The sequence below is a fragment of the Trichomycterus rosablanca genome, chromosome 6 (genome assembly GCF_030014385.1).
Source record: "Trichomycterus rosablanca isolate fTriRos1 chromosome 6, fTriRos1.hap1, whole genome shotgun sequence".
Classification (NCBI taxonomy): domain Eukaryota; kingdom Metazoa; phylum Chordata; class Actinopteri; order Siluriformes; family Trichomycteridae; genus Trichomycterus; species Trichomycterus rosablanca.
In genome coordinates this window covers 38194370-38266284 of record NC_085993.1, presented here as the reverse complement: position 1 = coordinate 38266284, position 71915 = coordinate 38194370, and the positions used below count along the sequence as shown (strand labels likewise).

General features: G+C 39.2%; 4 protein-coding genes across 7 annotated transcripts; 2 read left to right on the top strand and 2 right to left on the bottom strand.

Annotated features, from left to right (window-relative positions):
- The first annotated feature begins 5966 nt into the window (after positions 1–5966).
- lyl1 (LYL1 basic helix-loop-helix family member) lies at positions 5967–9744 on the top strand. The gene is made up of 3 exons (XM_062996929.1): positions 5967–6683; positions 7860–7954; positions 8725–9744. The coding sequence occupies exons 1-3, from the start codon at positions 6118–6120 to the stop codon at positions 9309–9311; spliced, it is 1248 nt and encodes a 415-aa protein (XP_062852999.1). The 5' UTR covers positions 5967–6117; the 3' UTR covers positions 9312–9744.
- Positions 9745–22536: 12792 nt separating this feature from the next.
- LOC134316536 (uncharacterized) lies at positions 22537–39470 on the bottom strand. Its single transcript, XM_062996927.1, has 8 exons — positions 39434–39470; positions 33763–34307; positions 33144–33295; positions 32947–33107; positions 26727–26804; positions 25527–25620; positions 25013–25202; positions 22537–23374 (listed from the first exon to the last, which is right to left on the bottom strand). The coding sequence occupies exons 1-8, from the start codon at positions 39450–39452 to the stop codon at positions 22559–22561; spliced, it is 2055 nt and encodes a 684-aa protein (XP_062852997.1). The 5' UTR covers positions 39453–39470; the 3' UTR covers positions 22537–22558.
- A 2861-nt stretch (positions 39471–42331) lies between these two features.
- LOC134316534 (HMG box-containing protein 4-like) lies at positions 42332–54500 on the bottom strand. 4 transcript variants are annotated; one of them, XM_062996924.1, is made up of 12 exons: positions 54442–54500; positions 52924–53052; positions 51597–51675; positions 50523–50834; positions 49567–49749; positions 49353–49450; positions 49172–49253; positions 48035–48099; positions 47294–47408; positions 46173–46417; positions 43727–43849; positions 42332–42675 (listed from the first exon to the last, which is right to left on the bottom strand). In XM_062996924.1, exons 1-12 carry the CDS (start codon positions 54442–54444, stop codon positions 42631–42633), a joined length of 1479 nt encoding a protein of 492 aa, XP_062852994.1. In that variant the 5' UTR covers positions 54445–54500; the 3' UTR covers positions 42332–42630. The 4 variants fall into 4 exon arrangements, with proteins under 4 accessions (XP_062852994.1, XP_062852993.1, XP_062852995.1 ...); XM_062996923.1 differs by having other exon boundaries at positions 54452–54489; XM_062996925.1 differs by lacking the exon at positions 54442–54500 and adding an exon at positions 53970–54041.
- A 7314-nt stretch (positions 54501–61814) lies between these two features.
- Positions 61815–66312, top strand: LOC134317102 (heme oxygenase-like). Its single transcript, XM_062997802.1, has 6 exons — positions 61815–61915; positions 62098–62152; positions 63736–63847; positions 63954–64169; positions 64849–65209; positions 65314–66312. Exons 2-6 carry the CDS (start codon positions 62100–62102, stop codon positions 65427–65429), a joined length of 858 nt encoding a protein of 285 aa, XP_062853872.1. The 5' UTR covers positions 61815–61915; positions 62098–62099; the 3' UTR covers positions 65430–66312.
- Positions 66313–71915: the final 5603 nt, after the last annotated feature.

Genomic DNA, 71915 nt, shown 5'->3' with positions numbered 1-71915 from the left:
ATATATTAAAAAGCCAAATGCTGTACCCTTGCTTCACCAAAAAAGTACTTTTATGGCATAGCATTAATAATAATAATAATAATAATAATAATAATAATAATAATAATAATAATAATATGGGCTGCAGAATGGCGCGGTGGATAGCGCTGTCACCTCACAGCACGGAGGACCTGGGTCTGATTCCCGGCTGGGCAGTCAGAGTCCTTTCTGTGTGGAGTTTGCATGTTCTCCCTGTATCCGAAAGGGTTTTCACTGGGTGCTTAGGTTTACTCCCACAAATCCAAAGACATGCAGTCAAGCTAAATAGAGCTACAAAATCTGCCCCAAGTGTAAGTGTATGTGTCTGCACACCCTGCCAGGGTGTTTTCTGCCTTTCACCCAGTGAATCAGACCCAGCACAACCCTGACCAGGATAAAGTGGTGGTCAAACAAACAATGAGTAAATGTATGAATTAATGAATACTACTACTAATAATAACAATAATAAATAATCAATTTTGACCTTTTATATGTAGTAAGTAGTGACATATATTTGTATACATATACCACTAATTATTTACAGTACTGTACTATAATTATAACATATTATGTACTGTATATACTATACTATAATTATACTATACTACATATACTGTATATACTATAGTACAATTATTTTATACTATCTATACTATACACTTGAACACTTGAATGGCGGAAATAATTTATTCACAAAACATACTTCATATACTTCATAATATGATTTACAGGACAGTCTAAACCTGTTCACCATCATGTTCAACACACAAAAACCAGCGAGCAACAGTACCATTTAAAGCCCGGACACACATTTCGTGGGGAATAAATCCATTAGTGTTAACATAATTTTGACTCACCCTGTATTATGCTATAATTATTTTTACAAATCAGATAAATGTTATTAAACTTAAAAAATATACTGACCTCATGACTAGAACAAGAAAACTTGCTTTGTTAATGTTTTGTGTTTTTAAAACATATATTAAGCAGATTTATTTTGACGAATACAGGTGACATGAAACAGGTGAATCAGATTTAAAAAATTGGGCAAAGTTGTATTTAAATCTGTAACAGCCATCAACGTCAGTCATTATTTGACACCAGTCCTGTGACAAAGGTTTTCTTACTGTATTTTATATGATGACATGAAAACCTTTTTATAGTTTTTGTCATTAAAGCAAGTTTAATTTGACTATTTTTAAGACATGACCTGATGCCAGAGTAACAGTGTGTTTATTTCTTGTGGCATTAACCTCAAAAAATAAAGTAAGTTGATTTCTTTCTGACTTTAAATAACTGAAAAGGTTCTAAATTTTACGTGACATAGTTGTTGCAACATCATAAAAGGCTGGTGACAGGAGACTTGTAATAACACGCAGGATGGTTGTCTGCTAGTGATTTTTATCATTATTACTGGTTATATGTCTGTCAATATGACAATAATTGGATGTAAACTGATCACAGATTATGACATTTTTGGCATATCGTTCAATAATAGTGTATTAAAAAACTGTGAATGCTTACGGATTAAATGAAGTCACATGTTAGTATTACACAAATGAGGCCAGGGTACCTGTTTCACACAAGCAACAATTTAGTCATGACATGATATGTTTATTCAGTGTTGTGATGTTTTATTAATAATTAAATTTGTATGACAGTGTAATGACATGGTAATAAAGGTATGAATATTTATCTGACCCTTATGACTGGGTTTAATATTTGTCTTTAAATCCTATGACACAGTAATGTCATATTAACTTAGATTAGGTTTTGATTTACTAGTCATTACCATTATGTGACTGTGATAAAACAAAATTGCACTAAGATAAAAATACAATAACTACTTATAACTAAGCATAACACAACCTTATACAGAAATCTACAGAGGGAGTAACACGAATAGCTTATGTGACCATAATCTGTTCACTGTGTGCTTTAAAGGCTGGAATTCATGCCAGGGTTGGCATTTAAAAAGGCAAAGCTTAATGTACTTGCACCTGTTCAATAGAAAACATTATTATGGTCTTATAGATCAACTTTAATTTACATAGATCTATGACTAAAAACTAAATTATGTTTTGACCTACAAATATTGCTGCCAGCTGTAAAAGACAGTGGGGTGTTAATAACAGTATGGTCACCATCTGCTACAATTTCATTTTTCTCTACCAGCCAGTGAATGTGTGGTAATTTACAGAACCAGGTGCACCCTATGGTGCAACTACATTTTCCTGATAATGTTTATATATTTAAGAATGATAATGTCCCATACACATTACATAATGACCCATACAGATTAGGCTGTTGAAAACTCTGAAGCACATTGTAAAGAAGATTTTCACCTTTTAACGACTTATGGTGTATATATAAATATATAAATAAATATAAACATTTTGGAGTATTCCCTTTACAATTGGTTTGTATTAATTTTTTTTTCTTTTTTAGTTTTTTTATGTGATACTTGATGTACATGTTTCTGACGTCTTACAATTGTAGTTGTATAAGCATCATCCGAAGCGTCAAAACTGAACCCATTTTAATATAGAATTAATATAAATATTAATGAACACATAACATAATAAATTGGACAAAGTGAATGACATATAGACATAAAATGGCCAAAAGTATGTGGACACCCCCTCTAATTATGGAGTTTGGAGTCCATTACTAACAGGTGTGCAACATAATAAATATTTTGAATGTTCATTATTATATAAATTATATGCTTCCAAATGTGGCAAAAGTTTGGGGAACGCTCATTCCTGTTCCAGCTGGACTATGTCAGGATGCTCTTGTAAAAATGGTTTGACAACTTTGGTGTGGTGGAACTGTAGTGGACAGCACAAAGAATTGACCTCAGCTCCTCTGAACACCAGTGGGATGAATTAAGATGTAAACTGTCAGCCAAGTGCTCCTGTCCAAAATCAGTTCCTTACTTTCGAGATGCTCCTTTGTCTGAATGGGCACAAATCCGACATACACAGTCCAAAATAAAAAATAAAAAATGGGGATAATAAAAAAGGAATGCAAGGTTCATATTAATGCCTAGAGTTTTGAAATGAGATGCCCAACAAGCTCATAGATGGGTAGATTCTTTCGGGAATGACTTTAAAAAAAAAAAAAAAAAAAACATTATTTGGGCTTTGGGACTTGGTCATGTGCAAATTCATGATGCTGTATTTTAATATATATTTCCACTTTATGATTATTTAAATAACTATTTGCTATTTTACTGTTTAAGGTTTAACTGTAGATCTACCATATTCAATTGTTGTTTATTAATTTGGTCCCTAAGAACATTAGGAAGCTCTTTCATCTTAAACATGACTGCTGCTTGAACATTAACATTTATTTAAACAGCCATCAGATTAACTTCCCTTACACCGCTACCATTTGTAAATAAAAACTCATTAATTAGCAGAAATTTATTTACAAATGTAATCAGACAATGAAATCCTCCTTGCTGTTTGAGAAATAGGACAAGGAAGGGAAAGGGGGAAGGATTTAGATTGCAAAAGCAAACTGTGAATCACTCAAGGCCGGGTGAATTCATCTGTCAGCACTTCTCGCTTATTTATATTCTCTAAAAGAGATGCCATCATCACTGCATTGTTTTTGTGTCAGTGGCAGAACTGGAGATGTGAGTTTGTTATAGTTAAAACTTCCTGTCCTTTACATTATACACTTTATTAATTTTTGACTTGTATAATCCTGATCCTGGTTTAAATATTATTTATTTGTAAGACACAAAAATGTAATAAGTAAATGTAATATGTGACAACTAACAGTGTCAAACAGTCCCCAGGTGCATTTGTCACAAAACTCGAATATTATTTATTGATTTAACTGGAACAACAGTTATGGCACTCATTTGTATTGACAAGCATCAGTTAAGGCAGACCTGGGCATTGTACGGCTAAGGGCCACATCCAGCTCTTTGGCTGTCCACATCCATGAGGTCAGTGGTAATTAAAAATCAGACGTAAATATATTTACATCACACATGCAATACAACAGGATTGTTTTTATTTTGATGCGACCGATATTTCTTTACATTTATGTACGTTTCAATTTACGTGTGTGTGAGTGGATCCAGCTTCACCGTAATGTTTTGGCGAACAGAACTGAGTGCGATTAATAGAGACGGTCGAGTTTTTACAAGACATGAACTTCTAAGTGTTTATTCACATCTGAAGCTCTGCATGCAAAAATGCAAAAACAACAAGACTTTTTATTAAGTTTTACACATCCAGAACTGGGTAAAAAAATAGCAATAGCAATTTGTGTATAGTTTATTTAAAACCTGCACATTTTGTTCACACCTATTTTTTGATTACGATTAAATAGTGAAATAATGTTGATGTTTTTACTCTGCCTGCTTGTCATTTTCATTGCCTGATTGTAACATCTACTCTAAACAGTAACAGCTTTAGAACTGTACCATGTACTGCTTTTTTATAAAGAGATACAACTAATATTGGGCAGAATTAAATTTACCCTATTAGTCCAGCCCTCCACAACAGTCACAGTTTCTTATGTGGCCCCTTGGAAAATTTAAATGCCCACCCCTGAGTTAGGGTAACCAGTAGTGCACAGACATCAATTTACATTACAGATTTAAGATTTTTAAAAAATCTTTATGTTTTTTGCATTTAAAAATGAAATTCTTGGTAGAAATCTTTTGCATTGAAGGCCAATACACAAAGGTGTGTAATTTGGTGTAGGTGACAAAAAATCTAGACCCATGAGCGATGCAAAATGTAACAAGCAAATGTCTGGAATGAAAATTAGATTGTCTTAGATTTTAAAGGGTAATTATTTACCCTGTAAAGAACTGCATTGCTTTATTATGCTTCAACATTACAATACAAAACCATTCGGTACTTGTATGACAATACTCAACTTTTTATTAGAGTCTGACTTTAAAATATAATTGTTTCTATTCATCCATTTTGTCCATCAGCTGTATTTATTAATGTGAAATTAGTCAAAAGTATTGCTCCTTCAATTTTATTTCTTTTTACTGCATCTGTAGCAGTTACTACAGTGACTCAGACTATTATCTTTGCTGAGCAATGAATGAAAAAAAATCTTGATGCAGTGGCGGACTGTGTTAATTGACAACAGTTTTCTGAAGTACTTCTAAGCCCATGAGGCTATATTTATCACAGTAGCATGACAGTTTCTCACGCAATGTCATCTAAAGGCTCAAAGATGACGCACATTCAGTAGTGGTTTCTCTTCTTGCCCTACACGGACTGAGATTTCTCCAGATTCCCTGAATCTTTTCGCAATAAGGTAAGTAAGGTAGATGGTGAAAGACCTAAATTATTTGCAATCTTGCATTGAGAAATGTTCTTTTTGAACTGATATATAATGATATAATGGTATAATGGAACATAGTGGTAAGCCACGACCCATCATTTCTTATAGAGACTGAGCCATTGGTGGATCATCCTTTTATGTCCAGTCATGATTTTCTCACCTGTTACCCTGTTATTCATTCTGCTTATTGTGGAAGGTTTCAAAACACTGTACCTTCTAAAGTCATGGTTTAGATTTAAAACATTATATACAAATACATCAATGCCCATATACCCTTATTACTAGTTAATTAGATGGTATTGGGTGTATTGAGTTGGGTATTGAGTTCATTACATGGTAAACACTCAACAGTTTTCTAAAATTGTTGTCTATAGTAATCAGCCATATGGTACAAATTGTAGTGAATAGACTTTAGGTTGAAAAGTAAAAGTTTTTAATGATCTTTTGCCATTGTTTTGCAGTTTTGAGCAGTGCTTGAACTAAAAAGGATTTCAAAGGTGGTTGAATATCTGGCAGGATTGAAGACTCACTAAAACGCAAAAGCAAGTTTCCTTCAACATAAGCAGTGAGGATCAACAATCAACTAAGCAATATGATCAGAACACACTTATGGATTGATCAAAAGAAGCCTAGAATGAAAACACAAGTCCACAATCGCTGCTGGCTTTTACTGTAAAACGTGGGATCACAAAAACCTACCAAAAAAAAAAAAAGTGCTGCATTTAAACTTAAACTACAACAGAACCTAGATCCAGCACTGGAAATAACATCATGATGGAGAAGTTGGAGCCCACAGTCTCACCGTGCCATACTCTTTCAGTGACTGACCCTCTGACCCCTCCACACACTCTTTCTCCATGCGACAACAGCCCTGCAGCCAATGATTCTAACTGCACCGACAGTGGCACAAACACAAACCCCAGCACCCCGGCTACGTCTCAACCTGCTGAGACAACCAACTCAGAAGAAAAACCAACATCCGTTCAGGTCACACCACCACCATCAATAGCATTACCAGCTTCCACTCAGACAAGCACTAACCCGACTACATCTACATGTACCGTAATTCTCACCTCTCCTCTGTCTTCACCTACGACCTCATTACCACCCAACATCCCAGTGATCAGTCTGGCTCACAGTAAACCTCCTCTTCCACCAATCCCATTGCCTGCCACCCAGCTCACCGCTCTGCACCCTATACCCACTATACCACATGGGCCTGGAGAATTAAGACTGGCCCAGCTAGCATCACTCTCAGGAGGCCCAACAGCCACAGCGCCCCCACCTGGAGCTCTACTTTCACATCAGTATCTGCCTGGACACCCACTACTCAGTAGGTAAGAGTGTCATTTCAGTCATTCTTTGCAAGCTAGAACAAATATTTTGACTTTTAGTTGTAGCCTAAAGTAGTCTCTATCTTCCTGGATACTCTCTACCATACTGATCCCCCCCCCCCAAAAAAAAGCTTATAAAGCTATTATAGTTCTTTTAATTTAACATCATACACACTGGTTTACAGATCAACTGCACGTAACATTTTAAATGTGCATTTAGGCACTCAGGTGGTGCAGCGGTAAAACACACTAGTGAACTCGTTGGTTCGAAACTCAGCTCTGCCATCTGGCAGGCTGGCTGTCTACATGAACAACTGGCTGTTGTTTGGGGGGGTGCCAGAGGGGACCTCAAAACTGATGCGATTACGACTTCTGTTGGCTGATTAATGCTGCCTGTGCAGAGTCGAGAAATAAATACGTTGATCAGGGTGTGGCTCTCCACATACAAAGCTGATTCGCATATGAACTCACCTCGGGCAGGTGAAAAGACGCAGTCGGCTACTGCACACTGGGTAATTGGATACGCTAAAAAGTCGGGAGAAAAAGGGAAGAAAATGCATAAACAAAATAAATAACAAAATGTGCAACTAAAACAACTACATATGAAAGTAATTTAGAGAGATTAATAGTTTTAATGACACTGTATGTATTTAAGGACACTGAAGTGTCAAGGACACTGAAATAGACAATAAATAGTAAATATTGAGGTTTTTTGCAGCTCCATTAGGTTAAATCTTTAAAACTTTGAAAATGTTTGGAATTTGATAGAACACAGTTGTCCTGTGATGTCAAGTTCCTAAACAGACCTTATTGCAAACAAATACATGAAAAATAATCTTGTTTGTGTTGTTTACAATTGGTTTTGTCTCTGAAACGAGTAAAGATCTGCATTGACTTTTTCAATCATTCACTGTAAAGACGTAATGAAAACGTGTCCCAACTGGGCACGTCTGCTTAATCAAAGCACCGAAACTTAGATCATTACTTCTTATAGATTTCCTCCTCTATTCAACACTGTCTAATTTTGCTAAAACCTGCAGTCCTGCTCTTGGGGAACTGCTTATAAAATAGCAAATGGTCACAATAACCCCAGTATATAAGCTGTGTCTTGGTTTTAAGTATGAAACAGACAGCTTTTGGCTGACCTAATTTATCCTGTGTTTTTTTTTTTTTATGCAGTTCTTTCCTAAGTCCTACTGGTAATTATGGGTTCTTCAGCAGCAGTCGTGTTAAGAGAAGACCATCATCACACTTTGATTTGGATCTCACAGACTGTAAGTTATAACACTTTATTTTAATGACGGTTTTGTAAACATTTAAACAAGCAAACCTTATGAGAATTATGCACTATCATGGTTTATATTTTCTTTAAGGTAAGTGCTGATATGTCCACTTGATTTGTTCTGTTACCATTGTTAAGTGACCTGTAAGATATAAGATAGGATATCCTTTTTTTGTCATATATATATATTCTGATATATATCCTACCTAGTTGGTCCACCTTGTAGATGTAAAGTCAGAGACGATCGCTCATCTATTGCTGCTGTTTGAGTTGGTCATCTTCTAGACCTTCATCAGTGGTCACAGGACGCTGCCCATGGGGCACTGTTGGCTGGATATTTTTGGTTGGTGGACTATTCTCAGTCCAGCAGTGACAGTGAGGTGTTTAAAAACTCCAGCAGCGCTGCTGTGTCTTATCCACTCATACCAGCACAACTCACACTAACACACCACCATGTCAGTGTCACTGCAGTGCTGAGAATCATCCACCACCCAAATAATACCTGCTCTGTAGTGGTCCTGGGAGGGTCCTGACCATTGAAGAACAACATGAAAAAGGGCTAAAAAAGCAACAAACAGATGGACTACAGTTAGTAATTGTAGAACTACAAAGTGCTTCTATATGGTAAGTGAAGGCGATAAAATGGACAATGTGTGTAGAAACAAGGAGGTGGTTTTAATGTTATGGCTGATTGTTGTGTATAAACTTCTTATATATTTTAGTTCAACTGTATATATGAATGGGGTTTTGTGTGTTTTTTAGGTCCTCCACAAAAGCTGGCCAGACGAGTCTTTACCAACAGTCGTGAACGCTGGCGTCAGCAGAACGTCAATGGTGCATTCTCAGAGCTCAGAAAGCTCATCCCCACTCACCCGCCTGACAAAAAACTAAGCAAGAATGAGATCCTGCGGCTTGCCATGAAATACATCAACTTTCTGGTAAAGCTGTTGAAAGACCAGGCTAACGACGCTGCCACTTGCAGCTTAATGGACAAATCTGAGAGGGACAAGTGTGAGACAAAGGGCACAAAAGACAAAAGTAATGCAGACAGAGACTGTAGTCAAGTCCTGCACGTGGTATGCCCTTCAGATGCCACATCTCCATCTCAGATTGCACCCTCACTTCCTTCGGTTCATCCAGCGTTGGTCACTCTGCGGAATAGAGACTCGTCTGATTCGGTCATTGCTTTGACCGCTTCGCCTGGCTCCAGCTGCTACGGTGATACAGACAGTGAAGAAACTTTGGGCCCACAGCATTCTGGAATAATAAAGATAGGCGTCCGAGAGGGGATGATGGAGAAGATGAAGGAGCAGATTCAGACTGTTATGGCAAGTGGATACCAGCGGTGACATTGTAGTACAAACTAAACTGGTCAAAACTATGATCTAAGAAGCTATGAAAAGCAACTGATGTGTGTGTGTGCATTTCTGGTTGAATTGTGCTGATTGTGATGTTTAAATTTAGACGCTCAAACATTTTGTTATTTGTCTTTCTGCATCCAGTTGATATTTTTGTCCCTGTTTGTTTGGGCTTTATTTCTACTGACTCCAACAATTCCACATGTGATTTTGTGGCACTTTTACTTCCCCATTGAAGCTGAGGAAAAGGTTGTGTTCCGTATTTTTTTAACTTGGTGCTAGTCTGTATAAAAGCAAGCATAAATAAATAGAAAGTGTGTCTTGCATTGCAGGGCCATGATCTCTAGCAATATCAAATCACAGGGTAACGTCTTTGAAAAAGTTTTCTGTAAATTAATAAACTCAGTGTGATCAAACCTCTAAACTTGATAAAACCTGCGTGTGTTTACTACCAGCAGATCTGAAATCATTACAAAACAAAAATACAAAATAATATTTTTTTAGAAATAGGCTTACCATTTCATTCAGTTATTTTTGCTTCTTATGGGTGACAGCAAGCTTCTTAGCTCCAGCACAAATCCCAGTGTTCATATTCATAAGACTGCAGCTGCCTATATGGTATAAATTTAATCTAGCATTATTGTTTCAGTTGTAATAAGCAGACATACACAGCAATGTTGTTTACTTCTATGAGATTATATCTCCTGGGGGCGCCCAGGTGGCGCAGCGGGATATTTCCCTGATGCACCAGCACCAAGTTTCTAAACTCCTGGGTTCGAGGCTCGGTGTTGCCACTGGTCGGCTGGGCGCCATCTGACGGGCATAATTGGCAGTGCCTGCAGCAGATACAAGTTGGCCACCGTATCTGCAGGGTGGGGGCCGGACTATATGTGGGTGGGTAGTTCTTCATACGCTGAGTAAGGACCCTGATTGGCAGAAGAGACGCCCGTGCAGGAAGCGCGGACGAGAAGATGAGGGCTAGACACGTGTAAAGAAGGCGTGGGCAGCGGCGCGCTCTCCTTGGATGCAAATCTGGAGTCTGTCAGCAGCGGAAGATAAATTGGATGTGCTAAATAGGAAGGAAAATGGGGAGAAAAATGCATTAAAAAAAACCCCCACCTGGTTTCTACAATCGCTGTCCATTTTATCAGCTCCACTTACCATATAGAAGCAATTTATAGTTCTACAATTACTGACTGTAGTCCATCTATTTCTCTACATACTTTTTTAGCCTGCTTTTACCCTGTTCTTCAATGGTCAGGACCCCCACAGGACCACCACAGAGCCCTGCATTGCTGAGAATGATCCACCACCCAAATAATACCTACTCTGTAGTTGTCCTGTGGGGGTCCTGACCATTGAAGAACAGGGTGAAAGCAGGCTAAAAAAGTACATAGAGAAACAGATGGACTACAGGCAGTAATTGTAGAACTACAAAGTGCTTCTATATGGTAAGTGGAGCTGATAAAATGGACAGTGAGTGTAGAAGTAAGGAGGTGGTCATAATGTTATGCCTAATCGGTGTATATTTGTAGCAATTTATTTAAATGTTATATTTTGTACAGCATATAATGCACTTGCATTAAGTCTACACACTTGACTGTCATGTTATCAGTTCATTTTTTAACCATGCAGGCTTATAGTTATGATATAATACTATTATAAATGTGTGTGTGTGTGTGTGGGGGGGGGGGGGGGGTTTATAGATAATAGGTATACTTCCTCTACAAATTATCATTTAAAATTCATGCATGTTGAGTCTTTTGACTTTTGTACTTAAAAACATGCACACATAAATCTAATGCATTTACTATATACAGCGATGAGGCATAACATTATGACCTCCTTCTAATATTGTGTTGGTCGCCCTTTTGCTGCCAAAACAGCCCTGCTACTGTGATACACTGTGTATTCTGACACCTTTTTTATCAGAACCAGCATTAACTTCTTCAGCAATTTGAGCCACAGTAGCTCGTCTGTTGGATCGGACCACACGGGCCAGCCTTCGCTCCCCATGTGCATCAATTAACCATGACCCTGTCACCGGTTTACCACTGTCTCTTCCTTGGAACACTTTTGATAGATACTGACCACTGCAGACCGGGAACACACCACAAGAGCTGGAGTTTTGGAGATGCTCTGACCCAGTCGTCTAGCCATCACAATTTGGCCCTTGTCAAACTTGCTGAAATCCTTACGTTTGTCCATTTTTCCTGCTTCTAACATCAACTTTGAGGATAAAATGTTCACTTGCTGTCTAATATATCCCACCCACTAACAGGTGCCGTGATGAAGAGATAATTAGTGTTATTCACTTCACCTGTCAGTGATCATAATGTTTTGTCTGGTCGGTGTATGTATAAGCACAAACTAAGAAATGTTCAGAAAACAAATTATAGAGGAAAAAACTAGTCAATCACTACAATAAAAAACGATGTACATTTTGTAAAGGTTACATTAAACTAAAATTTAATTAATTACATTAATAAAAAAAAGCATGTCTAGAATCTGCATTCAAGCATCAAGACAAATCTGATCAATGGCTTAATGAACTGAAAAGATTTTGTGCAATTGTGCAATTGTGCAATGTTTCAGCTCATTCAGTTTGGAAAAGAAAATGGTGTAAATGAGTCAAACACCACACCCCCAGTGAAGTATGGAGGTAGGAGATTGATTGATTGATTAAATTGCAGTGTTACAGCAGCCATTTACAAACATCACAAGCATCACACAACACACGACACACAATGTAGTGCAAGGAAATATAGGATATAGGGCTGTTTCTCTGCAAATGGGAGTGAGGCATTACACATCAATAAAATAGACATGTATAGAGTGATGTATTAAGACCTTTTTAAAAAATGTATATATATAACTAGAAAAATATTTCAAAATGACAACAACATGAGGCTAAAATATCTCTAGACCATATCCAGTTTGTAAAAACAGTACAGTACACTTTAGTAAGTACAACTGCATATTCTGTTTTAAAGCATTATGAAGTGCTTTAATGCTTATCATCTACTAGCTGCATCTCACATTGCATACTGATACTGATATACTGCACAGTGTGAAAAAGTTGCACCAAAATTTGCCTTTGTTTTGGAACAGAAGGAAAATAATTCAATTGTAGTGCAAATTTTTTAATTTTTTTTTATGTACAGTGTATCACAAAAGTGAGTACACCCCTCACATTTCTGCAGATATTTAAGTATATCTTTTCATGGGACAACACTGACAAAATGACACTTTGACACAATGAAAAGTAGTCTGTGTGCAGCTTATATAACAGTGTAAATTTATTCTTCCCTCAAAATAACTCAATATACAGCCATTAATGTCTAAACCACCGGCAACAAAAGTGAGTACACCCCTAAGAGACTACACCCCTAAATGTCCAAATTGAGCACTGCTTGTCATTTTCCCTCCAAAATGTCATGTGATTTGTTAGTGTTACTAGGTCTCAGGTGTGCATAGGGAGCAGGTGTGTTCAATTTAGTAGTACAGCGCTCACACTCTCTCATACTGGTCACTGAAAGTTCCAACATGGCACCTCATGGCAAAGAACTCTCTGAGGATCTTAAAAGACGAATTGTTGCGCTACATGAAGATAGCCAAGGCTACAAGAAGATTGCCAACACCCTGAAACTGAGCTGCAGCACAGTGGCCAAGATCATCCAGCGTTTTAAAAGAGCAGGGTCCACTCAGAACAGACCTCGCGTTGGTCGTCCAAAGAAGCTGAGTGCACGTGCTCAGCATCACATCCAACTGCTGTCTTTGAAAGATAGGCGCAGGAGTGCTGTCAGCATTGCTGCAGAGATTGAAAAGGTGGGGGGTCAGCCTGTCAGTGCTCAGACCATACGCCGCACACTACATTAAATTGGTCTGCATGGCTGTCACCCCAGAACGAAGCCTCTTCTGAAGTCTCTACACAAGAAAGCCCGCAAACAGTTTGCTGAAGACATGTCAACAAAGGACATGGATTACTGGAACCATGTCCTATGGTCTGATGAGACCAAGATTAATTTGTTTGGTTCAGATGGTCTCAAGCATGTGTGGCGGCAATCAGGTGAGGAGTACAAAGATAAGTGTGTCATGCCTACAGTCAAGCATGGTGGTGGGAATGCCATGGTCTGGGGCTGCATGAGTGCAGCAGGTGTTGGGGAGTTACATTTCATTGAAGGACACATGAACTCCAATATGTACTGTGAAATACTGAGCAGAGCATGATCCCCTCCCTCCGGAAACTGGGTCGCAGGGCAGTGTTCCAGCATGATAATGACCCCAAACACACCTCTAAGATGACCACTGCTTTACTGAAGAGGCTGAGGGTAAAGGTGATGGACTGGCCAAGCATGTCTCCAGACCTAAACCCAATAGAACATCTTTGGGGCATCCTCAAGCGGAAGGTGGAGGAGCGCAAAGTCTCGAATATCCGCCAGCTCCGTGATGTCGTCATGGAGGAGTGGAAAAGCATTCCAGTGGCAACCTGTGAAGCTCTGGTAAACTCCATGCCCAGGAGAGTTAAGGCAGTTCTGGGAAATAATGGTGGCCACACAAAATATTGACACTTCAGGAACTTTCACTAAGGGGTGTACTCACTTTTGTTGCCAGTGGTTTAGACATTAATGGCTGTATATTGAGTTATTTTGAGGGAAGAATAAATTTACACTGTTATATAAGCTGCACACAGACTACTTTTCATTGTGTCAAAGTATCATTTTGTCAGTGTTGTCCCATGAAAAGATATACTTAAATATCTGCAGAAATGTGAGGGGTGTACTCACTTTTGTGATACACTGTATATTTTTTCCTACTTTTTTCCCCCAATTTTCTCCCCTAATCTAGTCGTGTCCAATTACCCTTAATGCGTCCTCTATACTGATTCGACCCTTCACCGCTGACTGAGGACGCCTCTTAACTGACATGCGCCCCCTCCGGCACGTACAGTCAGTACAGTCTAGTCGAGTTCATACACCGACGGGCACTGTGTACGGAGGGCCACACCCCCATCAGCATTATTCCTCAGCCCTGTACAGGTGCCATCAGTCAGCCAGCAGGGGCCGCAGTCGCACCAGTTATGAGGACCTATGATCCGACTTTTTTTTACCCCTAACCTTATGAACAACAGCCAATCGTTGTTCATGCAGTCATCCAGCCCAGTCGGAAGGCAGAGCTGAGATTCGATACGATGTATTTGAAACCCCAACTCTGGTGTGCTAGCGTACTTTACCGCTGCGCGACCTGGTAGTGCAAAATTTTACTTGAATTCTTTGCACACATAAATTTTTAGACAAGCAACATGCCCACTGCAGGGCACTGAAATAATTTTAGCTGGAGGGTGGCACATTAGGCCAAGTATAACCTCAGCTCATTAAGGCCAGCAGACAAGGTTATTTAATGACTGACAGTTGTCAGACACGACTTCTTTTAGTAAAAAGGTGTTACATAGCCACTCCACTTTTACTGGCTTGACAAAATCGCCAGTGAGGAATCAGAAACAGCACAATCACAACATTTCTGGCTAAGGGTGTGACACCACTAGTCCATGTTTGTTTGTTTATTAGTATTTTAACGTCATGTTTTACACTTTGGTTACATTCATGACAGGAACGGTAGTTACTCATTACACAAGGTTTATCAGTTCACAAGGTTATATCGAACACAGTCTTGGACAAATTAGTGTCTCCAATTCATCTCTTTTGCAAGTCTTTGGACTGTGGGAGGAAACCGGAGCACCCGGAGGAAACCCATGTGGACATGGGGAGAACATGCAAACTCCACACAGAAAGGACCCAAACCTGGGAACGAACTCAGGACCTTCTTGCCGTGAGGTGACAGTGCTACCCACTTAGCCACCGTGCCACCCCCACGAGTCCATGAACCACTTATATAGGTTCAGTACACATTACATTTAGAGGACCAACAGCATTTTAACTGACATCTAATCAAAAACTACCCATAGAAAACAGCCCATAGAGTTATTTGGCTAACAGTTATAGCTGTGTTTGTTTTTAACTAATCGAAACAGCCACTATAAACCCAAAATTAGCATGTTCTCCACATTGGGTCTATTGCGCTACAACATAAAGTGCTGCCTCTTAGAGGGCAGTGCAGTAGGCAGGTGTGATGATAGCTCATGATGCAAATAGTTGGGACCAATTAAAGCAAGTTTACTTCTGAACCTTAGAGGAAAGAGTAAAAACTGTAGAGAGAGTTGTAGCCTAGTGGTTAAGGTACTGGACTAGTAATTGAAAGGTCGCTGGTTTAAGCCTTATCACTGCCAGACTGCCACTGTTGAGTCCTTAACCCTCAATAGCTTAGACTGTATACTGTCACAGTAGTGTAAGCTGCTTTGGATAAAAGTGTCTGCTAAATGCCAAAGATGTAGAGGGTTTCTTTTAAATTAATATCATTAAAAGTTATTTACTGCACTTAAGTCATATATCAGCATACATAATAAGCTATTGTGTTTGCCGGATGAAACACCATTCGGACGTTGAGTAATTTGATGAAGGATTTATTGTAAACTGCCAAATATAACAAATAATTGTAACATTAGCAGCCAGAGAAACAAGATGATGTCCTGTAACCGGACATAGTTTATTCATTCTGATGGCATGAGAATTACACAGGGCAGAAAGAACAAAAACTAGCAGCTTTCGAAGTTTTACGTTTTTCCCACCACAGCTGTGAACAGAGCCACTGGGGGTCACGGTTGGGGTCAGTTACCCTGGGAGTCAGTGCTGAGAAAGGGGGGTAAATAAGCGTCACACATTTTGACTGTCATACTAAACTGCCCCCTCATCAGGTGTCCAGGAAGCAGGGTTCAGTTGGTGCTGTCTCATCGACAGCCAACCCGCTTCCTGACACATTAGATGGAAACGGGCTTACGAAAATGTAGAAAAGAATAAAAAAAAGAAAGTTACCACCGATGTGTAAACCACATCCCACATCCCACAAGGAAGGGAAACTTGCATAAGCGTGTAATACTAGACCCAGGCCACTAAAATCCTGCACCTCTGTTTACCAAAGTATCATGTGGTAAAGATAGGATGGCACAGAAGATAGTATAGCATATGCCCCTGTCTCTGGACTCTGATAAGCAATGAGGGGCAGTATAGGGGCAGTATGTGGGTGGCAGTGGTCTGTACCACAGAGATAAACCTGCCCCTAGTGCCCCAGAGAACAGCATTGTGGGCACCACACCCAGGTTGCTGGCAGAGTGCTGGGCCACCTGCTACATTTCATCATTCCTGCTGTGGTTAATGCAGTTACGACATCTCTGATGACATGGAGCACTTCCTCTGGCCAGGGTCACATGCCCCAAAGCTGCACACACACATAAATGCACACACACACACACACACACACACACACACACAAGTAATACAAATGCTGTAGGTAAAACAAAAAAATAAAAAGGGGGAAATGGTCAGGACTGATAGTGCACTTAACCCCAAGGGACATGCACTCTATGTCATAAGAGTTGTGGGATTAAAAACATTTCTGCAACTGTTATTTTGATTGGAACAAATTTTTTGTCCAAAGAAAAAAATCCCAAAACTGCCACAGCATAAAATCTTAATTATGAGGGATCTTCTAAAAAATTGCTGCACTTTTACATTTTGGTTGGAAATGGTGAGGATGGGAGGAGTAGTAATTGGTCATGTCTGAGAGACTGAGAGAGAGCTTAAGGTCTGGATTTGGCACCATCTGATTTCCACCTTTTTGGACCACTCAAAGAAGCTTTAAGAGGAAGAAGATTTTCATGTAATGATGTGAAAGCAGCGGTGCATCGGTGGAAATGTGCTCAACCAAAAACAGTTTTGCTGATGGCATTAAAAAGTTGGTACAATGCTGGGAAAAATGCATCAGAAGGTGATTATGTAGAAAAGTGATGTAATTTGTTTTCAAATTCCTAATAAATAGAGTTTTAAAAAAGTGCGGAAACTTTTTGAACCCTCGTACAGGTATAACTTCCATAGACAAAGTGTGTGATGAGTATATACATTAAAATCCCCTCGGCACCCCTGCTTTAAACACATTTTTGTTTTTTGATTTGACATTATGTTTAGTTTTGGTTGGTTTTTAAAGTTTTTTTTAGGGCTGTCATTAATTTTAACGCATACAAATTTTAATCACGATTAAAAAACATTTATTAATTGACACTTCAATATCATCTTCGGTCAAAGCATGCATTTGTCTCTACAGGCGTCTGCGCATGCGGATACACGTTACAGGCAAAATGAGCTCAGACTCAGTCTAACTTATTTCATAGGAATTTGGATAGAAAGCCCATGGACTGTACACGTCGTGGGAACATTACAAACACTGGTGTTAAATGGATCGCAGTGGACTGTATAAACGCTTTAACATAGTTAACAATGTGGGTTGACATGACGTTATACGTGTTGCATCTAGAAATGGTTCGTTGTAGTACCCTGAGCGCCAGTTTTCAGTGGCAGGGTAACAAACATGAAAAGATCCTCAATTTTGTCAGATAATGTGAACAGCCTTGTCATTTTAAATAACTGGCTGAAAGATGGGTAGCTGTTAACAACTCTATATAGGCATTGGCTGGCTTCCTAAAGATAATATAGGTTTAATAATAAAAAAAAAATTTTTATTGATAAACTTTTTCTTGCAATAAAAATGTGCATAACTGTTTAAATTTTGCTTAGTTATTTTTGGATTAATCACGATTAATTTGGTTCTTTACTTTCGATGTAAATGTAAAATGAAAAATGTAATCGTGTGACAGCCCTAGTTTTTTTATGCTAATCACATAGCACAGATGCACAACAGGTGGGATCCTCCTAAAGACCTCCTGAAGAGTTTAGTCCTCACCTCTGGTCACTGTCTGTGCAGAGTTTTGCATGCTTTCCTGTACTGACGTGGGTTTCCTTTAAAATTTAAGCACTACACATAATGTTGACTGGCTTCTCTAAATTGGGTTAGTGTGTAATGCACTTCAATAAACTGGCACCCTGTGCCTAGTGTATCTGGGTGGCACCTGATTGAATTAATAAGCAATCTTTTGGACTACACTAAAAGACTAGTAAACAATAATCTAAGTGCCAAAGCAATAGCAACACTAAATAAAATGATATATACAGTGGTACCTTGAAACTCAACGTCCCCTAAAATCAAAATCTTTGAAACTCAACACCCTTTGTCGAAACATTTGTACCCTTAAACTCAACATTTCCCTTAAAGTCAACATGTTCACTTAAACATTTTTTTTAACAATGAACAGCTAGCCGCTCAGGTGGCGCAGTGCTAAAAACACATGCTGGAACCAGAGCTGGGATCTCGAATACATCGTATCGAATCTCAGCTCAGCCTGCTGGCTGGGCTGAGCAGCCACATGAACAGCGATTGGCCTGTTGTTCAGATAGGAGTGGGATATAAAAAAAAAAAGCCGGATAGGGACTCTCTCATAACTAATGCAATTACGACCGCTGCTGGCTGATTGATGGCGCCTGCACAAAGATGGGAAAAGACACAGTGCTGATTTGCATTGCACTCGTCAAAGTGTAGGTGACGATGCATACGGCATGCTGCCTACGTGTCGGAGGGGGCGATCAGAGCAGGGATCGGCATTGGTGGAGAGAAAGCATGACGCAAAATGAACAGTCGCTTTGTTCAGCTCTCGGCTTGAGCGGTGCAGTAAGACGTCATCAAAGTGTGAATATGAGACGAATCTGCATTTGTGTGGAATAACCGTCAAATCCATTCTGAAAGCGTCTGAAAATTATGACATAAAAACACTAAACCTCTCTTAATTATTACTGATCATAAGTTCTCTCCACTAATGAAATTCCTTACTTGTTGTTTAGTACAATAAGTCATGTTAAACTTTGTGCAACAGCTATTTATTTTTAACTGTTTTTAATTGTATTTTAGTGTTTTTTATAATATACTTGTGTTATTTTCAGTGTATAAGTGTCAAAAACAACCCCATTATTTTACATTAGCCTAAAAATATGCAGTTTCATGGGACACTGGAACGCATTAACTTGTTTCCCATACATCCTCAATGTCTTTTAAACTCCCAGAACCAACTGACGTCGAGTTTTAAGGTACCACTGTATTGTATTCTCTTATCTACTTGTATGTACACAGACCAGGCATCTTATAATACAGATTGTAATGTACTGTTATGTTAAGGCTTCATCTCTCCACCAAGCTTTAAATATTTTTACAGGGGTCTGCTCAGGTAGAATAAAGTGATGTTCTACAAGAGACTTAAATTGCAGCTTTGCTGAAACTTCTCAGTTTCTCAGGTTTGGAAATAACACAGTAAGTTTACTTCCATAGAAATCTATGTTTGTGCTGTTTGGCTTCCCAAAACAAGGAAGAATGTTTCTCATAGTTTCACTTTTGTCTGCTTAACCGAAACAGAAGTTACATGAAGTTTCCTGGAAATTGCTAGCAAGATTTTAAAATGTACATAACTAACTGTAATTCATTTATTTATATTCACTGACTACTTTAGAAGATCATTCTTATCAGGTTCGCTGTTAGACTGATGTAATCCAAATACTCTGGGCGGAAAGTAGGAATGCACCATAAACCAGTGTGCAGTACACACCCATTCACCCATACAATCACACACAGAGCAATATACGGCAGCAATTTTTATTTCTAAGCAATTAATTCATTTATAATGGCCACCTGCAGCCAACCTGACAATGTGGCATGTGTTATCATAAACTGGTCTGATGTACATACCAGTACGTTCTGTGTACTTTAATTGCCTTTGCAGTTAACAGTTCTAGATCCAATAGATCATGATTGTGCCACTGATACATTTGAAATGTCAGGCAGATGTTTTGTTCAGTTAGACCTTGCTCTTGCACCACCAGGATGCAGTCAGACTAAAATATAAAGGGTCTTTCTAAAAGCATAGTCTTGATTTTACATAACTGAATAGACCTTTTGGCAACTGGTGTGGCTAACACACCTGAAGTCAATATTCAGAAGGAGTGTCCCTATACTTTATGCCATATAGTGTTAAAGCTATTATTGAAATATAGTCGCTTCACAATGTGTCAAATCTTAAATAGGAACCCTAGTTAATATAACTATTAAACAACCATACACAGTTACAGACAATAGTTTCATGATTAAAATATGATGGTAAATTGATTTTTATTTAAACACTTGCAACAAGGCAGGAACAGACCTAAGATACTTACTTACACCAAGAGTCAACTGTGTGTCAATTTAGAAATATGTACACACCCATTCAAATAAATCAATAACAGTAGTTTTAATTTATTTTTAATGTATTTATTTATTTATTATGATATTGGTCCCCATTAGCATTCACTTACACACAGCATAATAAATAGCTTGATCATCAATAACCTGTATGCCATTTTTATTCAAAACAAAACATCTTTTCCTTTCCTTATTTGCATTTGATGCATATGCTCTCTGTCTATTAACAAGCTTAAAATGAACAAACTGTACAGATATTATAATTTATATATAGTTTTAAAACAAAGTGTATAGAGAGCAGTCAAACCAAGTGAAGGAAATCTATTAGGTAAACTGTACTGTTGACAAAAATTGTAGTATTTATTTATTAAAATAAAATAGTTTTTTAATATTTTCAGCATGTAGCATTATCATTTAACCTGTCAATATGTTTGCAAGTTATGCCCAGCCATACCATTTTGTAAGCAAAAATCCATACAATAGTCATTTGCTAGTATAGAAATACATATTTACATTTGAACCTGCATATTTGTGTATGTAACCACTGGCACATCTACTCGGTTGTACTGTTATCTAAAGGTGTGATGATTTACCTTGATACACAGTCTAGTAAACCAATACTAAATGATTATAGCTTTACACTGTAACTTATCTAATTAAAACCTAGCATGGATTTGTAGCACAATGCCCAATGTAGTACAAATGTAGCACAATGTAGTAAAAATTGTTTGTTTGTCTGTTTATTAGGATTTTAACGTCATGTTTTACACTTTTATTACATTCATGACAGGAACGGTAGTTACTCATTACAGAAGATTCATCAGTCCACATGTCTTTGGACTGTGGGAGGAAACCGGAGCACCCGGAGGAAACCCACGCGGGCACGGGGAGAACATGCAAATTCCACACAGAAAGAACCCGGACTGCCCCACCTGGGGATCGAACCCAGGACCTTCTTGCTGTGAGGCAACAGAGCTACCCACTTAGCAACCGTGCTGCCCTGTAGTACAAATGTAGCACAATGTAGTACAAATGGTACTATTTGATTTGCAAATTTGCACACATGGTACTGTTATATTTGTACAACTTATAATTGCACACATAATGTCTATAACTGCACTTTTTAGGCTTACCCCCTTTAGTTATTGTTCTGTATATACTGTATATATATATATTATATTTTTCATATATTTTTAAGATTTTCATATCTTATTTTTGCATTACATTACTTTTTTTTTTATCTTGCCTACTACATTGACGTGTCGTTGTGTGATGCTTGAGATAATTGTAAATTGCTGCTGTAACACTGCATTTTCCCTTCGGGGATCAATAAAGTGATTAATCAATCAATTGGACATCTCATTTCAAATCCATAAGCATTAAACTGGAGTTACCTAAAGTCTTTTAAGGAGGCTTTTCACAAGAGTTTGGAGGATGTCTGTTGATATTTGTGCCCATTTAGCCAAGAACTTGTAAAGTCAGGCACTATTGTAGGATGAGAGGGCTTGGCTTTCATTCTACATTCCAATTCATCTCAAACTGTGTTTACTAGGGCTGGTGCCATTATGATTTAACACACCTGTTAGCAAAGGATTAAATAATTAAACGTAATATTTAGAAGGGGAGTTTACACACTTTTTGACTTACAGTATAGTGCACATTGTTAGTGGGAGACCAATTGAAATACAGCTTACATTACTAGTCATGATATAATTGCCTGAGGTTATTGCAAATATGACTTCTAAGTAAACAGTTTAGAATAAGTAACACACCCTATCTCAGTTCTTGGCAGAGACACATTCTTCAACACAATTGGAAATATTTTTCCAGCTTACTTTTGGCAAACAGACTGCAAGAATTTAGCTGACACCTTTAAAGCTTTAATGCTAAAACACTACGTACCATTCATTTAAGAGAATGTGGCTTTTATAATGATATGTTTTTAGTATTAAGTAATTATTGATTAAAGTACCAGTGGTAATAAAGTCATTATTTTTGCTTCCTGTTCATCATGCCGTTTTGGGTTTGTTGTATTTCCGTCTGCCATACTCTGCAGCTACCGTTCCTGCTGTAGCCCCAACAGCGCCCCCTACAGGTCCTCCAACAAACAGTCCAAGCACTCCTCCAAACACAGCTCCTCCTGCAACCAGTTTGGGCACCCGCTTTGCACCTTCACCCACTTTCCCCCCGACAAAGTAAAGCGCTGAGCCAAGCATAGACTTGGCTGATGATAAGATGGATCCTCCTGTTTTTGTGCTTTTATCATCCTGTTCAGCTTCATCTTCCTCTTTCAGAGAATGCAGCGTGGTAGACATGACTCGGTCTATCTCGTCCATACGATCGTCTCCTCCTTGGCCTCTCAGATTCTGTGTCGTTCTATCTTTGCCGATGTCGTCCTGTCTCTGGCAGCTGTAATAACTTCCTCCGCTCTCCTTTACCGTTTGGTCCACTTTTTCCAGCAGCGCCTCCACGTTCCTTTCATTACTGTCACGCCCGAGAACATGGTAGCGGTCACCGCACCTCTCCACAAGCTCAAGCATCTCGGGACGTTTAGCAGCGATGTACTTCTCAATATCCTTATCCTTGACTTGGTCCGAGTGTGTGAACAGGACCAGAGTGTGGTGCAGGATAGCATCTTGGCCAATCGCTTCCTTTACAGTGGACAGGTCATGTAGATTGGAGCGACCAGGCAGGGTGAGGGGGACACACAGCAGAAAGGCATGAGGGCCAGGGGCACACAACTCCATGCAGGAGGACAGATGGGATCTCAGGTCGTCAGGAGAACAGCCGGACCAAGACCAGTCTGGGGTGTCCACCACTACCACCTGAAATGATCATGAAGACAGAATCTGATTAGTACTAACCAACTAGCCAGGTAACCCCATCCCCAATGAACAATATGTTGGTGGTAGCATAATGCTAGGGACAGTCTGGTCTCTTTAGAATTATGCAATCTGGTCATGACTGACAAATTGAACAGCAGCGGAAGAGAAATATAAAGATATAACATTGGGATTAAGTTTAAATTAACCGGCTCTGTGTAGATTCTTGTTACCATTATCATTGTTCCATACAGATAGAAAGTTAGTTAATATTGTTTTTCATTCTTTTTATTCAAAATATAAAATAAAATATACAAAATAAACAAATTCAGGCTTAAAATGCCAGCAGATTATTCCAATGAAATTAGAATATACAGTACATTTAAATTATTTATCTGCATATCCCAGCTTGTTTGGAAGCTGGGGTCAGAGCGCAGGGTGAGCCATTGTACGTCGCCCCTGGAGCAAATAGGGTTAAGGGCCTTGCTCAAGGCCCAACAGTGACTGCATAGCAGAGCCTGGATTTAAACCAATAATCATCCGATTAATAGCCCAACTAGGCTACCACTGTCCCTCAAATGAATATTCAATCCATAAAGAGACCATACAGTAGCTGTTGAAATAGTCCAGATTTCAGTGTACCTGTTAAAATAGTATGGATTAATACTAAGGTCTTCAACCCCTACATTTCAGGGTTTCAACACTTCCATTTTCCAAATTCCAATTTAACCTTTAAATAAACCCTAATGTGTTATGCCTATTTTACACTGCACGATTTGTGCCCTGATATTCGCTCGCCGAGTGGTCGCCGCTAGATGTGGCAGCTCAGTGCGGGCTTGGGGCTCGAAACTTGGCTCTCGATCGTTATGTGTGAACTGTTCAATGACTCAATCCAGGCGGCTCACCGGGTGCTCGTATGTTATATATCTGAACCAGTTGGCGAGTCAAAATCCTGCAGTGTGAAAGGTGTTGCGAGCAGATTGCAAGTGGCAGCGAGTGCTATGTCGAACTACAGCCAATGAGAACGCAAGATACGGGGTGACGGCAAACCCGGGGGAGGAGTTGAGGAGGTTCATAGTATAGTTTATATCAGAATAAATCGGCACACGCACAAGCTTTACAATATTTATGATCTTATCATCCACACCAAACCATAATACCAACGCTGCATTGCAAAAAATATTCATTTACCTCAAACTCACTATAGAAGAGACAATCCCTGCCCAATCCACTCAGATTAATTTATTTTTCCTCTTTGCTTTTACGCTGCACATCAGCGCACAAACAACTCTGATCGCTCGCTTATTGTTGACGTGCATTTTTGAACACTGTATCATTGAACCCCTCATCACTTCTCGCATGTGTTTTTATGACAAAACGTAGTTTGGGAGACCAAACAGACTCATCTGTGATTCCTACTGATGGTAGATCGTGTAGTGTGTGACCCCCTGTCGTGCAGTGTAAAAACAACAACGACTTAAACAACACCAGATTACAAGAGATCAAGTCGTGTAGTGTGAACTTGGCATAAACTGACAAAGATTTACACTGCTGAGTAACTGAATGTGTAACTTAGAGTTTAATAAGTACAGAGAGCTGAACAAAACAAATGTAAATAAATAAATGTAAAATGGTACTGACTTTTCTTTTTCCAATCATGGCTGTTCCCTTCACACAAGTTTGAGTGGTGGCACCGGTAGCATCAGCTCCGCGCAGCTTGAACTCATCTCGGCCCAGTATGGCATTCCCTGCAGCGCTCTTCCCGGACCCAGTACGACCCAGCAGGACCAGCCTCAGATCAGAGGAATCAACAGAGGAAGATGTGGAGGAAAAGAAGTTAGGGACAGAGAAAACAGATGAGGCGGTGGAGGTTGAAGAGAAGTGGGGCATAGAAGAGGACGCAATGGAAGATGACTTGGTGTCAGAGGATGAAGAGAAGCGGGGCATGGAGGAGGACGAAAAGGAAGTTGACTTGGTGTCAGAGAATGTAGAAGAGGGAGGTTGGGCAGAGTTGAAGGAGGAATAGGAAGAGGTGGCAGAAGAGGAAGGGGGGATGAAGGATGATGAGAAGTTGGGCATGGAGGAGACAGAGGAGGCAGTGATGGAGGAGGAAGAAAGGTGGGGCATGGAGGAGGAAGAGAAGTTGGACACTGAGGAGGAGGAGGTGATGGTGGAGTTATAAGTGGGTGAAGAAGGGATGGGAGATGGAGGGGTGCTGGAGTTGCCTGAAGAGCTGATCCGGTAATGAACTATGAAAAAGAACAAGAATTACACAATATACATTAATGCATTCATTCATTCAATCATTCATTAATTCATTCATTTATTCACTTATTCATCCATTGTTTTACCACGGCTTTATTTAGAGTCAGGCTGGGTTTAATTCACTGGGCGAAAGGCAGGTCACACATTGGACAGGTCACCAGTCCATCAGAGGGCAAACATACACACATATTTACACCTACGGGCAATTTTAGTAGTTCCAAATGACCTAAATGCATGTATTTGGACTGTGGGAGGAAACTGGAGCACCCAGAGAAAACTTTATTTACACAATTATGTTGATTTGCTACAGATGACTACAACACTTAGCATAACTGGGGTGGCCCGAATGGTGCTCGGTATTCTATTTAGGGTGACACTCTTAACCCTTGGCTATGCCCCATACTTCAGTTAAATTTGTTATAATACCGATCACACTCACAGTATCAGAAAAGTATTGGGTACCCAATTAATTCAATAAATAAAAAAACAGCACCACATGGGCAACATGGTGACACAACTGGAAAAGAACATGCAAGATCTTAAGATTAATCCTCATTTCTTGCTGCTGTATGTAAAAGGTTTTGCCCATGTCCACTTGTTTGCCCATTTCCTCTGGGTACTCCAGCTTTCTTCTACCTCCCAGAAATGCATAGCAATGTGAAAGACACATTCAGTCACTCCTTCATACTTAGAGACAATTAAGTTTCTGTCAAGGGTGGCATGGTGGGTAGCACTGTGGCCTCACAGCAAAAAGGTCCTGGGTTTGCATGTTCTCCCCGGGTCTGTGTGGGTTTCCTTCGGGAGCTCCGGTTTCCTCCCACAGTCACTGAGACACTGAATTGCCCTATAGGTGAATGGGTGTGTGTATGTGTGTGTGTGTGCCCTGCGATAGACTGGTGTTACTGTGTGCCTTGTGCGCATTAAAAAGCTGGGATAGGCTCCAGCACCCCCTGCGACCCTAATTGGATAAGCAGTTAAGAAAGTGTAAGTGAGTGAGTGAGTTTGTGTCAGAATGAACCTCAGAAGAAATGAATTTGGGAAATGAATGAATGATTTTACTACAGATTCTGTAGTTTGAAGATTTACTCACCTGAGTTGATGTAATTTTGGTTGTTAGGGCTTCCTCTGGATTCTGATAGTTGTGATATTTGACTGAGAATGGCTCCCTCTGATGGTACAAATATACATAAACACACATATAAGACAAATTGGTTTTTGATAATTACAATCAATCAATAGTAATCTGTACTTAGGTTTAGATACATAGGGTGGAAAAAATAACAGAAAGAATTGATTATGTGTTATTAAGCTCTACTAGGTTTATTGCTATATTGCATATATGTGTTGTAAATATGACAATTAGCACATTCTACATCCATTATTCTACATAATGGGTGTTTGAATTTTAGGTACTTCAGTTCCCCTGTGACTTCTCAATCACCATTTGGAAGTTTTGGGGAGTAGACTGTGAAGCATGTCTCACTGTCTTTATCCATTAAGTAATTTAGATTTTTGATTCTTTAAATAGAGCACACATCCCATCACATTCAGGACTTGGATGACAGTTATACACTGATCAGCCATAACATTAAAACCAGCTCCTTGTTTCTACACTCACTGTCCATTTTATCAGCTCCACTTACCATATAGAAGCACTTTGTAGTTCCACAGTTACTGACTGTAGTCCATCTGTTACTCTGCATTCTTTGTTAGCCCCCTTCAACCTGTTCTTCAGTGGTCAGGACTCTCACAGGACCACCACAGAGCAGGTATTATTTGGGTGGTGGATCATTCTCAGCACTGCAGTGACACTGACATGGTGGTGGTGTGTTAGTGTGTGTTGTGCTGGTATGAGTGGATAAGACACAGAAATGCTGATGGAGTTTTTAAACACCCCGCTGTCACTGCTGGAATGAGAATAGTCCACCAACCAAAAATATCCAGCCAACAGCGCCCCGTGGGCAGTGTCCTGTGACCACCGATGAAGGTCTAGAAGATGATCAACTCAAACAGCAGCAATTGATGAGCGAACATCTACGACTTTTACATCTACAAGGTGGACCAACTAGGTAGGACTGTCTAATAGAGTGGACAGTGAGTGGACACGGTATTTAAAAACTCCAGCAGCACTGCTGTGTCTGATCCACTCATACCAGCACAACACACACTAACACACCACCATGTCGGTGTCACTGCAGTGCTGAGAATGATCCACCATCTAAATAATACCTGCTCTGTGGTGGTCCTGTGGTGGTCCTGACCATTGAAGAACAAGGTGAAAGCAGGCTAAAAAGGTATGTAGAGAAATAGATGGACTACAGTCAGTAATTGTAGAACTACAAAGTGTTGCTACATGGTAAGTGCAGCTGATAAAATTGACAGTGAGTCTAGAAACAAGGAGGGGGTTTTAATGTTATGGCCGATCAGTGTATATTATTACAGGTTTACATTGGCGTTTGGGTGATGCAGAAGTAAAGTACGGTAGCCCACTACTGCTAAGATCAGCGGGTCCGGTATACGAATCTCAGCTGTGCTGCTGGCTTGTCAGGCGTCTGCACGAACATGATTGGCTAATGTTAATTGGGGAGGGGTTAGCCATTGGGGGTGCACTTATCAGTTTGCTCTCAGTGATTCACGTTATTCTGCCCATCCCCTGTTTGTACCCTTGACCAATGTAAAAGGTTAACACACAAATGTATAGCATGACAATCTTGGGATGTTAATAACTTTTGCAGCTCAATTATTCTTATGTTCATTGTGGACTTCAAATCTGGTAAGTCAAAAAATATACATACCACAACTTCACTTAGAATTATGGTCTCCTAATTCCTCGAGTGTTTATGATTGACCAAAGCTTGTGACTTTTTTGTGTATATAAATACACCGATCAGGCATAACATTATGACCACTGACAGGTGAAGTGAATAACACTGATTATCTCTTCATCACAGCATCTGTTAGTGGGTGGGATATATTAGGCAGCAAGTAAAAATTTTATCCTCAAAGTTTATGTGTTAGAAGCAGGACAAATGGGCAAGTGTAAGGATTTGAATGAGTTTGACAAGGGCCAAATTGTGATGGCTAGACGACTGGGTCAGAGCATCTCCAAAACTGCAGCTCTTGTGGGGTGTTCCCAGTCTGCAGTGGTCAGTATCTATCAAAAGTAGTCCAAGGAAGGAACAGTGGTAAACCAGCGACAGGGTCATGGGCGGCCAAGGCTCATAGATGCACGTGGGGAGTGTCCGATCTAACAGACGAGCTACTGTAGCTCAAATTGCTGAAGAAGTTAATGCTGGTTCTGATAGAAAGGTGTCAGAATACACAGTGCATCACAATTTGTTGCATATGGGGGTGCATAGCCACAGACCAATCAGTTAGGAAGGTGGTTATAATGTTATGCCTCGTCGGTGCACAGCTAGTTTGACTGTAGCAAGGCCTTTTTGTAAGGCCCCAAACCCAAAACCCAAATTGTTTTTTCATGCTAAGAGGGAATTTGCTGTGTAGATTCAACAACTAAAACAGGTCTAAGTATTAGTAGCTGGAACATGGGTGTGACTTCACACACAAGTGAGCTTTATCCTACTATGGGCTAAAAGCTGCTGTGCTACACATTAAAGCTTGACTGAGTTTTTTTGCTGATTACATGGACCAACAAAAAAATCTTCTGAAAAACACATCTGTTGTAGTCAGATGTCTGGAGAAGAAAGGTGAGGCATTCAAACCAAACACCACTGCATCTACAACCCCTGGCAAAAATTATGGAATCACCACACTTGGAAGATGTTCTTTCAATTGTTTAATTTTGTAGAAAAAAAAGAAATCACAGACATGCCACAAAACTATCATTTCTCAAACTGTCAACCCTCTGGCATTAAGAAACAATAAAAAAAGAAACAAATATAATAGTTGTGGTCAGTCACAATTTCTTTTTTTAGATCAAGTAGAGGAAAAAAATATGGAATCACTCAAATCTGAGGAAAAAATTATGAAATCATTAGAAAACACTGCACCATTATTACTTTGTTGCACCACCTCTGGCTTTTATAATGGTTTAAACTCTATGAGGCATGGAGTTAACTAATGACAAACAGTATTCTTCATCAATCTGCCTTCAACTGTCTTTTGCTGTTGCCAGATCAGCTTTGCAGGTTGGAACCTTGTCATTGACCATTTTCTTCAATTTCCACCAGAGATTTTCAAATGGATTGAGATCCGGACTATTTGCAGGCCATGCCATTGACATTATATGTTTTCTTGAAGGAAAGTTTTCACGTCCTTTGCCCTATGGCAAGATGCATTATCATCTTGAAAAATGAAGTCATCATCACCAAATATCCTTTCAACTGATGGAATAAGAAAAGCGTCCAAAATTTCAATGTGGACTTTGGCATTTATTGAAGACCATCTCCCCTGTGCCTTTACCCGACATGCAGGCCCATATCATCAACAACTGTGGAAATTAACATGTTTTCTTTAGGCAGTTATCTTCATAAATTTCATTGGACAGACACCAAACAAAAGTTGCAGCATCATCACCTTGCCCAATGCAGATTCGCGATTCATCACTGAAGATCACTTTTATCCAGTCACCCACAGTCCACGATTGCTTTTCTTTAGCCTACTTTAACCTTGTTCTTTTCTTTTTAGGTGTTAATGGTGGCTTTTGTTTGGCTTTTCTGTATGTAAATCCCATTTCTTTTAGGTGATTTCTTACAGTTCAGTCACAGACATTGACTCCACTTTCCTGCCACTTGTTTCTCATTTGTTTTGTTGTGCATTTTCTGTTTTCAAGACATATTGCTTTGTTTTCTGTCTTGATGCTTTGATGTCTTACTTGGTCTACCAGTATGCTTCCCTTTTACAACCTTCCCATTTTGTTTGTACTTGGTCCAGATTTTAAACACAGCTTACTGGGAACAACCAACATCTTTTGCGACATTCCACAATGATTTATCTTCTTGAAGGAGTTTTATAATCCTCTCATTTGTTTCAACTGACATATCTTGTGTTGGAACCATGATTCATGACAATCTGCTTTGTGCAACAGCTCTCCGAGGTGTGAGCACTCTTTTTAAACTGAAGAATAATTAGCAAATCTAATCTGCTGCAGATGTTTTGTTTTTAAACTGCAAATTACAGAGTGATTCCATAATTTTTTCCTCAGATTTGAGTGATTCCATATTTTTTTCCTCTACTTGATCTAAAAAAAGCAATTGTGACTGACCACAACTATTATATTTGTTTCTTTTTTTTATTGTTTCTTAATGCCAGAAGGTTGACATTTTGAAAAATGATAGTTTTGTGGCATGTCTGTGATTTATTTTTTTTCTACAAAATTAAACAATTGACAGAACATCTTCCAAGAGTGGTGATTCCATAATTTTTGCCAGGGGTTGTACTGTGAATGATGGTGGTGGTGTAAGTATTTGGGTCTGTACATACAGTGTATCACAAAAGTGAGTACACCCCTCACATTTCTGCAGATATTTAAGTATATCTTTTCATGGGACAACACTGACAAAATGACACTTTGACACAATGAAAAGTAGTCTGTGTGCAGCTTATATAACAGTGTACATTTATTCTTCCCTCAAAATAACTCAATATACAGCCATTAATGTCTAAACCACCAGCAACAAAAGTGAGTACACCCTTTAGTGAAAGTTCCTGAAGTGTCAATATTTTGTGTGGCCACCATTATTTCCCAGAACTGCCTTAACTCTCCTGGGCATGGAGTTTACCAGAGCTTCACAGGTTGCCACTGGAATGCTTTTCCACTCCTCCATGATGACATCACAGAGCTGGCGGATATTCGAGACTTTGCGCTCCTCCACCTTCCGCTTGAGGATGCCCCAAAGATGTTCTATTGGGTTTAGGTCTGGAGACATGCTTGGCCAGTCCATCACCTTTACCCTCAGCCTCTTCAATAAAGCAGTGGTCGTCTTAGAGGTGTGTTTGGGGTCATTATCATGCTGGAACACTGCCCTGCGACCCAGTTTCCGGAGGGAGGGGATCATGCTCTGCTTCAGTATTCACAGTACATATTGGAGTTCATGTGTCCCTCAATGAAATGTAACTCCCCAACACCTGCTGCACTCATGCAGCCCCAGACCATGGCATTCCCACCACCATGCTTGACTGTAGGCATGACACACTTATCTTTGTACTCCTCAACTGATTGCCGCCACACATGCTTGAGACCATCTGAACCAAACAAATTAATCTTGGTCTCATCAGACCATAGGACATGGTTCCAGTAATCCATGTCCTTTGTTGACATGTCTTCAGCAAACTGTTTGCGGGCTTTCTTGTGTAGAGACTTCAGAAGAGGCTTCCTTCTGGGGTGACAGCCATGTAGATCAATTTGATGTAGTGTGCGGCGTATGGTCTGAGCACTGACAGGCTGACCCCCCACCTTTTCAATCTTTGCAGCAATGCTGACAGCACTCCTGCGCCTATCTTTCAAAGACAGCAGTTGGATGTGACGCTGAGCACGTGCACTCAGCTTCTTTGGACGACCAACGCGAGGTCTGTTCTGAGTGGATCCTGCTCTTTTAAAACGCTGGATGATCTTGGCCACTGTGCTGCAGCTCAGTTTCAGGGTGTTGGCAATCTTCTTGTAGCCTTGGCCATCTTCATGTAGCGCAACAATTCGTCTTTTAAGATCCTCAGAGAGTTCTTTGCCATGAGGTGCCATGTTGGAACTTTCAGTGACCAGTATGAGAGAGTGTGAGAGCTGTACTACTAAATTGAACACACCTGCTCCCTATGCACACCTGAGACCTAGTAACACTAACGAGTCACATGACATTTTGGAGGGAAAATGACAAGCAGTGCTCAATTTGGACATTTAGGGGTGTAGTCTCTTAGGGGTGTACTCACTTTTGTTGCCGGTGGTTTAGACATTAATGGCTGTATATTGAGTTATTTTGAGGGAAGAATAAATTTACACTGTTATATAAGCTGCACACAGACTACTTTTCATTGTGTCAAAGTGTCATTTTGTCAGTGTTGTCCCATGAAAAGATATACTTAAATATCTGCAGAAATGTGAGGGGTGTACTCACTTTTGTGATACACTGTATATGTACTTGTATATAGCTGAAATGGCAATAAAGCCTCTCTTGAACTCTTGAACTAGTGACAAAAAACAACAACTGCAGAAAATCCTGACTGTTTTGAATTATTGACTACACCTGGAATAAGTGATAAACTTTTTTTTGAGAGACTGTAGGCTGGTCCAAGGTGGACGAAACTGCATAAATACAAATATACAGTATATGACTAAGAGTAAGTGTGAGGTGTGGCACCTTTGCTCAGTTTAAAACTGGAACTCTTTCTCTGAACTGAAGGTAATTCCTCCTGCCACCCTGGCGGCTGAGAGTGAAGCCCATTGGCTAGATGTTGTGATGTCACTCTGTCTGCCTCCACTAGACTCCTGGCACGGAATAACCCTTTCCTTTCTGACTCTCTCTGTCCGATCTCGTCACTCCATGACATCTGGGACGATATGGCGTAGTCTGAGCTGACTCTATCCTCTTCTCGCAGACTGTACTTCCTCTGAAGTTCACGTTCTTTTTCACGAACCCGTTCCTCCACCTCCCTCTGCACGGCACCTGTCAGGTAACAGCCACCAGTAGTCTGCGTCAGATGTTTCACCTGTAATAGAGAGGAGGCTTCCTAAATGAGTTCCACTGCAGCCAAGACTACCTTTATTGAGTTCCAAGCCAAGCCTGTGAAATATAAATCTGACAGATCTTAAACCTTACCATCAAAGTAAATCAGCAGCTTAAAGCTTTAACAGGAACAATATGCCATGATCTTATTTTGTTCTCAATAGAACTATAACAATGATAGATAACTAATAAATATCTCTCGTTAGTATCCTTTAAGGCTTTAGGATTCCACTGAATTACAGTGGTCGTAAAAGATTCCAGAAAAACATCTAAAGAACAACAATGCATGTTTTATGGTTACCTCAAACCAAGAAGTCCTAAATAGCCATATTTTTAAAAATAAAATTCAGTCCATAATAATATAATAATAGCCTATAAATCTAGTATTATTATATAAAACCATTCTTCTTAGCGTAAGTAGACATTAATTCTAACTCTGTTCATTCTCACCTTCTCCAGCAGCTCAACAACCTGCTCTCGGTTGTGTGGTTTGCGGTTATTAATCACATGCCAGTGTCCTCCACATCTGTCCACCATAGCTTTGAGACCAGGCTCATCCACACTAAGGTAGCGTTCCACATCCCTGCCCATCATGTAATCCCCACAGGTAAGAAGCACCAGCGAGTGTGCCAAGGCGTCTTTTCCAAAGATCCGCTCCAGTTCTGCAGGGATTCGACCCTCCACCTCAGTAAACTGGCCTACAGGCACAAGGATGAGGAAGGCGTGTGGACCTGGCGCTGTCAGACTCAAAGCCCGCTCTGTTTCTGTCTGTACGGTGCTATCGATGTGTTCGCCCTTCCAGTACCAGCGAGGTGTCTCTACCAGACGGAGACGACATCCTTCTGATTCACCACACCGAACCTCGCATAGCCGGGTTGACAAGAGGGCACCAACGGACGAGAAATCACCCAGCAGGGTGTCAGCTGTCAGGGTTTTACCACAGCCGATGTTGCCCACCAGGATCAGGCGCAATTCTGTGCTGGCATCACTGAAGTCTGGAACAGAGTGAAGGGAAATTAAATAAGAGATGCAGTAAAAGTTGTATAATCAGAATCACAGAGGGTAGTGTATGTGTTTACTTTACTAACTGTGATTTATTCCAACATTACAAAACAATAATAGCAGCTGGATTGGCGTGGATTCTAAATTTAAAAGCCTACATACACTTGTTATTGACTATGTCCATTGGTTTTTGGTCTTGACTGGAATCCGATGTAGAATTCGTAAACTGTAAACCAAATCTGTCATTTAAGATCCAACCAGTTTTATGCCAGAAGCATGATAATGGAAATCAAAAGCGGCTGATTGAGGTATATGGTCCTGACATATAAGTGAATCTTAGGTTGCTATACATTTTTTACCCATCAGATTGTTTCATGTTTTTAAAAAACCCCACAACAAATGTATTTTTTTTTTTACAAATATTATTAAGTCTGATCATTAATTTACAGAAAAAGAACATCTAAATGGCATACTGTACATTGCTGTAAAAAGTAGTTGCTTCTACCCTTATTTCTTCTATTTTCGCTAATTTGGCACATTTAAATTAATTTTAATATAAAATAAAACCAACAGGAGTAAACACGATCATTCCAAGTCAGGACTTTGACTCAGCCACTCCAAAACATTCATTTTTTTTCTTTTGAACCATTCAGTGGTAGACTTGCTTGTGTGCTTCGGTTCACTGTCCTGCTGCATAACCCAACAACGCTTGAGCTTTCAGGTCACAAACTAATGGACATGCGTTCTTCTTTAGGATCTTTTGATAGAGAGCAGAATCCATAGTTCCATCAATTATGACAAGTCGTCCAGGTCCTGCTGAAGCAAAGCAGTCCAGGACCATCCCACTACCAGCATCATGTTTGACTGTTGGTATGATGTTCTCATGCTGGAATGCAGTGTTAGCTTTATGCCAGATTTAACAGGACTTGTGTCTTTCAAAATGTTTCATTGTTGACTCATCTGTCCACAGAATACTATCCAAAAAGTCTTGAAGGTGATCTAGGTGTTTTTTGTTTTTTTTTACAAATGTAAGACAAGCCTGTGCACCTTGAAATTAGATGGAGTGTCTTTCTTACTGTGAATTTGTGTACATTGTCCTTAACTGAAGAAAATGAGGCCTGCTGTTTTTTAAATGTTCGCCTGGGTTCTTTTGTGACCTCCTGGATGAATCATCAATGCGTTTGGTGAAATTTTTAAAGGATGTTCACTCCTACGAAGGTTCACCTCTGTTCCAAGTTTTCTCCATTTGTGTAATGGCTCTTACTGTGGTTCGCTGTAGTCCCAGAGCATAAGCAATGACTTTGTAACTAACCCTTTCAAGACTAGTAGATTTTATCTTTGTTTCACATCTGTATGTAAATGGCTTTAAAATGCATGCATAATGTACCTTCTAGCCTGTTTCACACTGCCAGGCAGGTTCTATTTAAGTGATGTTTAGATTCAACAGCTCTGGCAGTATTTATGCCTGGGTGTGGCTAGTAAAATTGAAACCAGTTGTGAACTGTTTTTGGTTAAGTGGTCGAATGAGTAATTAACTGGCAAAGTACTTGTGTACATAAGGCTAAGTAGGGCAAAACAGCATTTTACCTTCAATAAATAAAATCATCATTTAAAAAAGCACTGTGTGTGTGTGTGTGTGTGTGCGCACCTGGGTTGTCTAATATCAAAAGTTGTTTAATGATTTAAAACATATAAATGTAACAATTATGCAAAAACAGGAAAAACTGGAAGGGGCAAATACTTATTTCCACAGCACTGTACATTTGTGCTGAACTGTATTGCTAACTTGTGTCTTGTATTTGCGAGACTAGCTCTGGACCAAATCAGAATGAAGCAGCTACTAAAGATGAATAAAGTAATATATAATTAAAAACAGCAACTAATATATTGATCATGAAAGTAAAGGGAAAGGCCCGACTTCACACAGACAATGACATGAATTAGCATTAGGATGGTCACATTTAGGGCTTAATGAATGACATAAAGAGCAGAGAAAAGTAAAATTGAAATGTAATAGCATTCAATTTCATTCTCCACAAATTTGTGTTAAGATCTCCAAAACATTTCAGTACAGTAATTTCCTGTTTCAGCATGCTAGTTGCGGCAGGACCGTAGCCATGAAATGAACATTTGTGAGCGATCAAATCTACCAGATGGGGGTTTCCTGCCATTCTAAAACATTAAACATCTGAATATTAGGGGGACCTATCTACCCCAAAATCTATTGTGCTTACAGCCTTGAATTGCAGGTACAATGCAAAATTAATAAAATAAATAGTTTACAGAATATAATCTGGAAGAGCTCATCCAACATATTTGGGGTAAATTGCAAAGCAAACTATGAGTCAAATCTTATAGCAACAATGACTCTGTTACTGAATGGAAGGGAATTCAGTTCAGAAGTCATGTTTTAAAGTCTTGTGGACCGTATTATGAGAGTAAAGGCTTTTTTCATTCTAGTGTTTAGCCGGTGTCTGAAGCAGCTCAGATCAGGGTGTGTGGTGTTTTGGCATGCATGAATTGCATTCTTGATCTCATGCTGTTCCACAAACACACTCTCATAATAAAGTCCTGGTCCAGCTTGTTTAGCAGCTTTTAGTCATGTGTGCACAAACACAGTACTTATACACAAACCACACAAATACAGATTGTTTTAAAATGTAGTTCTTGCCAGTAATGACCAAAAAAAAAAACCTTAACACCTAAAATTGGTAAAATCTGCAACATAATATTAATGCCAGCCAGGTTGAGATGATATTCCATCATGTTTGACATAAATGCCAGAGGATTATTTTAAGCATGCATGCTGCACAAAATGTTAACCAATAGGTGGACTGAGGAATAGGACCAAGTGTAATAACAGAGTACACATAGTAATATAAATGTGAAAACTCATCATTTTGTCCAGGTGCATTCTGACAACAGATGATATCAGGTGGAAGGTTGGCAGTGCTGATTTCTTAGGTTTGTGGATAATGGAGGGAGGTAAGCACTGATTTCTGAGGTTTGTGGATGGTGGAAGAAGGTGGACACTGATGTCAGGTTTGTGGATGGTGGAGGGAGGTAACCACTGATTTCTCAGGTTTGTGAACGGTGGAGGAAGGTGAGTGCTGCTTTCTCAGGTTTGTAGATACTAAATGGAAGGTGAACACTGGTATGTCAGGTTTGTAGATAGTAGATAGAGGTAACCGCTGTTTTCTTAGGTCTGTTGATATTAAAAGAATATGGGCACTGACATGTCAGGTTTGTGAATAGAGGATGGAGGTGGGCAGTGAGGTGTAAGTTTTGTGAATGGTGGAGAGAGGCAAGTGCTGATTTCTCAGGATTGTTTATAGTAGAGAAAGATGGGCCGTGACATGTGAGGTATGAGGATGGTGGAGGAAGGTGAACACTGACATAGGTTTGTGGATAGTGGAGGGAGGTAGGCACTGACATGTCAGGTTTGTGAATAGTGGATGGAGGTGGGCAGTGACGTGTCAAGTTTGTGGATGAAAGAAGGTAGGCACTGAGGCGCTGATTTCTCAGATTTGTTTATAGTAGAGGAAGATGGGCAGTGACGTGTCAGGTTTGTGAATAGAGGATGGAAGTGAACACTGACATGTTAGGTCTGTGGATGGTGGAGAAAGGTAAGCGCTGATTTCTCAGGTCTGTTTATAGTAGAGGAAGATGGGCAGTGACGTGTCAGGTTTGTGAATAGAGGATGGAGGTGAACACTGACATGTTAGGTCTGTGGACGGTGGAGAAAGGTAAGCGCTGATTTCTCAGGTCTGTTTATAGTAGAGGAAGAGGGGAACTGGCATGTCAGGTTTGTGAATGGTAGAGGGAGGTGGGTAGTGACATGTCAGCTTTGTGGATGGTGGAGGGAGGTAACCGTTGATTTCTCAGGTGTGTTGATAGAGGAGGAAGGTCGGCACAGACATGTCAGGTTTGTGGATGGTGGAGGAAGGTGAACACTGACATGACAGGTCTGTTGAGAAAGATGGGCACTGGCTCCTCTTGAGTTTTTTTTTACTGCCTTTACCTTATATGAAGAACGTACCACAGCTCAGTGTTTACTGATTTGTGACAGTGAACTACCTTTATTTATCTAGCTTTGGTGTAGCTTATCAGAAATGCCATCCAGTCAGTCAAGCTGTCAAATACATTTTCTATATTTTACAAGGATTCCATTAAGGTCTTTTGTAGCATTGCAGTCAAGCAACACACACCCACCTGATGATCATACTTTGCATTCCAGTGAACTTTGTCAGAAGCTTTATATTTTGATCATCTAGATCAAAAAGAGATTTTCTTATCTTTAGCTACTTTAGAAATAGTGCCGATCTTGTGATAAGCCAACTTGGAAGTAAGAGAATAACGCTGAAATTTGCTGAAAACGCCAGACCAGAAAGCAGGACCAGAAATGTCATTCAAATAAACAGTGCATTACTGACACATTTAAAAAGTTTACCCTCCCCCCACACACACTTCTCGATTCCCTCTTCTTTTGTATTTTTATGATACTGAATTATGTGAATAATTTAAAACAAGCTTATACACAAAGGAACGTTAGTAAAACATTGTTTTTTATTAAGTGGGTTGTCCATATTACTTAATTATTTCCTCAGTTCCTCTACCTAGTGCAGTAGTTCCCTAAATTTAAATAGTAAGCCAATTTAGCTGATTAGTTCTAAAGTTCCAACTAAGATACACATGTGACAATTATTTATTAGTCTGCAGTGATATAGGTATGGTTATAGCTGCTGTGTCACAACCTGAATGATTTGCCATTATTAAGGAAATAATAAAATCCTTTAATAAAGGATTAAAAAAATAATTTTTTTTATTGTAGTATGTTTATGTCTATTCACATATTATAATTAAGTCTTTAACTTGTACTGTTAGAAAATTGTATATAAATAGGATATGTAGTTTAATCTGTGGGTTACATGTTAAACTGCCATTTCAATACGTTTTGTCTGTTTTTATGATATCGTATAATAATAGCTGACTTCAGCACAGAGCAAGGCTATTGGTTGTTGTATATAGTCCACAAAACATTTACACCTTATTAAACAACTATAAACATGACAGAAAGTTGGATGACATTACACATTTAACTTAGTATAAACTGACTTACCTCGATTTAGCATATCCATGCTTCTTGATCTTCTGGCCAGTGTGTCTGATTCTTCACTCTCCACCTAATTCAAGTCCGTCTTATGACTTTAGTTTTGTCAGCAGCAGCAGTGGGAACAGCAGGTTCACTCCTCCACTGAGCTCCAAACCCTGGTGCTGTTACTCTGTAAGTAAGGTGTTGGTGCCTAAGGCTGTGAGTAGCTGACGATCCTCCCCACCCATATAAATACTTCTACTCACTCTTACAGAACGGAATTCTCAGAGACTTCCTCAGCTTCCACACATTCTGGTTGTGGGTGGAGGTGAGACTGCCATCACCAGGGTGAATCATGTCATACTGATACCTGGTTACACCCAAACAAACCTGAAGGACCTCTACGAATAACACAACTTACACATGCTAATGAAATTCTTTAACAAAGAAGTACATTAACAATTCATTGTTTTCATTATTAAGCACTTAAAATTAATTTCACCACTTTATAGTTGCTACACACAAGTTAGAGAAAAAAGGCTTCAACTTGATTGCCAGAATTTGCTGGGTATTTAGAGTAACGACTACAAAAGCTTTCACCAAAGAGGAATTTTGAGTATAGTGTGTACAAATATAGACCTGTGAACAAAATTATTTGGAATAGTAAGTCATTTCCTACAGAAGAGTTTTAACCTTGGAATGCTGTTGTACAAGTCTGTAAATGGTTTGTAACAAAGACAGAGCAGCTAAGTCACCAAACCCAACAAATGCCACCCTCCCCCCCTTTGCCCCAGTCTGGTGAGCAGCTGAAGTGTTATGTTAAGCAAGAGTGGGAGGAAAAAAATTCACGTTTACAAATAATATTTGGTATTTTCAGTTCTCAAGCTATTACAGACTATTATATAGTGGCCATATAAAAAAACTAAGATAAGTAGTTGAAGAATTGAATATTTTATCCTCAATTAAATACAGGTTAGAAAGAATTTCCAAATAATTGTTGGTTTTATTTACATATCGGTGGCTAGTGGGTAGCACTGTTGCCTCACAGCAAGAAGGTCCTGGGTTCAATCCCCAGGTGGGGCGGTCCGGGTCCTTTCTGTGTGGAGTTTGCATGTTCCCCCCGTGTCTGCGTGGGTTTCCTCCCACAGTCCAAAGACATGCAGGTGAGGTGAACTGGAGGCACTAAATTGCCCTATAGGTGTATGTGTGTTTGCCCTGCGATGGACTGGCGCCCCGTCCAGAGTGTTACTGTGTGCCTTGCGCCCACTGAAAAGCTGGAATAGGCTCCAGCACTCCCCGTGACCCTGATTGGATAAGCGGTTAAGAAAGTGAGTGAGTGTTGGTTTTATTTACATATCGGTGGCTCAGTGGGTAGCATTGTCACCTCCCAGCAAGAGGGTTCTGGGTTTGATCCCCAAGTGGAGTGGTCCAGGTCCTTGCTGTGGGATGTTCCTGGCCCCCATGTCTTTGTGGGTTTCCTCCCGGAGCTCCGGTTTCCTTCCACAGTTCAAAGACTAAATGAGGTGAATTGGAGATACAAAATTGTCTGACTATGTTTGACATTACATTTCAGATTTGGGAGTGTACAGTATTCACAGTGAGCTTCCGCTAGCCACCCCTGTTCTGCACATCTACTGACCCAAATGCACAAGAACAGTCAGCCACATATAAGTAAGCCACAAGTTTTAGGATTCTGTTCTGTAAATCAGTGAAACAAAACTGAAACTTTTCAGGCCTATGAATCGGCAGTATTCTCTACCTACAGTGAAGTGTGGTGGTGGCTGGGTGATGCACTGGAAACCTGCAGCGTGTGGAAGGCAAGATGGATTTAATCAAGTATCAAGAAACTCTAGTAGAGACCATCATGTCTTATGTGAGAAAGCTGAAACTTGGGTGTCATTGGACCTTTCAACAGGACAGTGGTCCCAAATGTACCTCAAGGCCCACCAAGGCTTGGTTTCAGAAGTAGTCCTGGAAGATTCTTGAGTGTCTGTCACAATTGCCTGAACACCACAGACTTTGAAGAAGGTTGTTGAACAAACCCGAGATTATTAGTGAACTGAAAGCCACTGCCCATGAGCAATGGGCTTAGATTTCTCAAAAACACTGCATCACATTTGTATCTGGTCATAACATCAAAATAGTGCTCTACTAAGTACTAAAGATGTTTGTCATGAGGGGGTTGAATCATTTTAAGGCTGAAGTACTGTAGTTATTCTGTCATTTTGTCATCTTGGAGCTGACATCTCAAACTCATCAGTTGGAATCTCAGCTCTGCTACCAGCAGACTGGACGCCTACACAAACAATGATTGGCTCGTTGTTCAGAGAGAGTGGCAAAGGGGATTCCTCATAACTGATGCAATTACAACCTTGGCTGGCTGGGTGTCGGCACCTGCACAGAGATGAGGGTTAATGTGATCAGGGTGTGACTCCATGCACAAAGCTGATGCATATATGAACTCGCCTTATGCAGGTGAAAAGATGCAGTCGATACTGCACACGTGTTGGAGGGGGCGTGTGGTAGTCACGGCTCTACTCAGGAGTGGAGGTCAATATTAGTAGAGGGGAAGCGTAATGCAATTGGATACGACTAAATTGGGAGGGGAAAATTAGGGGAAAAAATACAGAAAAATAAATAAATAAATTAATTATTCATTCTAGTTTGATTGGTTTATTGCAAAGGGCTGGAAGTTTGTAAATGTTGCTGATAAACCTAATTTGCAATAGGGGTTGAATAATTTTGATAGCTAATGTGGCTGCTGCAAGCTGTTAACAATGAATCTAAAAACAAACCCTCACGTGTGCTGTGTTTTTCTCTGGTGTGTATATATTTTTCATTTAGCATGTGGAGTGCATTTACAGTTAAGGTAAGTTTTTTTTAAAAGGTCAGAAGCCACTGATATAATTGAGAGCTGCACAGCAGTTAAAAGGGCTCACTAAAATACTTTTAATTGAAAGTACAACAAAACACAGACAGAAATACAAAATGAGTAGCAGAATAAAAGGGAACGATGGCTTAAGAAGGTTAAAAGGAGACATGTTCCTGTGGTCTGACAGTGCAAAAATGTGCAATTCAAGTCCTTTCTCCTTGGTAAGAAACAGGAGTACTGGTTGTATAGATGGAGGTCCATGGGTGAGGGAGCTGAGAAGCTACCAGCGATGCTTCTTCATCCAGAAAGAAGGAGAGAAAGTGTGTGTGCATGAGAGATGATCCGGTAGCGTTCAGAGTCCAGGCATGACATATGCTATATTGTCCAAAGTGTTTGACTGGAAGAAACATATAAAAACACACAAAACGAGAAGATACATCAGAAAAAAAAAAAAAAAAAAAAAAAAAAAAATAAATGTCTAGTTAAACCCATGCAGATTAGGTCGTAGCTTTTTTCATGAAAACACAGCACAGTTTCTCAGGATCCTTTGTGCACCACCAGTCTGTACGCTAGCCAGAGTCCATGGCCCAGTGTTAATGTTTAAAGTACCTTAAAGTTAGTTTCTCCCACTAGGTTATGAATTAATTATATATGGAGCATTTAAGTTATGCTACACAGTATTTACAGAATAAAATGATGCCTTTAACAGGTAAAACACTTGCTCATGCTTTCTAGTTAAACAGCATTTATATTGCATGCTTGTTTTAAATGGTCGACGTTTCTGACCATAGCTCTGACAAATTCCATGAAAATATTAAAGGGATTCTGTACTTTTTTTGGTGCCCATGGGTGTTCAATATTTAAGTCCTGTTTGAAATCTTCTGGTTTAAACAAATGCAAAAGCTTTTTTATGAGTTTCTGTTAGCTTGGGTAGTTAATGTTATGTTTCTAGCTCTTTCAGTGATATCGGCACAGTGTCTTCGCTCCATTACAACACAGACAAAACAACTCTTTGTTCATTTTGCAGAAAATACAGCCACCTGCAACTGCAAACTAGTGACACATGCAAGATACCGAACCATCAACACCATTTGGTTAAACAGAACTGTCGTAAATATTAATGGTGTATGATGGAGGTTTATAGCATTGTACATGCCCCATCTATGGTGACCATCTATGGCACCAATATCTTGTAAGGGACAAAATAAACAGCACATGAAGGCTGAAAAATAAGATCAATACTAGATAAGCTAGCAAAAATTTTAATGTCCTATCATCTGAGGAACAGCTTTCTCTCCTTGGTAAACTGGTTTCTACAAATAATATCAACTGTTATTGGATTTTGTCTCTCATCACTGACATTTTTGCACAAAACCAGTGTCAATAAAGTCAACCATGCAGTCAGTAGTAAATGTGATGTTTAGAGCAGTATAAGGTAGTGTAGTTACCAGTATGTGAGAAGGGCAGCCGTTCAGTTCTGGCACCTGAGCAGTAAGACACGCCAGAGGGCCGAGGGCACAAAGCACAGAGTCCAACAGTACAGAAAGAGAGCCTGATACGGTCACCATGCCCTACACACACAAAAAACACAATGGTACACTGCTTATGACATTCAGAATGCTGGTAAACTTAATTTATCCCTTAACCAATTCCTTACTCTCCAAAATGTGTTACATAATTAACAAAGAATTTCTGATGAGGTCTGATTTGGTTTACTTTAACAATGTGAGTTATAACTCACATCATAGCCCAAAATTAACCCTAAAGCAGCATTATTTTAAATACAGTGGGGTCAAAAAGTATTTAGTCAGCCACTGATTGTGCAAGTTCTCCTACTTAAAAAGATGAGAGAGGTCTGTAATTTTCATCATAGGTACACTTCAACTATGAGAGACAAAATGAGAAAAAAAATCCAGGAAATCACTTTGTAGGATTTAAAAAAAAATGTATTTGTAAATTATGGTGGAAAATAAGTATTTGGTCAATAACAAAAGTTCAACTCAATACTTTGTAACATAACCTTTGTTGGCAATGACAGAGGTCAGACGTTTCCTGTAAGTCTTCACCAGGTTTGCACACACTGTAGCTGGTATTTTGGCCCATTCCTCCATGCAGATCTCCTCTAGAGCAGTGATGTTTTGGGGCTGTCGCTGGGCAACACGGACTCCACAAATTTTCTATGGGGTTGAGGTCTGGAGACTGGCTAGGCCACTCCAGGACCTTGAAATGCTTTTTACGGAGCCACTCCTTCGTTGCCCGAGCGGTGTGTTTGGGATCATTGTCATGCTGGAAGACCCAGCCACGTTCCATCTTCAATGCTCTCACTGATGGAAGGAGGTTTTGGCTTAAAATCTCACGATACATGGCCCCGTTCATTCTTCCCTTAACACGGATCAGTCGTCCTGTCCCCTTTGCAGAAAAACAGCCCCAAAGCATGATGTTTCCACCCCCATGCTTCACAGTAGGTATGGTGTTTACTCAGCATTCTTCTTCCTCCAAACACGACGAGTTGAGTTTTTACCAAAAAGTTCCATTTTGGTTTCATCTGACCACATGATATTCTCCCAATCCTCTTCTGGATCATCCATATGCTCTCTGACAAACTTCAGATGGGCCTGAACATGTACTGGCTTAAGCAGGGGGACACGCCTGGCACTGCAGGATTTGAGTCCCTCTCGGCGTAGTGTGTTACTGATGGTAGCCTTTGTACTTTGGTCCCAGCTCTCTGCAGGTCATTCATCAGGTCCCTCCGTGTAGTTCTGGGATTTTTGCTCACCGTTCTCATGATCATTTTGACCCCACGGGATGAGATCTTGACCCCAAGGGAGATTATCAAAATTGTATGTCTTCCATTTTCTTACAATTGTTCCCACAGTTGATTTATTCACACCAACCTGCTTGCCTATTGTAGATTTACTCTTCCCAGCCTGGTGCAGGTCTACAATTTTCTTCCTGGTGTCCTTCAACAGCTCTTTAGTCTTGGCCATGGTTGAGTTTGGAGTCTGACTGTTGGAGGCTGTGGACAGGTGTCTTTTATACAGATAACAAGGTCAAACAGGTGCCATTAATACAGGTAACGAGTGGAGGACAGAAGAGCTTCCTAAAGAATAAGTTACAGGTCTGTGAGAGCCAGAAATCTTGCTTGTTTGTTACTGACCAAATACTTATTTTCCACCATAATTTACAAATAAATTCTTTCAAAATCCTACAATGTGATTTCCTGGATTTTTTTTTCTCATTTTGTCTCTCATAGTTGAAGTGTACCTATGATGAAAATTACAGACCTCTCTCATCTTTCTAAGTAGGAGAACCTGCACAATCAGTGGCTGACTAAATACTTTTTGGCCTCACTGTAGATCTTCTTTCTTTCATGCACCTGACATGCTTTCTCTTAAATTTTTTGGCCTAAATGCTGCCAATTCAAATGACTTCACAAGAACACAAAGTACACACCAATAGCTTGTCCACAAAAAGCTCATCATGTAGACCATGTTGGTACAAACCAGGGGAGAATTTGGGGTTTGGTTTACGCTAACAAAGACTATTCATCAGCAGTTTCATATATAGCCATATTAGTCTGGAATATACAATAGATCAACTCAACAATGACAAAACTGAATTTTAAATGTGTCGATTAGCTGTTGCAGGTCTAGTTTACATTAGTGTTGTCTGTAAAATATAACAAACATGTGAATATTTTGGACTTGAATGACCTCAGAGTGTTACACTTCATTTAATTCAATTCCGACTCATCACTGGCTGTTTGAAAATTAAAAACTGAGCCTTGTCTCTGGTATAACACTGCATGAATTAAACCCATTTTTCATGCAGAGCTAATACAAAAAACACACATGATTTAGAAAACTAAAGTACCAGTGCAAAAATGTATCAAACCTCAGTCTCCTGCAACCGGCGGCCAATCAGTGAGAGCGACTCTCCCAGCAGCTGCAAGTGGGCGGCAGCATCAATGGGGTCTACATCCGGGTCTCTGAGCGGTGAGGGTGTTGGTTCAGCTACTGGAGCCAGAGACGGACCATTCTGGGGTGAAGCAACGGCCGGCTCTGGCCTTTTTTGCACTGATGCAGCTGTGTGAGATACCTTTGGGGTTGGAGTAACCGCACTAGCGTACTGAGAAACACCTGTATGGGTCAGAGAGACTAAGTTAGGAGATGAAGAACATGAGCAAATGACTGGTGAAACGGCTGCTAGCATAGTTAAGCTGTAGAACAAGGAAATCTGGATTCCATACTGACGTGGGATTTTACACTTATGACTGAATACAATCTGAGCAATTGAGGTTTAGGGGCCTTGCTTAGGTACCCAACAGTGGCAACTTGGTGGTGGTGGGGCTTGAACCAGCAACTGTCCGGATACTAGTCCAGTACCAGTACCTTAACCACTAGGCTACCCTGCCCCTCATTAACGCTAAAGATTATGACTTGAGTAAAAAGGTAAAGAGTTTGTCTGCCTGTCTGTGTGAATACAGTGCGCTTGGTATATTGTGACAGCTTACCACTGCTGAGGAGATTCTAGGCAGCGTTATGGATCTGAATCTATTAACTTTGCCTGCAGGTTTAAATGCCGCTGTACACTTGCGACCTCTGCTGTCTGTTCGAGGTGCCTTCACTAGAATAAAATAAAATACTGTAGAATAGAATGCCTTTCTTTGTCATATACTGTATACATATACAGGTGTACAGTACAACAAAATTCTTTTTTCGCATATCCCAGCTTGTTTGGAAGATGGGGTCAGAGCACAGAGTCAGCCATTGTACAGCATCCCTGGAGCAGACAGGGTTAAGGGCCTTGCTCAAGGGCCTAAAAGTGGTTGCATGGCTTGGATTCGAACTCTCAACCTTTCAATTGATAGCCCAAAGGTCTACTCACTAGGCTACCACTGTACTGAGTACATAGCACATATACATTCAGGAACAATGCAGCTCTCTGTGAAACTGACAGGTTAAAAAAATGCAGCCGGTGAGTGCAAAAGCTGAAAGCACTGATGGTGCACTAACCTTTAGATTTGCTGGTGTCTTTGGCAGGTTTGGACTGGCTGTGTTTGCTGTGTTTATTTGTAGAGGATTCGTACTTCATCTTGTGCTGCAGATAGTCTGCCCTCTCCCTCCATACCTGATATTAAGCAGGAAGAAAACCTCAATAACACTTTATCTTCTGAAGAACTTCTTTATAGGGATATTAATTAAATATAATGCATGTACAATTTTTGCAAAAGGTTAAACAGACCTGTTTCATTGATTAAAAAAAAAAAGAAAAAAAAAGAAAGAGTTCAAACATACTATGGCATTTTAAGTTTATATTTCACAAATGTTCTGCATGAGATTATAAGATTAATTTTGTGTACATATTTCCTTTATTTTCTGTTTGTAACTTAATAAAGAGACAAAAAATAAATATGGATGGTTGACTTTGCTAAAACATCAAAGCTAGTGGTGGCCTAATGCCTAGTTCACACTACACGATTTTCGCTTGCCGACTAGATTTGCCAGCTCGAGAGCAACTCGGCGTTTGCTCGGCGATCAAAACTTGGCTCTCAATCGCTATGTGACTCGTCACTTCTCGTGTGTGTCTTCGTGACAAAACGTAGTTCAGGAGACCAGAGAAGCTCGCCTGCGATTCCAGTTGGTGATAAGATTGTGTAGTGTGAAACCCCCTATGGCTGATCAGTTGTGTAGTGTGAACTTGGCATACGACTTTTGCACAGTACGCTGTGTGATGTATCACTTAATAACACTAACCTGTTTGTCTCCTTCTGGAAGTTGCTTCCAAGCGTCGGCCAACTTCTTACTCAAATCCCCAAAATCTGTAACACACAAACAATTTTTACCTATGGCCAAAAGTATGTGAACACCCCTAGTAATTATTAAGTCCAGACGTTTTAGTGGCACCAATTACTAACAGGTGTAGAAAGCCAAAAATATGCTTTCAGCCTTGAGACAACACAAACAGCTAAAGGAACACATTTTCCTGTTCCACCATGGCTTTGTCCCCGTGTACAAAACAAGATTCATAAATACATGGTTTGACAAGTTTGGTGTGAAGGAACTTCACTCAGCGCTGAGTTCAAAGTAACTGAACACATTTGGGATGAATTAGAACATAAGCCAGACATTCAGGACAAACATCAGTGACTGAATGGTTGCAAAATTCAAAACTATTATCATTTATATTTAAATCAGAATGTGCACATGGTAGCAGGGGTAAATCATGCTAGCCTACTACTGCTGAGATCCAAGGATCAAATCTCAATGGTGCTATTGGCTGGACGATGGTTTACACAGACACGACTGGCTATGTCTAAGAAAGAGGGGAGATGGCTGCACTTGCCAGTGCGCTCTCAGTGCAAGAGGGTTTTAGTCAGGAAAGGTATCCGGGGTAAGAACCAAATGATCTGCTGTGGTGAGCTGTGAAAACGATCCAGCTGCAAAAGAAGGTTCTACCACTTATTGCTGGTTCAAGCCCCATTACAGCCAGGTTGCTGCTGTTGGGCCCTTGAGCAAGGCCCTTAACCCTCATTTGCTCAGATTATATACTGTAACTGTACTGTAAGTCTCTTTGGATAAAAAAAGCGTCTGCTAAATGCTGAAAATGTAAATGTATTTAATACAATTACAGCTACGGGACTGTAAACAATGTGTTGGATAAACACATGAAACTACAATCGAGTTTGATTACTAAGCAGAAAGTAAATAAAGCCCCAATAGACAGGTAACTGCGAAAGACTCATAAGATAAGCTAAATGTGCACCATAATGTTTATGTCAGCCACAACAAAGTCCATTTTCTTTAGGATATTTCAGCTAGGAAGCTCGTGTGCACATACTAGGAACTAGGAATGAGTAACAGGTCTTGTGATAATTAAACAAGTTTACTAACCGAGACCAGGCTGTTCCTCCAAGATGCTCAACCTGTACTCTTTAGAGAAGATCTGATACGCTGTGATGACTTTCTTTTTTGCCTGTTGGTTAAAAAAAATAATTACAAAAATGAAACTAAATATACACACTTTGGTACTTCTGCTTAATGTGTTTCCATAGCCTCCATAAATGTCCCTTACCTTCTCTGCTTTTAACCTCGCTTTCTCTTCCTTTTTCTTCTTTTTATCACTGTGTGATTTTCCACCAGAATACACGCCAGCATCTGAGCTGCCATTGGCTACAAGAGCAAGAGAAGTAATTGAAGAGCAACAGCTCAAACATGATTTGCTAAAATCTGAAAATACACCCGGCTCATCTGCAGAATCAGACTCGTGAAAGAGTGCTTCTGTATACCTTTGCTGCTGCTGTGCCGTCGTTCCTTCTCCTTGTCTTTCTTCTTCTTGCTTTTCTTGCTCTTTTTGCTCTTTTTCCTTAACTGATTAAAAGAGTCGTCGATGACCAGCTGCCCGCCATCTTCGTCCTCCGCCGAGGAGGAGCTATCATCGTCCAGCAGGTCGTAGGATCCTCCATAATGTCCTGCAGTGAAGATGAAAGACACATGCAGATCTTTAGGTGCTAATGTCTGCAACTTCTCTCATATCTACATGTATTTTGTAAATTTTACCTGTTTAACCACCTAACCCCTAACGGAGAATAGAAAATGGATTTCTAATGCAAATGATATTTCCTTATCTATGGCTTATCTAGTGTCATACACACTACACATTTCCCATGCCAAGCTATCTGAAAAGTGCACTTCCTGTCAGTCCATTGGCGTTTTTTAAAACAAAATGCAAAAAACTGTCCTCAATATCTGCTGTTCACTGGAGTAACATTAAAAAAGTAATTGTGCCCTTTCTGACTGCCTCTTATTCCCGTTTTTGTCACACTAACTGATCTTTAAATCAAACACACAGCAAAGGTTTTTTGAGAATTACCAATGTGGCAGCTAAAAATATGGTATATAATTTCGATATATGGCTTAAGTCTTGAGAACCAAGAGTAAATGATCTCCCAACCTGAGAAATACCTGGTTGGCCCTAAAAATGTGTCAATTAAAATTGCATTAGTCTTTCACCATTTCACCCTTTATTGTACACTTTATGTAAGTTATTTTTATTTTGTTCTAAATTTAACTAAAGTGAATTCATTTTAGTCCTACATACATGTATATATTTTTGTAAATAACCTCATGAGCACACCTGTGCTAAGCTAAAGCTGTTGTGATCACCCCATGCTGGTTATTTCCAGTTCTGTAACATTTGTAAAATTTGACTAGCCAGATGAAACTTTAGCCATCTTTTCCTCACCTTCCAGCTCCACCTCCTCTCCAACTACGGGCGGTGCTTCTCGCATCACATGCTGTTTCTTCTTGGCTGGTTTGGGTGCTGGCATGCTTTCTCTTTTGCGCTCTTTACTCAAGGGGATTGAGGGGTACGAGGGTTTTTTGGGAAGCGTTGGGCAGGGCTCAGATCCCACTGCTGTAGGGGAGGTTATGGCCTGCAGCAGACCCATGGCGGTCATGCCAGAGTTGGGGGAGCTGGAGGAGGCCGAGCCAAGCGTGGAGCTGCCGTGACCCTCTGATGGTCTCTTCTTTTTGTGATGTGACCCAGAGCCATGATCTGTGGGAAAAAACATTTTTTTTTACAATGTCATGTCTAATATACACTACATGAGCAAGAATATTAACACCTGGCCATGGGTTTGTTGGACATCCCATTTCAAAAACAAATGGTATTAAAATAGAGTACCCCCCACCCCATGTTATCTTTTCAGCTATAACAACAGCCACTCTTCTGAGAAGGCTTCTGAGAGGGCTTCTCACAAGACTCTGAAGTATGTGCCTGTTCATTTTAAAGAGCATGACTGGGCACTGATGTTGATCAGGAAAGACTCAACTGATGTTCCAGTTCATTCCAAAGCTGTTCAGTGGGGCTGAGGACAGGGCTCTGTGCAGGCCACTGAAGTTTCTTTAAACCAAGCTTTTCTCCATGTCCTTATTGACCTTTAATGTCCTTTTTATAAATGATTTATTAAAGCTGTTAAAATTAGAAGAGGTGTCCCAATACCTTTGTTCAGTGTAATATAAGCAGTCACAAAAGCATTTCACTGCCAGTTGTACAGTGTATGACTATGTATGTGACAAATAAACCTTGATTTGATTTGATATGATATTTAATTCATTCATCTCTAGATCAGCTTGAGAATAGTCTCTAAAATGGGGAACATATACTTGAGGGTATTCCCACATGTTTCTTTAGATTTGTAGGACAGGTATAGATAAAAATGCAATGCCATGACATCTTTATGATGGACGTGTTGGCTAACATTAGGATATAATTTTACTTGTAAGTAGAGCTTTTCCTACCCAATATCTTACTCACCTTTGTAATGATAATCATCATGGTGCTTCTTCTTCTTTTTGTGAAACTCGCTGTTTGCTACAAGCCCGTCTGTTAAGTCCTGTTATGAAAAACCAGAAAGCAAACAATTATTTCACTGACTGAGACTCAAATTTAAATACAGCAAATTATTACTTGGTGGTGTAGAAATGGTAAAATGCTATAATGTAATTTTCATTTGAACATGGTCTCCTAATTTATTGGTAATGAGAAATGACAAAAGCTGATGACTTCTTCATACAAATATATTTGTGCCCATATTATGGCACATTTTAACCGATAAGCGACTGTCTTTAGCTGACTGTTAACTGTTAAGCGCCCATCAGCGTCATAGCAACATATCTATCATGCTCTGTTAATTTAAAAAAGCATTTTGTAATGAACAAATGGCAGTAATGTAGAACAGCAAAATGAAAGTAAACACCATAAGAAGATCCAACCAAGAACCAACTTATCTGTACTGACCAATTTTTGCAAATAAAAAGTACATGGATCAGTGGTCTTTTTGCCAAGATCAGGATGAAACCCCAAACTTTTACCTTGTGCCAAGAAGAAATTTGTCTCAGCAATCAAATGTAATCCAAAAAACTACATAAAACAGGCCTGGTATAAATGTAAAGCTGCTAGAACACAGCATTTAAGCCAGTAGTGATGTAAAGTTTGCTTGACTGTGGACAATGATGCCTGTCAGGTCTCCAAAGAATCACTGCTTTTAAGCTAGAATAAAATTTGTCTTCATCTTGCCATGTACTTTCTCCTCTGTCACACCACCGCATCCATAAACCTCCTCTTTGGCCTTCCTCTTGCCTGGTGGCTCCATCCTCAGCACATCCTTTATGCAGTCCCTTTAATGAACTGGTTCCTAATTGTGTCCACTCCCAACAGAAATCACAGCATCTTCATCTCTGCCACTTTCAGCTTACTCTCCTGTATTTTTGTTAGCGCCACTGCCTCCAAGACAAAAAACATAGCAAGCCTCATTGCTGTCTCCTAAACGTTCTTTTTCACTCTGACAGATACCCTTCTACAGCAAATCCCTCCGGCCACTCTACACCACACACTTCACCCTGTACACATCTGCACTCCTAACGCCAATTTTTTTGAGTCATGATTTATTCTCACTTGTTGAAAAGGCATTTAAGTCCTTGCTGTCTTTTTACTATTTTCTTAGCTGATTACTTTACTGTAAATAAATATCAAAATGCATTTATGCCCTAGTTTAATAATAGTTGACTATTATGGATGCAGCTGCATGATCATTTGCAAACACTAAAACAGTCCATCAATCCATAGACATCGATATCCTTACCTTAGGACGTTTCTTTGCAGACTTGCGAACCTCTGCATCGATGATCTCCTCTTCTCGCAGGAGATCTTTATAAGATCTTCTCTTCTCTCTCTGACTGCGACCGGCCACCAGGCTCAGCTCACCCTCCATCTAATGAATGATATGAATAAAGCAGCATGGCTTATTAATTAAAGATACCTCTGTTTCCATGAACTTAAACTCTCAACAAACTTACAATAAAAATCTGTGTTTACTTAGTTCCAGCAGTTCTGACATATAACACATAAAATTCACTTCCCAATAAAAGTGAACAGTGTAAAAACATCTCTTTAAAACATGTAAGTTCTGAATTCTGAAATATTTTTTGGGATATAAGTCAGTCTCACCAAACAATGTACATGGATGAGCAGGAAATTACCAAATTGTCTGTTAGAATTTACACACATATTAAAAATGACTAATTACATTCGTAGCAGTTGTAGCCTAGCGGTTAAGGTACTGGACTAGTAAGCAGAAGGTTGCTGGTTCAAACCCCACCACTGCCAGGTTGCCACTGTTGGGCCCTGGGGCAAGGCCCTTAACACTGAATTGCTTAGACTGTATACTATAAGTCGCTTTGGATAAAAGCGTATGCTGTAAATGTACATTCATTAAGACATATTCTGTTGCTTAATTGTCATGACGTGCTCTAAAAATCAGATTCCTTATTTTGTCATTATGAACTCATCTAACTCATGAATTGCCAAATAAAAAATACAAATCAGTCTGGTTTTGGTTTACACACATAAATAGAAAGAACAGAAAGAAAGAGGGTTTAAACATTTTTTTCTTAAAAAGGTTTATTTGTACAGAAGTTGAAACTATATTGCAAGTAAAAAGGGGAGATTTCTATAATCTGAGGGCTAAAATGTAAGCTCCAACTAAATTTGCAAGAATGTATTGCCCTGATGGAGATTTAAATAGCCATGACTGCGTCTAAACACATCACACACATGGAACTACACTTTCCATCATTTACCATGTAACAGTTATTAGGATATTAACAATTATTTGAAAATTTCTTTTACTCTAAAATGCTGCAGTTGGAAAGGTTTTATTCCGGACTGATCTTTAACCTGATGGAGTGGATGTGGGAGGATCTGGGGTCTCTGTTCAGTATAAACACTCTATTTCCCGCCTGCGTTTGAAAACAATTCTGCTACTAATGTTTACTCCAAAGCTTTAGCTTCTCTACCTGACCGGCTCGCATAAACCCGGGCTGAATTACAAACGCAATAAAGTGTCAAGCAAAGTGCACTAAATAGGCAACACGAGCTATTATTCTATAACCACTGTAGGGCGCCTTCACAGGGATTCTGTGATGGTTTGGGATACAGCCTCTGTAACAACGCAAAGCGAAGCTAAGCTAGCTAGTTAATGAAGCTGATAATACTCAAATTCGCTAACTCTTAATTATAAAAGAACAATCTCTACATAATTCAATGAATTTTAAAGAATGACTAATTTTAATGTATTTCGTTCAGGAAAAGATGAAATTACCATTAGCTACCATTCATAAACTTCAGGCTAGCCTCACCGCCATCTTCCTCACCAAGGTTTACACTCGACTGAATAAAAGAATGCTGTGCAGCAGCGCCTCTAGCGGTCTACGTGAGGGAAAAACGACCTCAACCCGATTCAGCACCTAAAGCGATGTGGGGGAAAGTAAAGTGTATTCCCTCCCTTTGACTACCTTTATTAATGGGAATTTATTTATTTTATTTACATTTATTTAATTCGGAATTCATATCAGAAACAAGGCGCCAATCCATTTTCGCTAGACTGACCCCACGTGTCTGTTTTTTTCTTTGTATTCACTGACCACAGAGTGAATAAACTCCTGTGAGAAAAAAGAAAAGGGCAGCTGAGGTTTCCAGTTGACTGAACTATCGTGGCAATACGATAATTACAAAAGATATATCGTGGTCCCAGAGAAGGAGATACTTGCTTGATATGGCAGATTTGTCACAATCATTGTCCTCTTCTACTCATCAGTGGTGTGTAAAGTACCGGAGGGCCATACTTGAGTAAAAGTACAAGTATCTTACCAGAAATTTACTTTGATAGAAGTAAAAGTCACCTTTTAGAATATTACTTGAGTAAAAGTCTAAAAGTATCTGATGTTTAATGTACTTAAGTATTAAAAGTAATTTGATATTAAATGTACTTAAGTATTAAAAGTAGAAGTAAAAGTAAATGTTGTTAGTGTAAATGGAAGCGATCATTTTAAATATAAAGATTGTTCTTTTAAGCCTGTAAACCACCTTAACAATTAACCTGTTTTCTTCCTTTCATCTGAACATGATTTGTGCCAATTCATGATCATAATCAACTGTTGACATCACCTGTTTGAAATCATGACATTATTTAGTTGTTTTTTTAACTCATTACTAGCCCTAAATGTTCCTGCTCCAACGTTTTTAGAATGTGAGTCGATGTAAATGTAAGAAACACTGCATCTATTTTATTTGCAATTTCTATACTGTCCCATTTTTTTATTTGGGTAGTATATTTCAATAACAGAAAAATAATTTTGGCATAATTAATTTAAAGCAAAACTCAGGAGAGTTTAACAAAACGTGTGGCACTTTTATCCCTTTAATGATCTGTTCAACCATTAATTTAAATCAAAATATTTGAGTAAAATAAGCTGTATTTAAATAATATTCTTTGGGACTGTATCTACTCACTGAATGGCATGTGTTAAACAAAAAAAACATTGGTATTCTTACTTTAAGAAAACACCATTTCTAACTTGAAGCCAACAGCTGAAAAATCATGAATAATAAGTTGGATAAGTTGAGTTCTTGTTGAGATGATTAAAGGGTTAAAAACTTCATTGGCTTCCCGTTGCTCAACGCATTCAATTCAAAATTCTTCTATTCACTCACAAAGCTCTCCATAATCAGGCCCCATCCTACCTCACCGACCTGCTCCATCATCACATTCCCTCCCGTAGCCTTCGCTCTTCTGAGGCTAACCTACTGTCCATACCCTCTAGGACCAAGCACCGGACCTGGGGTGACAGGGCCTTTTCCATAGCTGCTCCATCTTTATGGAATGCTCTCCCCAAACACCTACGAGATTGTCCTGACCTGTCCAAATTCAAGTCACTTCTCAAAACTCATCTATTCAAAATGGCATTTAACTTGTAACAACACGAAATAAATGCTTTTATTTTTGCTATTCTTTTTAATAGTTTTTATACTTAGATCACGACAGAAATGTGAAGTCCTAGATCCTAAAACTTGTAAAGTTTTCAGTTTCCTGATTGCATGTAAATCTGTCCTGTTTCTGTCTAATTTTAAGAAATTGTTCTATATTTGTTGTTCTCTCTCATAATTTAGCTAATTTTTAATGAACTGTCTTATGCTGCTCTCTTTGTTTTTATCTTAATTATTCTTGATGTTGATGTACTATTTTGATTTTGTACTATGATTTGTATGGTGTATGTACGTATTTGTTTTGATTATTTGTCTTATGTAAAACGTCTTTGAGTATCTTGAAAAGCGCTATATAAATAAAATGTATTATTATTATTATTAAAGACGTGCTGCATATTCCTCAGCACCATGAATCTCTCCTCTGCCGGTCTAATACAGAAGTTCTCTGAGGAAATATTTGTGAGTTTTTAAAAATAATGGACGTGTCTTCATGAGTTTTGCAGTCAATGAATTCCAAACAAATGTAATGATTTATGAAACGTTTTATTTGTGGTTCGAATGTAATCGGTAAAAATGGTAGGTAGATATCTGAACAATGTTAATGCTAATAATATTTAAAAACCGCTGATGCTGCAGCTTTACTTTGTTAATCATTGTTAACTTACATCAGTGTGTTGGACAGGAAGCTTCTGAAATGTCCATATTTGCGTGTCTTGGGTGAACGACGCACTTTTAGAAAACTCCGATAGCTTTTAGAGAACGTTTGCACATGCGCATTAATGTGTTTAACTCACAAGCGCAGATTCACCAAACCAGCGCTCACATCACTTAACTTTCATTCTGTAGTAACGAGTAACGAATTTACATACAGCGAATGTATCGGAGTAAAAGTACACCATTTCTTTAGAAAATGTAGTGGAGTAAAAGTGAAAGTTGGCGAAAATTTTTATACTCCAGTAAAGTACAAGTACTTCAAAAAACTACTTAAGTACTGTAACGAAGTATTATTACTTCGTTACTATACACCACTGCTACTGTCTCTCGGGGGGTGATGGCCAAGGTGACCTGTTCAATGGGTAAATTAAAGCTTAAATAATTCACATCTTAAGTCATCTGTCAGTTTGCCCTCACAAATAACTTTGAACATGGAGAGAGACCAGCTTTACCATTAATCATAAAATGAAGTAAAGCCTTCACACTAACAATTTAATTCAGTCTTCACCATGAATAAAGTAGTACAATTAAACAATTGCATAAGTGCAATCACAATTCACAATTTAAAAATTACATTACTTACTTGTAAGTTTTAAAGCTTTTTTAAAAAAATGATGAGGCGAACCTTTTTTAAAAAGTATATGGCGATGACCCGTCGACTGAAAATAGTAGATCTCAAGCATCGAAAGTATGGGCACCCCTGTTCTAAACACTTCATTTCTTGTATTGTATTAGCTACAATTGTAAGATGTAAGATGTATTGTATTAGCTACAATTGTAAAATGCGCTTCAGTTGCATATATTGATATTCAGCATTAAAGGGCAAGCAACTAAAAATCACACTAACCTTATTCTGATGATTTGCAGTGAATGGTGTCTCAATCAGGCTTCCAAGTGTTCATTAGAAAGGGTGGACTAATATTTAGACTTAATTATTTTCTTGTGGAAAAAGGCTGATTTACACAAGTAGGTTGATCCAAAAAATGCTGACCAATATGTGGCACATTTTCTTATGTTTGGATATTTTTCCTCAGCCAGTTTTAAATTGTCCAGCAGAGGCCCTTGACTTTATATAAATGTCAGATTGTAGGGTTAAAATTTCATCTTCAAGAGCATATGGGTGCATGTGGAACAACGATGCAGTTTTTGAAGCCAGCACATCAGCTTCAGCTGTACCACCAAATGGAAAGCACATGAATGTTGCAATCAGCTCAAGCAAACTAAAGTCTCGAAAGCGCTGACCAAAGTCTGCTATCACATTCTCTACTAAGCCATCTGACATGAATATGTACATGCATGAGATCTGAAAATTCTTTGTCAGCTTCTTCCACGTATGAACGAAACAGCCTTTTCAGTAATTTTGCCCGAATCAAACCATTTATGGTTTCTTTGTGCTTGGTTGCGCACTCATCTTCACAAACAGTGTAGATTACAAAAGACAAAATGCAAAAATGGTGCAAACTGGCTACTGATTAATTAAAACTTTCTAGATTTCCAGTGCTTTAGGCAGAGACATAGCTATGGTAACAAACAGCAAATTAAAGAAACAGTGGCCACATTTCATGTCAATCACGTTGACCTGTTTGAATGAGGCACGATCTACCAGCATGCACTGTGCAATCGACGTGTTGGCCACCCATGGTTTAGAGCCTTGCTCAGGGGCCCACCTGTGGTAATTTGGCAATGGTAGTGCTTGAACCAGAAACCTTCTGATCACTACCTTAACCACTGAGCTACCATTGCCCCATTACTCAATCTAGTCTTTTTTTTAAAAAGCCACTTGCACACCCCTATGCCTTGTGACCTTATACTCTTATATCTTGAAATAAGTATCTTTGCTATCTTATCTATTAAAAATGCAATAAAATATATACATTTAGGAAAGGTTGTTGAGGTTAGGTAATGGTAATCATGTCAGTCATATAAATAAAAATGTTACATCTGAAGAATGTTTATTCTTGAGTATGTCTACTGTCTCTTTCTTTCTCAATTTCTTCACCTGTCACGAAATTTCACTATGTGAGCAAAGATATTGTGACACACCTCTTAATCATTAAATGTAGGTGTTTCATCCAGTCCTATTGCCACAGGTTGTAAAATCAAGCACCAGGCTATGCAGTTTGCCTTCACAAACATTTCTTTAAAAATGGGTCATTCTACAGAGTTCCTTTAGTACAATTCGGTTTATAATGTTAACATTTCTTTCTTCCTAGATATTTCTCGATCAACTGTAAGCTCTATTACTGAAATGTGAAAGCATTTAGATACCACAGAAACTCAGCCACAAAGTGGCAGACCACAAAGTTACAGAGCAGAGTCACCGAGGACTGGATGTATAGTGCACAAAAGTCGACGTGGCTCTGCTGACTCAATAACTGCATCAACAACAGCACAAAAACTGTGTGCCAGAAGCTTGCTATGTTATGGGTTTCCATGGCCAAAATGTTTCTTATATGCTGCCCCAACCATGCTTTCAATGTCCGCGGCTAGCTTTGTTACCCACCTATCCTAACAATAGGACCTAACTAACCAAATAGTATGTAGAATATGATAATATTTATATATTGTGAAGAAGGAGAACATTAATACCATGTAGGAGGACTATCTTAATAAATTGCATAGTTGGAAAACCAAAATATAATTTTTTAACACGGTTGATATTGGTTAAGAAAGATTGCAGTTGGAAGGCTTAAATATTTTTTCTATAGTTTGGCAATAAACAGGATTTACACAAAAAATACTATAAAATCTAACAAACTCTTAGTCAATGGCAGAGGAGAAAGTTCAGAACACACACACAAAGTAAAAAATAACCTCTGCACTTTACACCCAGAGAAACTGCTTAGTCAGTGTTTAGTGAGTTATGATTTTCTCCGCCATCTAAAATGCTAGTTCTAATGATTTCCTCATTGAGCGCTGTCTTTATGCTAATTTATGGTTCAGTTTTAACAGGTATCTGAAAGCTGTAATCAAAGCTTAGAAGTCAAATTGTGACCGTCAAACAATCAGCCAATGGAACTGATTATAATAATTTACTCGTGGGTGACCTGATAGGAAAGAGTCCAAAATACTAGCATGTAATGCTAATTATTCACAGTTGCAATTTGGCTACTTGTTAAGATAAAAACCTACAACATATATTCAATGTCTGTCTCCTTAGAAATGTGTCACATTTTGTAGCAAATGGCTTGTTGCTTAAAGTTTGTTTTTGCTTTGTTGACTCAAACCATCCAAATGTGTACTTACTAACAGTGTGTTAACATACATGAACAATAAAGTTCATGTGACTTAAGAAGTCATAATTTCAGGTCAGGTAATGTACTCAGGTTTATCGCTGAGTCCTTCCACTGTTCTTATGTTAATTTCTAACCTAGAGACTTTACTGAGTCAGTGTTAGCTCTGATTCCTCCCATCGTTCTTCTGTTCACATGATGCCTTTACTGGGCCACTGTTTCCTTTCATCCTTCCCCTTGATCCTCTTTTTACTCTATATCTGAAGAATGTACTGAGTCAGTGTTAGCCCAATTCCTTTGTTAACTTCAGATCTGGAGAATGGACTGAGTTAGGTTTAGCTCTTCTCCCTTTGCTCATTCTTCTGCTCATCCTGGACGTAGAGGCTTTACTGAATCAGTGTTAGTGCTGATCCTTTTCCTCATTCTCCTGGTCATTTTAAACCTAGAGATTTTACTGAGTCAGTGTTAGGGTCTGCTGCCACCACACCCCAGCCCCTGTTCCTCTTTTTACTCTCAATCTGGACAGTTTACTGAGTCAGGGTTAGCACCCCCGTTCCTCTGTTTACTTCAAATCTGGAGAATGTACTGAGTCAGTCGTAGCTCCCCTCATTCTTCTGCTTATTCCAAACCTAGAGACTTTACTTAGTCAGCCTTAGCTCTGATCTCTTTCCCTCATTCTTCTGTTCATTCTGAACCTAGAGACTTTACTGAGTCAGTGTTAGCTCTGATCCCTCCCCTCGTTTCTCTGTTTACTTCAAATTTGGAGAATGTACTAAGTGAGGTTTAGCTCTGATATCTTTGCTCATTCTTCTGTTCATCCTGGACATACTGAGTCAGGTTTAACTCCAATTCTCTGTTTACTTCAAATCTGGAGAATGTACTGAGTCAGGTTTAGCTTAGATCCATTCTTCTGTTCATCCTGAACGTAGAGACTTTACTGAGTCAGGTTTAGCTCCGAACACTCCCCTCAGTCTACTGGTTACGTATAAACCTAGAGATCTAGTGTTAGCTCTGATTGCTCTTATCGTTCTTTCATTCACGTTGAACTTTCTGAGTCAGTGTTTGCCCCAGCCCCCTGTTCCCTTTTTTTACTCCAAATCTGGAGAATGTACTGAGTCAGTGTTAGCTCTGATTCCTCTTATTGTTCTTTCGTTCCGTTGAACTTACTGAGTCAGTGTTTGCCCCCCCCCCCCCCAGCCCCCTGTTCCCTTTTTTACTTCAAATCTGGAGAATGTACTGAGTCAGTGTTAGCTCTGATCCCTCCCCTCATTCTTCTGCTTATTCCAAACCTAGAGACTTTACTGAGTCAGTGTTAGCTCTGATCCCTCCCATCGTTCTTCTGTTTACATTGAACTTGATGCCTCAACTGAGTCAGTGTTTGCTTTCATCCCTCCCCTTGTTCCTCCTTTTACTCCAAATCTGGAGAATATACTGAGTCAGTTTTAGCTCTGATCCCTCCCCTCATTCCTTTGTTAATTCCAAACCTAGGGACTTTACTGAGTCAGTGTTAGCCTGGATCCCTCCCCTCGTTCCTTTGTTTACTTCAGATCTGGAGAATTTACTGAGTCAGTTTTAGCTCGGATCCCTCCCTCTCTTCCGCTCCTAGGGTTTCTGTTCCTCTCTAGTTCCTTGCATGCAGTGTCACGGTTAGCTGTAATCCCTCCCTCTCACTTTATTCTGACTTGAATGCTAAATTTCTCTCTCTTAGCTGGACGGGAGGGGGAGGATCGTTGGGGAAACTAGTATAAAAGAGCTACAGAGTGCACTCAGACAGCCAGAACAAAGAAGTCACAGAAGGATCCTACAAAGAGAGGATAGTTAAACACAAAAGCTACACTACTACAGACTGAAATCTAACCACAAGTGAGTATAACTTTTACTGATGGACTTTGAATTAAAGCTGTATTTGTGATTAAACCTTTGCTATTGGAGTATAAACAGTAAGGAAACACTTTGCCTCATATTGTGCTTTATGCGATGCTTTCAGACTTGCAGAGATTGTGCACTACAGCTGTTCTCATTGCTAATCTTGTCTTTCCATACAGAAATGGAAGCAGATAAGAAGAGTGCACCGACAGAGAAGAACCAGATCACAGACTGGTAAATACAAAACTAATCCTAGACAACTTTAACACTATAAGACAATACAAAGCATTTATTATCGTAAGTGTATTGATATGGTAAATGATAAATGGTATATAAACACTTTTTTTTAACATATACTAGACTACATAGTATATAAAAATAGTAAATAGTATTGAAAAGTCTTGACATAGTATATAGTATGGTATTTTTATGTATCAGTAAAGTATTAAGTATTAAAACTGGGGGCCAGTGATAGCTTGGTGGTTAAGGTACTGGACTAGTAAGCAGAAGGTTGCTGGTTCAAGCCCCACCACCACCAAGTTGCCACCGTTGGGTCCCTGAGCAAGGCCCTTAACCCTCAATTGCTCATCGTGTTCCGCTCATTGTGTAAGTCGCTTTGGATAAAAGCGTCTGCTAAATGCTTAAAATGTAAAGTATTATATTACATGCACAAAAGCATATATGTAACTGTAACTTACCAATTTAGCTTTTTTTACAACTTACCCTCCACTGCTTTAATAGTTATTCTGAAAGCTATATTATACTGGTAAATGTAACCCATGTTTACACAATATTTAAGAGTGAAAGAGAAATTTGGCCTTAATTATCATTATTATTATTATTATTTCTATATATTACACTGATCAGCCATAACATTAAAACCACCTCCTTGTTTCTACACCCACTGTCTATTTTATCTCTCCACTTACCATATAGAAGCACTTTTGTAGTTCTTTGTAGCTCTATACTTTTATAGCCTGCTTTCACCCTGTTCTTCAATGGTCAGGACCACCACAGAGCAGGTACTATTTAGGTGGTGGATGATTTTAATGATTTCTAACAAAGCATGCAGAGAAACAGATGGACTACAGTCAGTAATTGTAGAACTACAAAGTGCTTCTATATGGTAAGTGGAGCTGATAAAATGGACAGTGAGTGTAGAAACAAGGAGGTGGTTATAATGTTATGGCTGATCAGTGTATATATTATATAACTTTTTTTATTTGTATATTTTTATCAATGGCTTTATCCTGGTGCAAGGCAGGAATACCCTGGACAGGGCACTAATCTATCACATGGCTTTAGCCACCACTAGACATAGTCAGGCATGTCTGTGTAGATGCCTACCCGACTGATACCATCCCTAAGATTTGAACCTGGATCTCAGCTCTTAGTAGATGACTTTCATTAGCCATGTGTGCTCTTTTTAATTGCTATTAGATAACAAATGCTTAAAGACCTAAATATGTTTTATTCACATATATTCATGAGAGAGGATAATGGTGAAATGTAATTTGGAAATGGAGAAATACAGGAAAAAAGGCAAAATAGCAAAATAACTGCTAACTCTGTGTAAGGTTTCAATATTTATTGCATCTATCCTGAGTACTACACACATTTCACCCAATGCAGAGTTACAAATGTACATATTTAGTTTTATAATATATTACATACACTTGTGCCAACCTGGCTGGTAAATAAATGATACAAAGTTTAACCTTTATTATTACGTTTAAGCTTCATTATCATAAAGATGATATGCCAAATAAAGAAATGTGTCTGATTTATATTAACTTTGTGTTTTTCTTTCCCTATAGTGACCTCTCTGAACAGATAAAGCTGGCCACTAAAGAAAGCCATGTCCGAGCTGAGAATACAGAACTGATGCTGGCTTACCAGAAAGGAAACGTTAGCCTTCCACAATATAAGGTTAACCATCTTCCTTATTCTTATGAACATCCAATACCCAATAACCACCAGCTGTGTGAATGAAACTGCTGGACTCAGTTGCTTACCTGTTCTCTTTATTTCTCAGCTGCTGCTGTGCTCCTTGTACAAGATCTACGAAGCTCTGGAAGAAGAAATGGACAGGAACGCTTCCCATGAGAGCATAGCACCAATTTACTTCCCTCAAGAACTGGCCAGGTTGGAGGCACTCAAGAAAGATCTAGAGCATTTCTATGGAAAGAACTGGAAGGAGCAGATCGTTGTACCTGCGGCTACAATAAGATACGCAGAGAGACTGAGCGAGGTACCACAGAGGTTTCACAAACTTTGTGTGCAGTAGTATAGTATAGTAGTGTCAGATATACAGAAGACAAAGTTCAGAGTTTACAAACACTTGTAAGGAATGTTCATGGCTATTTTCTCTTATTTTACCACATACTTTACTGTCCAAAAATGTTTATAAATTTAAATTCTTTCATTAGTGTATTAATCTTAAAAAGCATAACAAACAATGCATATTACTTTCTTTGTATAATCTAGTCCCACAGTGGTTTACAAGATGTAACATAAAGCCTCCACACAAATCAAAATTTTTATGTCTTTTTAAAAACCCTGGTTTAGAAAGTTTTATTATATCATTTAACTAATAGTATGGCCTTTTAGTGTCTCCTTATTTATTACAATTTAATTTAGCTCACTCAAATAGAGCTTTACCGGCCCGCTCAGGTGGCGCAGCGGTAAAATGCGCTAGCACACCAGAGCTGGGATTTCGAATACATCATATCGAATCTCAGCTCTGCCAATAGTTCTAGCCAAGTGCATTTTTAAATGGTAGGAATGATGGTGTATGACCAGTTGACATAAAATGTGAGCTAGAAAAGGTGTAGCAGATGAATTAAGTTGTTTAAAAATGTTTTAAATTTCTGAATATTAACAATTTAATATCATGTAATGAAATATATGTTGTATTTCTTCTCTTTCAGATTGGCACAGAGCATCCTGAATATCTCGTGGCTCACGCTTACACTCGCTACCTGGGTGACCTGTCAGGGGGGCAGGTGCTGGGACGGATTACCCAGAAGTCACTGGGGCTTAAGAGCGAAGAAGGAATACAATTCTTCTTGTTTCCTGGTGTTAACAGTCCAAATCTGTTTAAACAACTGTACAGAAGCAGGATGAACAGCATTGAACTGACTGAGACTCAGAAGCAGGGAGTCCTGGACGAGGCCGTCAGGGCCTTCGAGTTCAACATCCAGGTTTTTGATGAATTACAGAACTTGCTCAGCATCCCTGACAAGAACGAGCTCAGACAACGACATAATAAACACAGCTCGAAGACTCCAGGTACGACACAGAAAACACACTGCAGCAATGTTTCAGCAATATTTCTGTTCAGTGTTTCAGTATTAGCATGCAAATCTTATGATTTATCTTTCTTCCTTCCCCAGACGTCAAAGTGACCCAGACTCCAGCGCTTCCCTCCTCACTGGTATCTGGATCTCAGATATTAAGGATGCTCCTTGGAGTGTGCTTAGCTCTAGCAGTCAGCATCTATGCTTTTTAAATAGTATAATTAATATACTCACTCACTTTCTTAACCGCTTATCCAATTAGGGTCGGGGGGGGGGGTTAGGGTTAGGGTTAGGGTTTGGGGGGGTGCTGGAGCTGGACACCCTGGACGGGGCGCCAGTCCATTGCAGGGCAGACACACATACACACACACATACACACACCCATTGACCTATAGGGCAATTCATTGTCTCCAATTAACGTGACTGCATGCCAAGAGGAAACCCGTGCAGACACGGGGAGAACATGCAAACTCCACACGGAAAGGACTCGAACCACCCCACTCGAACCCAGGACCTTCTTGCTGTGAGGCAATAGTGCTACCCACCAAGCCACTGTGCTGATTAATATAAATACTTCTTTATATATACAAACTAAATTGCACTAATATTTTAATCCTAAGTGAATGTAAACACCCCCCCCCCCCCCCCCTCCCCCAAACTGTAGCAACAAGCACTCATGAGCAAATTGTAGCACAGGTCTCAGAGGTGCATTTTCTTTGTTCTTGTTAATTTTTTTTTACCAATAATTTATTCATTTGACCATGTAATGAAATTTTAGGATTATATTTTTGTTAGGATTGTATATATTAGTCTCTGCCACATGTAAAATACTGTATACTATGTAAATTAACTGTAAATCACTTACCAAGTGACTGTTGAAACTTTCATTACTTTCTTATTGTTCTGATTCTTAAGCCAATGCGTTGTTTGTGACGATCAGACAGTATACTGTTTTTTTGTTTTATTATTCAGATATTGTAAAATGGAATAATGCAAATCTTACATACATGTATATTTTGTACAACAGGGCGTGTAAATATTTTCTTTTTAAATCTTGAAATTAATAAAACAAAATGTAATTATTAAAGCTCAGAATCTGTGTTCATTTGAACTGAATTGTAAAATATGTGTTTTTACCTTTGTTAAGGCAGAGGTTTTCAACCTTTTTGGACATGCACCCCCTTCCGTGTGCTGACTTCCGTGTGCCCCCGCTACCGACCCCCTGATACGGCCCCATCAGTTTAGCTTGATAAGCTAAAATAATATAAACAATGTAATTTTTCTGATTGCAATATTTAATTCAAAAAGATAATACAGCTCTAGTTTATTCAATGCGACAGCTGAGCCTGTTCTGCTAGTGCATTATAAAATTCGTGGTACAATATCAGTTAAAGCTAGTCGTTAATCGTAAGCGTTTCTTGCTTTTGATGTAAATAAGAACAGAAAACGTTACACAGAGCGAAGTAGAGGCAAAAGTACATCACTTGCTAAGTTAGCTAATTCAGGATATTCTGCTTTTACTGACAGAAAATTTGTTAGCTCCACGAACTTAACAAGTCTGACTTGGCTGTCGTCCTGTGGTATTAGCCAGTTTATTTAAGCCTCCGATCAGTAAGAAAAGCGAGTCACACAAGTGTTCTGAAGTAGCTGGTGTTTATTTATAACCGCATCATTCATTAATAACAGTAAAAACGGAGAGGAGAGAAACTAAGAACGTGCACAAGCTTTGCTTCATATGTATTGACTCTTGAAGAGCATCTCCCACTATACACCTCTCTTAAAGACACACACACACACCCACACGTCCTATAACAGCAGTCATTGCTTTTGTCGCCAATTTATCTTCACTGTTGGTCCTATTTGTAAGTTTTGCTAGCCAACGGTCCTTTTTCAGATTGAAGTGGATAACATTAAAGTGTGTGTGTTAAATACAGTATGTCTCCTGTGGGTGAAAAATGAATTGCGTTAGTTTTAGAAGTAAAAAAATCTGGTAATGTCGCGCCCCCCCTGGACATGTACGTGTACGGGTCAGTGATAGTAACTAAAAGATTGTGAGATTAAATCCTATAAACTTTGTTGGACTATTTGTCAAGAAATTTATCTACATTTAATTACAGTTGATCAAAATAAGGTTATAAAAATTAATTTTCTGTTTCCAGGACATTTTGAGGAAAAACAGCTATAAATCATTACATATTCTTTATCTAGGGTGACCATATTTTGGTATTTTTTACATTAGGTACATTTGGCAGGATGGCAGCATGGGCCAGATGGACCTACACTGAGTTGAAAGTTTGGGGCGGGGGGTGTTGGCAAAGTAATTTTAGTAACTGGTGGCACCATGGCAATATGTGTAGGGTGTTAAATATTTAACAAATGCATTACTTTTTAACAGGACAATTAACAAACACATATAAGATCAGATAATCGTATTACTTTCGATTTAGGGTATAGCCCTAAACAATAACAACAAATAAAATAGTTCATCAGTAAAGCAAGTTTAACAGAATTTTGCGCTATCACGTATGTGTCAGTTTTGCAGGTCATGCTTCTGCTTCCCAAGGATCCCGACCGAGACAAAAAGGCAGATTTTTTTGGTAATTGGTCGGTGAATCTTATTTGCTCTTAAGCATTTTTAAGAGAAGTGGGCAGGATTTAACACTGATTAGGTTAAATCCATGCAAAAACATGTAAGAAGCGACATTTTTGTTGATTTAGAAATTTAGTCATGGAACCCAGGTTGTGCAGCAGGATATTCCGCTAGCACACCAGTGCCGAGATTCTGAACTCCTCGGTTCGAAACCGAGGCGTTGCCACAGGATGAACAGATTATGTGGGTGGGGTCTTCCCCTGATTAGCAGATAGAGAGGTGCCTGTGCAGAATGCATGGATGAAAAAGGGTTCTGTTGAGGGCTGTGCGTGGGTCGGAGAAGGCCTGAGCAGCAATATACCCACCTCAACTGCAATCAGGGATCCCCCAGCAGCGGAAGACATATTGACTACGCTAACCTGGGAGAAAATGCATAAAATATAATAGAAAAAAAACACACAAAAAAAGACATGCCCAGTAAAAGAAGGGCGTATGGTCACCTTCATCATACCCAACAGATACTTAAGGATAACATTTTTTTTGTATAACCATTTATCACACCACATACACCTTAAGTGTGTATTGCTAAGGTGCTCTTTTTGTTTCTCCTGACTATGAGACTATGAAAATATTTTTTTATTCTTGCACACTTTTTTTATTAGTTTTTGATCTTGTATTTAGCATCCAGTTGTAGCTTTATTGATCTGGTAGGTCACAGAATACCACCATCTGTTGCAATTCTCCAACAGTGATCTGTGGAGACGTTTTAATCTCTTTAATCAATGTTCTCACTGTCTACATACTCATTTTAATTTATTCTAATTTCATTTCAATCTATCTTCTAGTTTAACAAAATAACAGTCTTATCACTCACATTGTAGTGGGGATGAGCTAAACCTTTTGCTCTGTTTCTATTGCTACAGCTTTTTTGGCCAGTGGTTTTGATTGCATTGTGTCTTTTCTGAAAGCAGAACATACTTAAGCACATTTAAACAATGCTGTTAGAGATGAATTACATATACATTACAGGGTCACTGTCATCCTAACCTAGAGCATAAAACAGTATCACATTTCTAAGTGATAAACCCTTCCTGTCCTTCTTTTCTCTTCCTGCCCAACTGTATACAGCTTATTGTTTAGGAAATGCTCCTGACTAGTTGATAGTAATGAAAACTCTCAAGAATGTACAGAATCCAAATACAGAAATCAATTATATATAAGGATTATTCATTATTTTAAAGTGAAGCCTAAACACAATATGACATAGGCTTGCAGAGAAACTTGACGGACCCCAATCCATCATAGGCTCAGATACAGGTTGCCACTGTTGGGTCATTAACCCTCAATTTCTTAGACTGTGTTTGGTTACATTTATCCCAAGTCTCTTAGGATAAAAGCATCCACCAAATGCCATAAATATTAATGTGATGTAAATGTTTTAATATTACTCAGTCACATCAGTAGCCACCTAATGGCATGTTTTGGAGGTTTGAGAAAATACCACTAACCACTAAAATACCAATAACTTACGTTTAGCATAAAAACCTGGACTAGACCTGTCACAGACTCACAGTTTAGTCTGTTGTCTGTTAAGCACAAAGGTTTACAAAGGCTTAGAAATGTATCGATGGGTAGCACTGTTGCCTCACAGCAAGAAGTTGTGGGTTTGACCTCCAGGTGGAGCGGTCCGAGTCCTTTCTGTGTAGACTTTGCATGTTCTCCCCGTGCCTGCGTGGGTTTCCTCTGGGTGCTCCGGTTTCCTCCCACAGTCCAAAGACATGTAAGTGAGGTTGATTGGAGATCATTTTTCATGACTGTGTTGACATGAATGTAACCGAAGTGTGTAAAGATGACATTAAAATCCTAATAAATAAATTAATTTCTAAAAAAAATTATCTAAAGTGAAATGTTTTGTCAAAATATCACACATTCAGTAATTGTTTTACTATTAATCATTAGGGGGATGCTGCCTTGGTGAGTGTGTGTCCACAATACAGGCTAAATTTTGTAAAATTCAGGTGGTGCAGTGGTAACACACCAGAGCTGGAATTTTGAATACATCGTATCGAATTTCAGCTCTGCCGTCCAGCTGGGCTGGGTGGCTATATGAACAACGTTTGGCTGTTGGTCATCCAGGTAGGAAGCCAGATAGGGACCTCATAAATTATGCAATTACGACCTCTGCTGGCTGATTGATGGCATCTGTACAGAGTAGAGGAATAATGCTGATCAGGGTGTGGCTCTCCGTGCACAAGGCTGATTGGCATATGAACTTGCCTTGTGCAGGTGAAAAGATGCAGTCTGGTACTGCTCACATGTCAGAGGGGGTGTGTGTCAGTTTGCTGTCAATGGTTTTGTAAGTTTGAATGGATTTCTAATACCATGACATTAGTGTTATTACATGGTTAATAAAGTGTTGCCCAACCCCTAAGCTTCAGTGTACCGGCCATAAACAGGATCACAAGTCTTTAACAAAGCTTCAACAAAAATGGCTTCTTATTTAACTCTTGCTGGTCTACCACTCTCACCTGTCATGGACCAGATTCTATGTGGTAGATTACTTAATGTCAAACGTCTCCCTTGACTTTGTCGTCACAGCACATACTGCAGGCCAGATTTGTACTTTCCCCTCCACTGTGTGAATATAAAGTTTTGAAGCCATGTAAACAAACAATGATTCAGGTCAGATAATATGCTAGTTAGTCATGGCTAGTTCTGACGTCTGCTATTCTAGTTTTTTTCTAGTTTCCAGTTTGCTGTGTCACGGTAAGCTGTAGACCCTCCCTTTGTTTTCATCCAAATGCCCTGATGTGTTGCTTCCTGTTTTTCTCAGCAAATCGGGAAGGGAGTCAGAAGCCTCAAGTCCCCCCAAATATCTTTCTTTAAATCTTCATTAAAAATCAATTGTCTCCTTTATATTAATTACATAGTATATTATTTGATAAGTTTGACTGTCATTTTACACATTTGCAATAAGTGTTTTTATCTTTACAAGTTCAGAAAATAATGAAATGATAATTCTGCAACTTAAAACTCCTTATTACAGCATGTACCAGCAAGACAAGAAGTTTAATCCACAGATTATACAGTCTACTACAAAACGCATAGGAGCCGTGATTTAAAAAGTGCCCCCCCCCCAAGTGCTTTTGTATTAATTTGACAAGATACCTATTAGCTCAGTAAATACCTCTGTAGAAATCTACCTAAACCTGATAAAAATAAAACCTGTAATATGCATAATACATAAGTATTCACCCCCTTGTCTAAAACCAAGTTAATTGTGGGAGCTTTTACAGCCAACAGTATGGGCTACATAAGACTTATGCACAAAACAGTAAAACAGTTACAGAGTTACAGTAAAGCAATACAGTAAAGCAGCACTTACCTGAAAGGTTTTTGTGGTACCTCTCTTAGTCGCTGTGTAACAGATTTTTCCTCCATTCTGGACAGTTCTTGAGGGGAATATATGGGTGCAACACTATCGTTTGAAGCATTTTTATCCATGAAAGTTATTTCTGGTAAAGTGAGGCAGGTTTTTATCCAAGATTTATCTGTACTGTGCAACATTCATGTTCCTAACCAATCAATCCTTACCAGACTACTAGTCCCTGCTGCTAAAAAGCATCTCCATAATATAATGCTACAATGTACTGCATTACATTACGTGGAAAAAAGTTTTACTTCCGTCTCATTAGATCCCAAAACCTTCTTCCACTTCATTGGAAGTGGTTCCAATTGGACAATAAAAACAAACACATCCATACCTGCTAACAGCTTTTCCCCCAGAGTTGTAACACTTCTTAACCACAGTTGTTCTCTTGGGTAAATGTTGGTGAATACTGGTTAACAGGCCATGTGCTGTCGGGTCTGTTAAACATGTTATATGCTACATGTCATACATGTGTAATTATCTGTACTATTATGTGTATTGTGTGTACTATGTGGACTATTATGTGTATCACCAAAGCAAATTCCTTGTATGTGTAACATACCTGGCGAAATAAAGTGATTCTTATTCTGAATTATTTCTTTGGGAACATCTCAAGTGCTCATTTGACTAATTTGTATTGTTAAATGGACATCTCTGGTCTCTGTCATAGTGATGGAC

What these genes read in the sequence shown, in the direction of transcription:
- LOC134316534 (XM_062996924.1), bottom strand. An exon ending in TTCCAGAAGGAGACAAACAG is followed by an intron (nt 47,409 to 48,034) that starts GTTAGTGTTATT and finishes GCTTAATATCAG; the next exon opens with GTATGGAGGGAGAGGGCAGA. An exon ending in GCCGGTTGCAGGAGACTGAG is followed by an intron (nt 43,850 to 46,172) that starts GTTTGATACATT and finishes TTGTGTGTGTAG; the next exon opens with GGCATGGTGACCGTATCAGG.
- LOC134317102 (XM_062997802.1), top strand. Translation starts at nt 62,100, where the DNA reads ATGGAAGCAGATAAGAAGAGTGCACCGACAGAGAAGAACCAGATCACA. An exon ending in AAGAACCAGATCACAGACTG is followed by an intron (nt 62,153 to 63,735) that starts GTAAATACAAAA and finishes CTTTCCCTATAG; the next exon opens with TGACCTCTCTGAACAGATAA. An exon ending in ACGCAGAGAGACTGAGCGAG is followed by an intron (nt 64,170 to 64,848) that starts GTACCACAGAGG and finishes CTTCTCTTTCAG; the next exon opens with ATTGGCACAGAGCATCCTGA.
- LOC134316536 (XM_062996927.1), bottom strand. An exon ending in CAGTTTTAAACTGAGCAAAG is followed by an intron (nt 26,805 to 32,946) that starts GTGCCACACCTC and finishes TTGTACCATCAG; the next exon opens with AGGGAGCCATTCTCAGTCAA. An exon ending in TCCACCATCACCTCCTCCTC is followed by an intron (nt 25,203 to 25,526) that starts CTCAGTGTCCAA and finishes CCCTAACTTCTT; the next exon opens with TTCCTCCACATCTTCCTCTG.
- lyl1 (XM_062996929.1), top strand. Translation starts at nt 6,118, where the DNA reads ATGATGGAGAAGTTGGAGCCCACAGTCTCACCGTGCCATACTCTTTCA. An exon ending in GGACACCCACTACTCAGTAG is followed by an intron (nt 6,684 to 7,859) that starts GTAAGAGTGTCA and finishes TTTTTTATGCAG; the next exon opens with TTCTTTCCTAAGTCCTACTG. An exon ending in TGATTTGGATCTCACAGACT is followed by an intron (nt 7,955 to 8,724) that starts GTAAGTTATAAC and finishes TGTGTTTTTTAG; the next exon opens with GTCCTCCACAAAAGCTGGCC.